The sequence below is a fragment of the Quercus lobata genome, chromosome 11 (genome assembly GCF_001633185.2).
Source record: "Quercus lobata isolate SW786 chromosome 11, ValleyOak3.0 Primary Assembly, whole genome shotgun sequence".
NCBI lineage: Eukaryota > Viridiplantae > Streptophyta > Magnoliopsida > Fagales > Fagaceae > Quercus > Quercus lobata.
This window is the reverse complement of record NC_044914.1, coordinates 55,724,451-55,796,539: the sequence shown is the minus strand read 5'-3', so window position 1 is coordinate 55,796,539 and position 72,089 is coordinate 55,724,451. Positions and strand designations below refer to the sequence as shown.

Sequence of the window (72,089 nt, the reverse complement as noted above, 5' to 3'; positions counted from 1 at the left end):
AAAAATCGAAGATAAGCATAAAATAGATCCACCTTCTTCACACAATGAGTTGGAGCCAAAGATTAAAAAAAAGTTTCCGGGACGTATTCGTGTCTTCTCAACTTATGCATAAGGCAATTCCACAATTTTTGGAAAGAATTCATATCAGGCAGTTAAAGAATTCTTTCCAAGAATCGTGGAATTGCCTTATGCATAAGTTGAGAAGACATGAATACACTCCCAAAAACTTTTTCGTAATCTGTGGCTCCAACTCATCATGTAAAGAAGGCAGATTTATTTTATACTTATCTTCGATTTTTTTCCCCTATAACAAATAACATCAACAAAAAGAGTCTCAAGACTTTAACAAAATCAACTATACCTAAATCACAATATAAAAATTAACATTATAAAAATAAAAAAATAAAATAAAAAATAAAAAAAAACCGCATACCTTTCTCTCCATCTCCATTTCACGTGCAACACCACCCAAATGTCGTGTCCTACTGCAAAGCCTTTTGTTATGCTCTGTAGCCTTCCTTTTTTTAGCATCAATTTTTCTATTTAGTATCTCAGCCTTCTGCATACTCTTCTCAAAATGTTCATGACAGTTGCGTAAAAAAGATGACAGACTGTTTAGGCGACCATCATACTAAGTTGCTTTGTTGGTAAAAATAAACACCCCCAAGCATTGTTTCATGAGTTTCGTCTGAAAGTCTCGCCTTCCAAGTTTCAAATCTGTAAACTGTTTGTTTTCTCAACTCCCAAGTATCTAAGAAATGTGTTGGGGTTTTGTTTCTGCAAATCCTTGAGTGCATGATATATATATATATATATATATATATATATATATCTTTTTTTTATCTTTATCATTGTAGAATATTCATTGTAGAATATAAGATGGTGATATTGAAGCATGTAGTAATTCTTTTGTCCCTTTGAGTATATCGAAATTTCAAAAAATCCAAGAGTAAAAGACTTAGACAATATTCCCTCATAATCTTGGAAACAATTTTATATCACCCTTGCAGGATATCAGTTATCCTCTCTTCCCTACTATGTTTGGGTTGGATCACTTCAAAAAAAGGATGGTGCACATGATCCGAAAGGATTCTCATCTGTCCTATAATATCACCAGAAAAATTATTCTTGTTGTATGAAAAAAGAATCCTTGCCATATCTTTAAAAATTTTTCCAAACATTGATCCAAAATGAAGCACTTGGCCATTTGCATCTCTTTGCCACTCAGTAGTTCCGTATGTAGAAAAATTACGTCCTACGACTGAAAAGGTATAGTATACTACTTACAGTTTCTATTGTTTATTTATTTGTTATTTTGTCACGGCTTTTGATTTTCTCACCATTTTCATTGTCGTTCAAACATTCTTGGTATTTGAATTCATTTCTTTTAATTTGATGAGAAAAATATTGACACATTCGTCCAATTTCGATACGATGAAAAACGAGTTTTATAATGAATAGCTAAATTAACATTGGCCTACCATGGGAAGAACAAGTTCTCTAAAAATCTACTTCGCCAGATCAGGATCAAAGGGGATGGCCACGTTACCCATGAATACCCCGAGCTGGGTGAAGACTCTAATTTAGGCGGACGAAAGACTGATATTATCCATTTCAGATAAATGACAGCCCAAGCAGTTAAGAAGAGTCATCTTAAAACAAATCTGTCAAAGAATTTTAAACTCTTTTTCTCTGAACTATTCCTTCATGAGAAGGGAGTTAAGGAATACTACAGATATCAGCTGCTTCATTCGATCTTCTTCGGAGGCTATAAAAAATACATTTTTATCCGTACACTCTTGATTATCCATGCCAAGCTTGTTTAAGGTCATGAAAGTCTTTCAGTGCATGGATAAAATGTATTTTTCATGATCGTCGAAGTTCAAATGAAGCAATTGATACTTGTATTCCTTAACTCCTTCCTTATGAATGAATAGTTCAAAGAAAAAGATTTTAAAACCCTTTAATAGATAAATTTTAGAAGGTCTCTTCTTCTTAACCACTTGGGCTATCATCCATCTAAAATGGATAATATTAGTCTTTCGTCTGCCTAAATTAGAGTCATCTAACTCAAAGTATTCATGGGAAACGTGATCATCTTTTTTTATCCTAATCTGACAAAGCAAATCTCCCAGAGACTTATTCTCCCCATGATAGGCAAAAGTTAACTTAGCTATTCTCCATAAAACCCGCATTCCAACGTATCCAAACTATACAATTGAGTTCAACTGTTATGAAAAGTACATTTTTATCCATACACTCCTGATTATCCATGCCAAGCTTGTTTAAGGTCATGAAAGTCTTTTAGTGCATGGATAAAATGTATTTCTAATGACCATCAAAGAAGTTTAGATGAAGCAGCTGATACTTGCAGTATTTTTTAACTCCCTCCTCACGAAGGAATCCCTCGGAAAAAAAGATTTTAAAACCCTTTAATAGAACAATTTTAAGAGGCCTCTTCTTAACCACTTAGGCTATCATCAATCTAAAATGAATAATATCAGTCTTTCGCCCACCTAAATTAGATTCTTCATCTAGCTCAAGGTATTAATGGGTAACATGACCATCTTCTTTAATTCTAATCTGGCAAAGCAGATCTCCAAAAAACCTATTCACCCCATGGTAGACAAAGACTAACTTAGCTATTCTCCACAAAACTCACCTTCCAACGTATCCAAACTGGACAATTAAGTTCAGCGGTTATGAAAAATACATTTTTATCCATACACTCCTAATTATCCATTCCAAGCTTGTTTAAGGTCATGAAAGTCTTTCAGTACATGGATAAAATGTATTTTTCTTGACCGTCGAAGAAGTTCAAATGGATAAAATGTATTTTTCTTGTTTAACATGACCATCTTCTTTGATCCTAATCTGGCAAAGCATATCTCCAAAAGACTTGTTCTTCCCATGGTAGGCAAAAGCTAACTTAACTATTCTCCATAAAACTCCTCTTACAACGTATCCAAACTGGACAATTGAGTCAATATTCTTCTCATCAAATTTAAAGAAGTCGAATTCAAATAGTTTTAAAGCTTTCACATATTCCAAGACTGTCTGAACAATAACGAAAACAGAGAGAAAATGGAAAGCCTTGACAAAATAACAAATAAATGAACAATAGAAATTGTAGGTAACATACTATACCTATCCGGACACGTCCCAAGTAGCATACTATTCATCCTTAAAGGCCTCTAACTTCCTTAGCTTCTTCGGGTAACAATTAATCTTAAGAAAATTTGGACTTATTGCTTGCTTGCTTCTTTTTCTCAAGATTTTTTTATGTGTTAGTTTTCAATAAATGTTAATCCTAAGAAAATCTGTTCTCATTGCTACCTTCCTTCCTTCTTCTCGAGGCTTTTTTTATTATTTGTTTTCGATAGAGTTTGAGTTCTGTTGATAATGGAAAGAGACACTACAACAAAGCTAACTTTTTTCAAGGATCAAAATCCTTGAAAAAGGTATTAAAAAACCTCAAAAAAAAAAATATTTTAAGAGTCTAATCGACCCTTAATCACGTTCGAAATTTATACTGTCAAAAATGAAATTTTGAAGGCTTTTGTGGCCCTCAAAACAAGTGGTCTATCTTATTTTGAGGCTTAGAGACTCCAAAATAACCTTATTTATTAAGGGTTAAAAAATTTACATATACAGCCTTTAATAAATAATATTATTTAAGGGTCACTTGACCCTCAAAATATGATTTTTTTTTTTTTTTTTTAACCACAATTATGCACAAAAACCACATAATACAACCAAATACATCAGTAGTCCAATGTATACAACCAAATATGTATAAAAAAAACTCATAGTTGTTGTGAGGAGGTCAACATTCCAAGTAGCATGGGTAATGTTGCATTGAAATTGTTTGAGCTAAAACTTCTGTAACATAATAGAAACTTTTAAAATTAATATAAGTTCTAATAAATGGATCCAGGAAAGGATTAACAAAAAATTAATCATATATAAAGGGAAAAAAGAAAAACTAAAAAGAGCATATGAGAACTACATATATAAACATAAAGGGAAATCAACTTGTTTATATGAGACACATGGCCATTGATTGACAACAAGAATATAATTACAATCTGTAACTTTATGAGTCCTAATAACCCACTAACGCTATGTCTTATTGTATAGAGTATGAACATTTTCGTATCAAAAAAGACGTACGAACTTTTTTTTTTTGAAAAAGGAAGTGTAGAGTAGCTACCTGCATAGCACATTGAGATGCAATCTTTCTTGATTTCATCTTCATGTCTTGTCAAACTATCAGGACCTGCATTCAACACTTTCACTGTTTGAAAATTACCTAGTACACAATAATTCCAAAATACTTGACATGATAAACTTAATACATCAAAAAAAAAAAAAACAAAAAAAACAAAATACCACATATATAGTCTACAATAGTTCCAAAATTCTAACAAATTTTGTACAAATGAGTAATATTCCATACCTATGACCTTGGAGTAACTGCTTCAAAGGAGATTCCAGGATGATGTATGCCCCCCTGTTGCCTACAATGGAATATAAAACGATTATTAAGACAAATCTCAGATAAGACAGCATCAACAAACAAAATAAAAAAAAAAATATTACTTGACCAGTTGTGACAAATAATTATACAAGTGAATTAATTTTGGTACACCCCAAGAAGCTTCACTAGAGGAGCAAAGACCTGCAAAGTGTCCACTACTATGCTGGACTACATGCAAAATTACAATGTCAATAACAATAACTTCAGGCCCCTACACCCCAAAAGAAAGAGAAAAATAGATCCATTGAAAAGCTTTAACGTGATCCAATGAACCTTCCCATAACTTCAGTACCCCTACACCCCAAAAGCAAGCACATGCATTCACAATTATGTCAGCCAGTGTGCATCATAACTAAAACAAGTATTATTTAGTTTAGGAATATGAAAACTATATCTGAATGACTTATCAAAAAAGAAAACTATTTCTGAATAAAACTATATCTGAAGCAATTTAAGGCTTCTATAGGACACAACAACGCCAATTCTCTTTTGCAAATAATAAAGATGAGAAATGGTCTAAAGACCACATACCATACAACAATGACAAAAAAAGGTTATCAAAAGAATCTAAAGCAGCACTAAGGCTCTTGTCCAACCATATGCCATTCTATCAAATTCAACATGAAAAGAGAGGGCCTGAGTACCCAATTCGTATATCTAACTTCCAAGTTCCAATTAGTAGGGTTGTCCACGGGTCGGGTCGGGTTTTGGGTTGACCCGCAACCGACCCGACGGAATCGGTGAACGGAAAATGGACCCGCGGCCGACCGAATGTTCGGGTCGAAACCGTCGGGTGATTTCGGGTCTGAATCTCAACAAAATAAAGATCAAAACCCAGAGTCCCAGACAACGAAGAAATCAAAGTTCAAATAACACAAACCAAAACCAAAACCAAAAATACCAGATCCATGAGACCGAAACGAAAAGGAGGTATAACCATTTTCACCTCTACCACCACCGTGGCAGCCACAACTTACCGGACAAGAGAAAAGAGGAAAAAACCACCCCAAACACAACAACCACATTCATCAACAACCCACCAAAAAACCCATTAAAATAGACCAACACCACCGGCCACAACAACCACCATCACAATCACAAGCCACCCCAAAAAAAAAAATCCACCAAGACCGTCACCACTAGAAGAAGAAGAAGAGAAAAAACCCATAAGAAACCTACCATTACCACCATGACTCGGAGAGAGAGCAAACCCACCATTACCATCATGACCCACCACAGCACACCGAACCCATGACCCAAAATCCACCACCTCTACCACAGCACAGCAAACCACGACCCAAAACCATTTACCACCACCCCTTTTTTCTTTTTCTCTTTTTGAGAGAGCTTGAGCTAGAGGAGAAGAAGAAAGAGCAAAGAGAGAAAAAGTGATAAGAAAAAGACAAACGGAAAGAATGGAGGAGAAGAAGTTTTTAGAAGAAAGAGAATGGAATAATTTTTTTTTTTTTTTTAAGATTGTTGCTACAGTAAGCTATCATAAATATGACAGCTTACTGTAGCCATAGCTTTAGATGCATTTTATTCCATTTCGGTGAAAAAATAGGGTGAAAAAATCAAATGATTTTTTTATAATTGGGTAAGATACAAGGCCCCATCACAACACCATTTACTTCTATTTTGCCAACACTACTCAGCAATAAATATACTCACATCCCACTGCATTTGGCAGTGAATGATATGGACCCGTCAGAAATCAATCCGGAAATATCACCAGATCTGAGAATCCATAAGCATAAACAGAGCCTCAAGAGACCATAAGCACAAACAAACAAAAAATTCTATTGATTCTAAAAATAAAGAAACAAAAGGGAGAAAATCCATTTCATTTCAACTCAAACCAAACCCATGACAAAAACCCACTGTAGGAATGGCAAGAGAGATGAACAAACCAACAAGTGCAGATCCGAACCAGTTAAACACACACACAACCACAACTAGTAATTAGCATTTAGCAGTTAGCTCATACATTCAAATACACAAGAAGCCTTTGTTGTTCTTCCGCAATTTCTCAGCCCATTCTTTCCCCCTATCTTGCAGCTCTGTTTGTGATAGCTTCTCAGATTCGGTGTAGTGGGGTTTGGTGTGTTTGTGGCCTAGTTTTTACCATTAGACTTTATAGACCCCACGTGTCATTCATCTGTTTAAAAATAGGAGAAAACATGAGACGCTAAACTGGAGAGGAGCCGGACCCAGAAGGCATAGGAAGAGATGGAATTAATTTCTATAAAATGAAAAAATCTCACAACACGCAGCAAGACACAATAAGAAAAGGGAAAAAAAATGAAAAAAGAAAACCTAACTTACTATATACTAGGACCTGGGAGTGGGCGGGGTTGGGCAGACGGCAGTGGAAGCAAACCAAACCAAACCAAACCAGAAGCAGAGTAACAGACCAGATCAGCACCACCCAAATTTGGTATTTATATCTAATCTCTCTTTGTTTGGATGAATCTCTAAAGACTAGTGCTTGGTTGATTTGATGATATGAGTTGTGAAAATAGGAAGAGAGGCAGTGAGGTAGAAGATGAGATTGAGAGCTCCACACTCTCCGAAAATAAAACTGAGAAAGAGAGCTTCTGACTCCACTTTTCTCTTTCTCTTTCTCTTCCTAATATGGCTAAAAAGTAATTATTTTTTAATAGATAATAAATGTGAGTATTGACTAGTTACTCTTGTACTGTTTGATAGAGACTAGTCTTGCTACTCTTGATAAATAATAGCTTCAGCGCTGGCTCATGTGATGTGATATTATTTTTGTCCGTTAGTGACAAGTTTCTTTTAAAAAACTACTGATTTTTTTTTAATAATTAAAAAGATTATTTGTAATTTTGGAATTTATTGGTTAATGTTGAGTGTTAGTGTTATGTGCATGGTGCTTGTGTGCATTTGTTTTTGTTGCTGGTTTATTAATACTAAATGCTTGAAGTTTCATAATTTTTTTTTAAATGTTTTTGTCCGCTTAACTCCCAGTTCTAGCTTTATTCCTAATTGTTCCAGATGACATGTATTAGATAGTTTTCTGTAGATATATTAATGTCAAGAATGTTTGGATGAATAAATGAGGTTTCCTCTTATCTGACAATACCGTTGATAAGAAATCATGTGATTACCCTAGGTATCTTTTTTTTTTCCCCTCAACTTCTGAGTGATGGTTAACAGGCATTGGTGCAGATTTTTTTTTTGATAAGGCGTTGGTGAAGATTGGTTTCTCATTGGATTCTTCTGCCTTTTACACAGTTTGCGAGTTAAAGCTTATATTTTTGACAAATAAGAATGGAAACTTATTTTTTTTGGGGGTCAGTGCTAGAAACTTTTGTTATGAAAATTATGTTCAGAATTCAAGGGAGTGTATGGTAGTGTAGTTTGAAAATTGTTGTTTATAATTTTTTGAAATAATAAGTAGATAAAAAGTATATAAAAATATGTGTAATGTTGTTTAAAATGTGAAAATGAGTGTTTGAACTCACTCCAGGCTGATTAATGGTCCTCTCTATTGCAGGCGTCGGTGAAGATTGGTTTCTAATTCGATTCTCCTACCTCTTACACAGTTTGCGAGGTAAAGCTTATATTCAGAATTCAAGAAGTGTTTAGTAGAGTAGTTTAAGAATTGTTGTTTATAATTTTTTGAAATATGAGTAGATAAAAAAATATATAAAGATATATATAATGTTATTTAAAATGTAAGAATGAGTGTTTGAACTCACTCCAGTCTGATTAATGGTCCTCTCTATTGCAAGCGTTGGTGAAGATTGGTTTCTAATTCGATTCTCCTGCCTTTTACACAGTTTGCGAGGTAAAGCTTATATTTTTGACATATAAGAATAGAAACTTTATTTTTTGGTCAGTACTACAAACTTTTGTATGAAAATTATGTTCAGAATTCTTTTGAGCCGTATGATAATGTCATTTTAATAATGTTTGTATTTTTTGAAAATACGTGTGAATAAAAAAGTGTATAAAAATATGTGTAATATTATTTAAAAACTGAAAACATGTATTTAAATTTCTATACCAAACGGCCCCCTCTCCAGGGCTGATTAATTGCTCAAGCAAATGTATTAGGAAAGTTTATGGCCCGTTTGGTAGGGCATTTCAAACAGTTATTTTCAGTTTTTAAACAATATTACACATTTTTTCATACATTTTTTTATCCATATGTATTTCAAAAAATTACAAACAACACTACTCAAACCGGTGGCCACCATCTTTGAGTGCTCCATGTGGCATATCTTTTTCTAAAAGTTTTTAGAGTTCAGAAAATCACAATTCAAGAGTTTAATTGGTCTTAGTTCAATAATTATTTTCTTGACCTGTTTGGAGTCTCTTTATATAATGGCCTTTTAAGTTCTGATAATCACGATTTAGAAGCTTTAATTGGTCATAATTCAATAAAAATTTTATAAAAATTTTCTTGACCTGTATATTAAGCTTTTATTCAATGAAGAAAATAGGACTAGGGAGGTACTCAATATTTTTATTTTTTTAAAGGCATATAATAGCTTGTAGGTAAAAGTTTTGTTTTCTAATAATGCTTTATTTTTATTTTTTCGTCGTTCTTACTCGTTGAATTTACATGTGACTACCTCTTTTGAGTCTTTTTAATTTTTGCCAAACGTGCTATTAAGTAATTAATGCTCCACTTTTTGTTTCTCTGCATTATAGACATTCCGTTATATTGCAATCTTAATATGCTTATGTTGAAATAAGACCTTGTATTCCCATCAAAAAATAAAAAATAAATAAGACCTTGTATGCCTTGTTTATTGTTTTGGGGGGGTGGGAATCTTCCATGTTGCTAATTCAAATTGTGAGGTATTATGATATTATCTTTATATTGAGGTATTCAGTTGGTTTCATTAAAATACTTACACGATTTTCCTTGGTTGCTCAAAGTTTTGATGAAAAGAAGAATGGGAGATTTCGGCTAGATGACTTCATATCTCTTTGTATATTTTTACAGTCTGCTCGGTAAATGTCCCTTATACTTGCAAAAAGTTCATTTTTAATATTGTAACTTTTTCATTTTTAGTGAAATGTGGGCAACAGCGTAACTGTACAATTAGGGCATGGTGAACTGGGGGTAATGGCAACTCCAGGAATTTTGTCCAGGGTGTTCCTATTCTACTTTGAAAATATTTTGGGTCATTTTGGTCTATTTTGGGTTTCGGAAAATACCAGCCGAAATTCAAGATTTGGCTAGCGTGAAGTTTGTGCTAAAAAAAAAATATATATATATATATATATATATTCTTAAAACCAAAACAAATTTGCATTATGTACACCAAAAAACCTCAAAAGGGAAAAAAATGAAAAGAAAATAAATGAACAAAGTTACCTATACAATAAACTATAAATTCATTTAAAATATTAATAAAATTATTAATTGAAGGGGTAAAAAATAGTATGACGTTGGGCCTGACGGATCCGAGCCTAAGGGCCGACAACAAGGGAGAGCCCAGGGCCTAGCATAACTTAAAATACTTGTGGCGCACGTTTGAAATCCAAAAGAATCCTAAAGGAAATCAGAATACTAGTGCAAGGGTAATTCTAGAAGATACGCGCTTAATGGAAAACCACTCTACAAGGAAATGTTTGCCCATCACGTTTGGGATTGTTCAAGTATAGTTCTACAAGGAAAAGACTTCTAGGTCAAGGAAGAGAGGCCAACCTCCTACTACTATAAAAGCCCCAATACCCTCACAAATCAAGGTACGCATGATTTACCCTCTCTAGTACTCTAGAGTTGAGAATAATATTAACTTGACCGTCAGAGGGTATTTGGCCAACACCACACCGGTGCCCTCAGCAAGATCACTTCTTTCTTCTTGCAGGTTGTTAGTTTAAGCGAGCGTGGATCGTGTAACTCACTGGTGATTTTACGGCATCATCATTAATTATTGTTATTTAGTTGTTTCATTAATTTGTTTGTCTTTTATAAACTATAATTTGTTATATTGTTGTTTCATTAATTATAAAATTATTAATTGTTGTTTAGCCTAACATAATTTAATTTGTTTATCTTTTATAATATATTGGTTAATTAAATTATTAATTATTGTTTATTAGTTTCTTCATTATTTTTCTTTACTAACTATTAGCACACACCTCATGTGCATTATCCACTGCTTGCCTCTCATGCCTTTACTTCCCACCCGGTCCCATGCCCCATTCACCCCTCCCCCCACTCAACAGACAAGCCCCAATCACAAGAGTCAATCAGAAATTCACAATCACCAATCACAATAGACAATATACTAAAAGACAAAAGAGAATCAGTCAATCACAAATATTAATAAACTTACAATAAAGCTAAGTAATTACAATTCAATAAAACTAAGAAAGCTCGTATCAAAAAAATAAAATAAAATAAAGCTAAGCAATTTCACCAAAAAAAAAAAAAAAAAGAGAATCAACCAATTAGATTAAGTCTTTAGTCTTAAAGAGAGAGAGACTCTCATTTCACTTTCATACTTTCAGTCTTCAGATAAAAGAGAGAAAGAGACAGAGAGAAGTAAGAGAGTAGAGAGAAAACCCATTAGAGAAAAAGAGAGAGTCAGAGAGAAGAAAAGAGTAAAGTAAAGATGAAATACCTTAAGGTTGAGGGAGCAGGGAGGTTGAGGCTGAGGGGCGGCGCAGTCGGGTTGGGTAGCACGTCGAGGCGACTGGCAAGGAAGGAATCTCCAATCCAACTGGCGAGGCCGAGGCGATGACCAATCTCTAATTCGATTGGCAATGACCGATGGTGATGAGCTCTGTTGCTCGAGTTTGAGGCGGAGGCGATGAGCTCTATTTCTCCGTTTTTTATTTCAGTTTTTGCTACCATCCGTGGGTTAGGTTTGCTACCATTTGTCTTTAGATTGGGTTTTGGTTTTTTTTTTTGAGAATCCGTGGCCTGTGGGTTTGCTATCATCTGTTGGGCTTGTCATATGTTGTTTTTTTCTTTAGATTGGGTTTGCTTTCCCATCTGTTGTTTAGGATTGATGTTGGGCTTTGGGCAGTGGGCTTGCTCTGTTACTTCTTCTTCTTTTTTTCTTTTCTTTTTTTTGCTTGAAAGTAGAACAGATAATTTTTTTTTTTTTTATGAGGGTATTTATGATTTTGTTTGAGGGTATTCCTATTTTTTTTAAAAGGGTAAACAAATAAAAAAAATTTAAATTATTATATGTAAAAAAAAATTATTTTTGGGTCAGGGTGTTCCTGGGAACACCCTGCCTCAACGTGGCATCGCCACTGACTGGGGGGTATGCATGGTGCCCATGGGCTGGTTTTGGACTTATATTTGATGGATCTCATTATAGTCTTCTAGGTTTGATTCTGCCAAATGGTCTGCCCTAGCACATGTAAACTCCTATTCCATATGACACATTACCTTAATTGAGACTCCTCAAATCTGGAATAAATAAGTTATATCCATTAAACTATATATACTAGTTTTCAAATATTATCGTGTTACTATGAATTTTTAATCTTGTTTGTTGCAGGAATTTATTCAGTTCATCTGATACAGCAAAGCAAGGCAGGGTGACTCTTGATCTCAACCAGTTTGTCTTTTGCTGTGAGTTCACTGATTCTCCTACAAGAAAAATTTAAAAGCACCCTGGTTCCTTATAACAGTTAACTTTTAGTTCATTGACCTTTTGTGACCCCTTTAGTCTTAACAGACTGCTTAAGCTCTTTGAGAGAAGAAACCAAAGAGAATTTCATCCCCTAAAAAGTCACTGTTATAAACTTTATACCTGGATATATCAGTGACTTTCACCGTAAAAGCAGTCAAATTTTCTTTGTATCACCTGCCTCTTGTGATGAGGGAGGAGGGTTGGTCTGGGACTCTGCAATCTCATTGATCCCATCCTAGATTTGCTTGATTTTGAAACTCTCCATAACTGTTAAAAAGAGTCCAAAATGTTGCTTTAAAGTGTGCTAGTTTTGTGATATACCCATTGTCAAGTAACATATTTGAACACGTTGCATTATTTTCTTGTCCAGCTGCAAATTGTAGAACATGAAATCAACTCCAGAATACCAGGCAAAGGTGACTAGAAGATGCGGTATATTGCCTCCGTACATTTTGTCTGATGTTTATACTGTATTCCATTTTCCTGGCTTTGTGTAGTTCTTTTTATACAGTTGTTGATACTGAAAATTGCTTACTTGAAATGATACTGCCAAGCAAGATGTGCTTAGTTATGGCCAATGTATCTCATCTCAAGTCTTGGTCCGGTTTTTTGCGTTGTACGATTTATATTCCTTTAGTTAGTAATCTTACTATCACAGTATCACCCATTAGGATAGGAACTATACGATGAAAAACATGAGTCTTGATAATGAACAAATGAGGAATGATATGGATGAGCTTATATCATGAACCTAAGGCCACCTCAGTATATCCTTTGTCTTCAACAAATATCTTTGTCTTGGCACTCCAATTTTCAATGACAGGGAATTCAGATTGTTTCAAGCTAGTCACGCCATGATCGATGCAAGACCATTAAAGACCAAAATGTGCAAGTGAACTTGGATTTCTTCGCTATCTTCCTGGTCACTACCTAAGTACCTTGGGCATTTAACCTCGCAATTGTCACTTCTCTTTCGTCCAAGATCCAAATATATGCTAGCTGTAAGTGGTCTCACACACTTTTGCCACATGCTTGAATTAAGAACAAGAAAAATAAGAAACTAGAGGACAAGCCTCAGGGTCTGGGACCTTAATCACATAACACTCTACATAACTCTGAACACCGTCCAACTAGCATTTTCCAACCACACAGATCTCTATTTCACTTAGGTCGTTAGACTGCTTAACCTTATTTCTCCTACTCCTCCTCTATATGAGAGCTTTCAGATGAGAGAGACAGAGAGAGTGAAGGTTTTGGTTGATTTAGAAAGAGAAGGTAAGAGCAACCACAAAAATTTGCAAAATACAAAAAGTGCTCAATTTTGCACATTTTAACCCAAAAAATACCCATATCAATACTTGTAAAAATGTGCAAATATACAAAACTGTTCATGTGCAAATGATTTTTTTATTATTATTTTTCTCTCTCTCACGTTGCTCTTTCATGTCTTCTTCTCACAATAAAGAAAGAAAAAGGTGGATGGGGCCATGTGGGTAGTGGTTTGTTTGATATAATAAAAAATTAAAGAAATATTATTATTTAAATAAAATAGATGATAGAATTGATAAACTGATTTAGATGTTTTGTAAAAGTGGGTGTGTAAAATAGAAAAAGTATATTTTTTCTTGCAAAATAGACAAGAATTATGCACAGACTGATGCGGTTGCTCTAAGGGTTAGAGAGAGAGAGAGAGTGTGTGTGCATGAAGGGGGCAGATGCTATAATCAAATTGGGCTAATGTCTTTACCAAGATTGCTAAAATCGGGATCTTACATAGAATCGTGGGAGGTAAGTGGGATTGTGGATCATTGGATCGGATCGCAGATCATAAGGTCCTACCTATTTTCAGATTTAAAGCGAAAAACACATTAATAGTGACTTTGTATGTTGAATAATCACGTAATTTATGAATTCATCTATAAAAAAAAACAAAAATTTGCATACGTTAACATAATTTTCTTAAAAAAAAATAAAAATTTTATGTTTTGGTAGGATCAGTAGGATCCCAAACGATCTTACAATTTTTTTTTTTTTTTAAATCAATGCCAAAGGAATTATATTGAGAAAGAAATAGAATAATTACAAAATATTGGCTTGCTCCAACAATATGACATTACAAAATGATTGAGGAGCAGAACCTAAACCAAAGGAGTTGGCTAGTCTGTTACATAGAGACCAAGATGCTAAGGTGTGGGCCGTAACATTAGCTTCTCTAGGAATCCAACTAAATCTGTAGTTTGGTATTAATGCTGCCAGTCTAAAGGTATCATAAGAAAGAACAAAATCCTCCATGTGTTTGAGCTTCCTGGTGATATAAGAGCATCTACTGAAATCTTTGAGTCACTTTCTATTGTCACACAATTAAAACTCTATTCAACAGCAAGCTGAGTAGCCCAGTTGATTGCTTCAGCTTCCACTTGGACAGGGACATTGGTTTCTACTCGCTTTGATAGAGCGAAAACTAATGCTCCTCTCCAATCTCTTGCTACTATGGCTATATAGGAATTGTTCTCTCCAATTGCTGAGTCACAGTTCACCTTAATTGGTCCATACTCCGGTCTTGTCCACTTTGCATTCCTTGGAGGTTTCTTGTAAATTTGGTTAGCTTAGAAACAGCTAAATGTTCTAGATAACGTCTCATGAGACTTTGGTGTACTCTTTCCACATTTATCTCTGATCCTTTGAAGACCACTAAATGTCAGGTCTTCCAAATAGCCTCTAGCATAAGAGTTCCATATAGAAGGAAAGAAGATCTCTCTTGTTGGGATTGGAACTCTACCATTGGAGGGAAAATTAGGAATTCAATGTGCTGGGTTGTGGATGAGAATGCCAGTTGATTAGTCTAATACCCCAATTACTAGTGAACCATAGAGCTCTTGCAAAATCACAGAGAATAAAAATATGCATTGGAGATTTAGCTTCCAATTCACATAGAGGGCACAATTGACTGACCTGGGAATTAAATCGGTGTAGTTTGTCTCTGGTGGGAAGGACGTTAGCAGCAATTCTCCAAAGGGTGGTTTGAATCCTTTCATGAATATTTAACTTCCATAACTTTGCCCAGATACCACCAGCTTTTTCATTGATTGATGAACCACTACGGAATCAATAAGCTGATTTAAATGAGAAATTTCCACTCGAGGATTTAACCCAAATCCAATTATCCTTCGTAAGTCCAGGCCTAAATGGCAAAGATCTGATGGCTTCGGCAGACTGTTCATCAAAGAGGGTGTTTCATTTTTCATCATCCCATCTCAATCTATTGGGATCCAAAAGATGCGAAACAATTAGACAACTATTAGTTCATTCAGTTGTCTCACTGGTTTGAAGTTTGGTAGATTAGGGGCCCATCAGCCCATGGGTCCACCTAGGTACGTATGCTTTCCCCATTGCTTACTAATTTGCAGGCTCCATTCAAAATAATTGACTTGGCATTGTTGATACTCTTCCAAGCCCAAGAGGCTTTTTTTGGAGGGTCTTCCCGAACCAATTCCTGCCCACTCTATATTCGGCTTTAAGTACTTGAACACAAAGACTATCTTTATCCACCAAGAAACGCCATACTGCTTTTGACAGCAAAGCTTGATTGAAATCACGGAGGTGCATGAAGCCTAGACCTCCTTGATTCTTTGGATGACATAGGTGATCCAAAGCCATTGGGGTGAAGTAATGGCTGGAGCTATTTTTTGGGTTCCACCACAACTTAATGCATCCATCTCCTCACAAAGATCTTTTGGAATCTGAAAATTTGCCACTGTATTTATAAGCGTTGCACATCCCATCCAGGACAAACTCTTGCTCTTCCCCCCACTAATTTTTGACTCAATACTTTCCTTTAGTAGGCAAAATCTTTCTTTTTCCTTCTGGAGAGGAATAGGGGGACTCCAAGATATTTAACAACTTCGGGAAATCTACTTAAATTCAAGCCCATCCAAAAATCACATAGCTCACCACCAGCCATATACATTTCCTAATTACGAATTAAAATGTCCCTTCTACTCGCAAAAAGTTCGTGTTTGATGTTGTACCTTTTTTATTTCATGAAATGTGGGTAATAGTATAAGGTACGCTCATGGACTGGTGATTATCATGGTGCCCATGGGCTGGTGGTTTTGGACTTATATTTGATGGACCTCATTAAAGTCTTCCAGGTTTGATTTTGTCAAATGGTCTTCCTTAGCACATACAAACTCCTACTCCATATGACGCTTTTACCGGAATTGATACTTGTCAAATTTCGAATAAATAAGTTATATTAATTAAATTCTATATACTAGTCTTCAAATAATAAGAAATTATATATATATAATTTTAGGATATATAGCTACATTTGGTGATTTTTTTTTATTGTATATTAAACATTTTTTCTTTTATTTTGTAAAATACATATTGCATGGATCAAGTTGGATGGGGTTGAGAAGTTTTTTCAACCCAACCCAACCCATCATAGGGGTCCAACCTAACTCAACTTAACCCATGTTGATCAGGTTGGGTCGGGTTGGACAATTTTTTTAAATTACTATTATTATTATAAAATTAAACATTAGAACAACACCACTACAAATAAGAGTAAATTTATAACCAAATAATCATGAGCATAATACTAAACAAACACAAACTATATGAGAAGAACTTATGGTTTGGTTTTATTTAGGAAGAGGGCAAAAAAAAATAAATATAAATATTGTATAATATATTTTTTAAGTTTTAAATATATATTATATTTATGAATCTTATTACTCGAACCCAACCCGATCCACTATTAAAATTTTTTTTATAACCCAACCCAACCCACCAACCCTTAAAAACCTACCCAATCTAGCGGATTGGGTTGGATCAGGTCGGTTTTGGCGAGTTGGCGGGTTCACTGCATACCCCTAGTTTTCTCTATTTGGACTCCTATTTTTATGTGCCCAAAGTGCCCTCAAGTTCACCATTTTGAAAGTTTAATTAATAGAATTAAACATGTAAAATTGGTAAGTTTTATAACATTTTGAAATTGTTTTCTATGCTTGGATTATAAGGAGAAAAATTGGGTTTGAAAAAACTGGTTTAAAACTAAAAATAATAATTTCCAATTTCTAACTTACATTTTCGTTGTTTTGAATTATTGAGAAAGATTGTATTGTTTTTCACTTTTGTACAACAAAAATTATTTGAATGTGTATATCACCTTTATATAAAATTTAATTGTGCATCGCGCAAGTTACCAACTAATTATATAAAATAGCTGGCCATGAGAACAATTTTTTTTAAAAAAAAATTACATAAATAATGAAGTCAAGTTATTCAAAACGGTATCTAGAAATATATCAATATATCTTTTTAATTTTTTTAATGATCTAGCCTTTCATTATACAGGAGATAATGTACACATCTTAACCATCAACTTTTCAATTGTCAAATAAAATTTTTTTTTTTAAATGTTCAATTGTTAATTGTAAATTCATTGGTTTGGTAGGCATAAATACATTTGTTATAATATTTGTGTAGCATATTAAGTTTTTATTTTGAAAATAGGAAAAAAAAATTGAAGCACAACCAATAATAAAACATCAAATACATAGTTACTTATAAAAGTAGTGTATATTATGTACACAAACCTTGTTACACACTCTAAAATTGCATTGAAAATCATCAAGTTGTACAATTTTCATATGTGTGCAAAGATGTGTGAAACAAGTATTTTCCGAAGTTTAACTTCTTTCCTGCCCTCTCCAACGAACTAAATCAAACAAATACAAAAGTTGGTTGCTATTATTAAAGTGAGAACGTTAACGTTATATGGAGCTTACCACCAAAGCTCATAGCTTGGCATTATGGCCACTCTTCAAGCGCATTCCCTCTTCACCCATCTCCCCTTCCTCTTCTTCTCATCACTCTCACTTTCCTCAACCTAATATTGTAAGCTTATAATTCAATGTTGGAGGGGTTTTGCAAAGATGGGATACTTGGGGAAGCGAAGACCCTGTTTGAGTCTATGCAAAAAGTTTGTGATTTTATAAGTTTGGAGAGTTGTAATATACTAATATGTGGTTGCTGGGTCAGTGGATTTGGTCAGGAATGGAAAGCTCTTAAAGGCACGGTCGTTGGTTCTAAAAGAGATGGCGGACAAGGGCATTAAACCGAGTGTTTACTCATATAACATTGTGATGGATGGGCTATGCAAAAATGGGATGCTCTCTGATGCAAGAATGGTGATTAGATTAATGAAAAGTAGTGGTATTCCCTTAGATACGGTAACCTATAGTACTTTACTTCATGAGTACTGCAGCAAGGGGAGGTTCTCTAAAGCCAATAATATTGGGCATGAGATGATGACTAGCAGTTGTTTAGCAAATCCTTATACTTGCAAAATCTTGCTGCACAGCCTATGAAAAGAGTGGAACATCAGAAGCAAGGGAATTACTGCAATTACAATATAGAGATTGATGGCATTTGTAATGATGGGAATTTGTACAAAGCAATTGAAATTGTGAATGGGATGTGGACTCATTGAAGTGCGGCCTACGGTAACCTATGGAACTCATGTATTGCCCTAGTTGATGGTAGAAGTGATGGGAAGAAATGCGCCTGATTAGTACATACTCAATGTGTGTTTGGGATGAGCTGAATTTTTAGCTTATCTACACTTTCAGCTTATTTTTACTATTATTCATAAGTTTTGCTATACTTTTTAATACTATTTATAAGTCTCAATGTATTATTCAACGTATTTTTTAACCTATTTTTTACTCTTTCAGTAAAAAGTTTTCAGTTTCAACTAAATAAACTATCATCCATCATAACTCAATTAGTGAGTTATGCAAGGTTGGGAGGCTCGGCGAAGCTAAAAAACTCACCAAGAAGAGGAAAAACATTCTTCTAGATACTGTAATTTATGATACTTTTATAAGTACTTTCCGTAAACAATCGATAACTACCATCTGCATTTCTAGTTTTGAAAGACACGGAGAGAAGAGGTTGGAACAAGAGCCTTCAAACTTATAACTCGTTGATCTATTCTTGGGCTTCGGTGCTAAAAATCAAATGTTTGAAATATATAGGTTTATGGGTGAAATCAGAGAGAGGGATTTGAATTTTTTTTGGAATCTTCCAGGTCAATAGGTGTGCTCTGTTTTCTCCATAAGTTCTTTCATAATCTTCCAGGTCAATAGTAAAAATGTTTACGCAAGAAAATCTACTTATAACAAAGGTTACAAACTGTAAGTGGTCTCTCTCATGCACTAGTAGTTCCAGTACGAAGTCCTTATGTCATCAACAAACAAATGGAAGTCCCCTTGTTATACACAAACAAATAGTACCAACAAGTCTTGAAAACCTAGCAAATTGAGCCCAAGCATTATAACATGTCTAACAAGATTAGAAATGAGAGGAGAAAAGAAAGGACCCTCAGATTACAATTATTGAATCAAGGGCACCCCCAAATAAGAGTAAAACCAATTAACTAACCACTAAACAAACATAGCTTCAAATTCATTTCAATGTAGCCTTATATCACTCTATGGAAAAATTATTATATATCTTATTATGATTCTAAAGAAGCCGTCTATTAGGGACTACAGAATTTACACAACCATATCCATGTAAATTATTTGGTTTATTTAGAATTATTTTGGTATTTTATGTGTAATTATGTAGTCCCTGATGGACTTAAAATTCATTGTTTATCTAGACAGATGGCTTCATTAGAATCATTATGGATATGGATGTGTAATTCTGTAGTCCCTAATTCTAGTCCCCATGATCGATGCATGACATAAAAGACCCAACGTGCAAGAGAACTTGGATCTCTTCGCAATCTCCCTGGTTAGTGGTAACTCGGAAGTACTTTGGGCATTTAACCTTGCAATTGTCAATTCTCTTTCGTCCAAGATCCAAATATATGCTAGCTGTATGCGTTTCTTGTGTATCCAAATATATGCTAGCAGTATGTGTCTCTTGCAAACTTTTGTCGCACGCATTAAAAGTAGTTCCAGTCCAAGATCCAATACTACCCTAAATTATTGTATTTCGTCAAACAGTCGTTCATTCATCCTATACTTCTCTAAAGATGACTGTTAAAGTCGCACAGGTCCATTTGTTGACTTGGATTATCTACAAAAGCCCAAGTATGTTGTCAATGTGTCCCGGATAGGGATGGCCATGGGTAGGGTATGGATCGGGTATACCCATACCCTACCCGAAATATTTGCCCATGGATACCCAAATCCCAATACCCGTCATTATCCATACCCAATTCTTAGCCAGATTTATTATCCATGAATATCCATACCCTACCCAATATCCATTTAATTTTTTCTTTTTAAAATCCAAAAAAATTTTAACTTAAAAACTAATCAATAACTTTATCTTAAAAAAGAAAAAATTAATGAATACCTTTGAAATTAGATGTATATACTAAGGACAGATCAAAACAAAGATATCCTTCTTCGACAAGCTCTTGTACCTCTCCGGCGGCAACAAATCGAGTAGATCTTGATAGTTCGCCGGCAACTTCTCCTCTCACACTGAGTCCGACGACGCGGCGCCGCGAAACACATGGTTCAGCCTCGTGAGGTTGCAGATCTCCGGCGAAGTCAGGTAGAGAAACACGCAGGCCACGCAACTCTCTGGTATGTCTCCTAGACCCGGACCCAAATCCAAACCTGACGACCTGTCCACCTAGTTCAACAGCGACACCCCCATCGACTCTCAGTCTCTCTAACTCTAACAAGTCAGGGTTTTTAGAAGTAAAGACAGAACAAGGTTTTGAACAGAGAGAAAGTTCAGATCCAAGGATTAGAGAGAGATTTCGAGGTTGAGAGATTTGGTTCGAAAATGGAGAAGACCACCGTAGTGATGGTTCTGGTGATCCGAGTGATGAGTTCAAGGCACTAGCCCATGGAGGCTTGCGTGAGAGAAACAGAGCGAGTAACGGTGAAGATGGAGGCTCAGGTGAGAGAGAGAGTGCGTGTGAGTGAAACTGAGAGATAGTTTTTTTTTTTTTTTTTAATGAGTCGGGTATGGATAATATCCATACCCTACCCGAACTATTCGGGTAATATCCATACCCTACCCAATTAGGTTCTACCCATAAAGATCCGGGTATTATCCAAAATATTTGGATCGGATAGGGTAAGATATCCATTACCCAATGAGTATGGCCATCCCTAGTCCCGGATGACCATAAACACCAATCAATCTCCATTTGAATCCATATCTAATGTTTGCAAAAATTGCATTAATTAATATGGTTGGGGGAGAAGCTTTGCTCCTACAAGTTGCATTCTTGACGCCACCAATTAGGATGGAACTATATTATGAGTCTAGATAATGAAGAATGAGGAATGATATGGTTGAGTTTGTATCATAAACCAAAGCATTAGAACATGTCTAGAGAAGATCAGAAATGAGACAAGAAAAGAAAGGGGCCTCCGAATACAATTATTGAATCAGGGGAGCCCCCAAACGTGGATCAAAGCACTAACACGTCGGGTACAATAGGGGTGAACAAATTTAAATTTATAAACAATTCAATGCGGTAATCATAAAATAAAAACCTCTGCAAAACTATTAACTAAACACTTAAGGAATTTGCTACATCATGATCAAGACACGAGCATTAATGTCGAGCTATTTACATAAAAATCTTTCCAGGTAGGTGGAAATTAGAATACAATAAACAAATCAACATAAACCGAAACATTCATGTCAATCATAATCATAATTGTCAACCAAGCCTAGAATATAGATATCCATAACGATTCTAAATACAAACCCAAAAGTTAAACTCCTTCACTAGGGACTACAAAGATTACACAACGATATCCATAATGATTCCCATCTATCTAAATAAACGAAGAAGTTTAAGTCCATCAGGGACTATATAATTACACAAAACATACCATTATAATTTACACAAAACATAACATAGAGATCTAAATAAACAAAATAGTTTTAAGTTTTCCATGGAATGTATAATTACACATTCACAAACAACAAAAGTGTGGCCTCTGTCTAAGCGTTCTGGAAACAACCTTCTTGCATAAACAAAAAACCACTGTTGACAAATTGACAGATAACATTAAAAAGTACTGCATAATCAAAAAATTTAAAAAAATAATAATAAAATAAATAAATAAAATCAATCAAAAGGAATATTTGAACACATGATACCATGATAATCAAAGAGTTAATGGCATTGAAAATAACTTTTTTGTTAGTACTTTGTGTCAATGGTGGAAATTTGTCGTAATTACTAAAAATCTCAAACTACAATAACTACTGTACAATTAGTTTTAGTCTAAGAAGAAATAAATATGATGGATTTACCACACACTTTACACCATAAACAAATTTTTTGAATTTAAAATTTTGAATAAGAAAGCAACATCAATTAACTAATCATATCAAGTATATGATTCTCAAAAAAAGAAAATTATATCAAGTATATTACTCCAAAAATAAAAGAGTGAAGAAAAAATTCATCTCTATTGTTAGTTTTGTTCCTTATCAACTGATCTTCACGTTGGTACTCTTTACCTAAATAAATTAATGTAATCATTTGCTTAAGGGAGGACAAAGAGATGCTTAATTCATCCATACTCTTAATCAATTCTAACCTTCCAACTCATAACCCCAAAAAACACAAATCCAAAGTAAAAATTCCCATGTTTGCAGTATTCCTAAAATCAACAAACAAATCAACTTTTTTCTCTCTCGTCTACATATACAACAGAAATTCTCATAAGGATAGACAATAATATAGGAGCATCTAAAAGCCCAAAGCAAAGAAGGCCGAAGGCCAATTGCACCATTTTGCTCAAGACTGTTAACTATCATAAGACTAATTTTTTTTATTGATCTACGTTCTGTTCCTATTATTATTATGGATTCAAAACTTTATAATATCATGTGTGACTCAGGAATTAGGGTTGAGTATGGCAACCTCATATCTATGTGAAATTATATACATATAACACCCATAAACCTAATCATCCCCTATGGGGAGGTGACCATCAATGCTCAATTTATTCCCATCGGTTAAGTTAATACTACTCATCCACTTTACAATGCAACCCAAAAATAGAAGACCAAACATATCTGCAATGCATTAGAAGTCCAGTAGCTCTTTAAGCATGTAAAAACCAGTATGCAAAAAAGTTTATACAACTTTCTTTCTATTGGAACAAAGAATACCTGTTTATAAATTGATATGGTAGAAGTGCCAAGCCATTAGCTAGCCTTCATTTGTTTCCAAAGCTACAAACCTAGAAATATTAGATGGCACAGTAAGCAAATATTCAATGAAAAAAGAAAGGTCTCTAAAAAAATATATTGAATTTCAAACTATATGTAGTTTTGGTTAACAAATTTATGTCAAAACTTAAAACTAATTTTTAGGCATCTAAACAAACTATATGTAGTTTTGGTTAACAAATTTATGTCAAAACTTAAAACTAATTTTTAGGCATCTAAACAAAGTACTTTACTTGTAGGTAGCTTTACAACCATAAGGTTCCCTTTCTAACAGGCTGGACAAGCTGCATTTAATTTTTTTTTTCCCCTTCTCATGAAATCCCCGTATAACTCCATCTACAAGTGACATGTAGATTCCTGGGAATCTCCCATGCAGACTATCTTCAATCTCAAAGTGGAAGGGAATCTAATTCAGTGACATATAGATTTCTTATATGGTTTCATTGAGTCAGATTCCTTCCACTCTGAAGTTGAAGATAAACTGAATGGGAGATTTCCAAGAATCTACATGTCACTTGTAGATGGAGTAATACAGGAATTTCATGAGAAAGGGAAAAAAAAAATTTAAATGCAGCCTATCCAGCCTGTTAGAAAGGGAACCTTATGGCTGTAAAGCTACCTACAAGTAAAGTACTTTGTTTAGATGGGTGAAAATTAGTTTTAAGTTTTAACATAAATTTGTTAACCAAAGCTACATGTAGTTTGAAATTCAATATTTTTTTTGTTAGAGACCTTTCTTTTTTCATTGAATATTTGCTTACTGTGTCATCTAATATTTTCAGGTTTGTAGCTTTGGAAACAAATGAAGGCTAGCTTTGGTTGATCCACCAGTTCTCATGTTCGCATGATCTGGTGCTCCAAAGCCAATGGAAAAATCTTGCTGTCCGGAAAAAGAACGTAAGATAATTAGAACTCACATTTAGGGAGAAGCCAACAATAGTAAAAATTTCTGTTTAACATACAGCACAAGAAAAGGGTATCACCTCTCTGAAATCGTCTTCTCCAAATCAACAGATGGTCCACCACAAATGAAGAGTATATTTTTGGTATCCATCTGTGATTCATCAATAGTTATAAGAGGCACAAGTAACAAATATAAGGAACACAATTCTAGAACTAACAAGCTGTCCAAGATATTTAACTGTTTAAATTCATATTCCCACAGCTCCCAGTAAAACTACATATATTTCAAAATATTTACAAACTATTTTCTGCAATTTCATGTGGCAAGAGCCTGGCCTAACACCAAGTTCTGCAGGAATTGTCAATTCCCAATGCAATTGAGTGTTCCTTTTGCCTATGAGGCTATGACTCGCCAGATATAATTGCATAAAATGGAAACAAATATAGGAGAAATAGATAGTTTTAGATCCAGCATACCTGAATGAGATCACCATGAGGACTCTTCCGAGCTCCTCTATCGGGAACACTCACTATCTGACAAAGAAAACATTTAGTCAACATATATATAGCCTAATATAATATCATACCATACATAAATCAAACAAGCAAATTCTCAAAGCTTTGGAACTGACATCTTCATTTTATTAGAAACATGTTCCTCGTGTTAAGGACATCTTCAGAGGTGAAAATGCATGTTTTTGTTTTATATGCAAGTTACGAACAAACCCAATGAGTATTAAATACAATCAAGTTTAAGAACTCACCACTATTTTCAATAAGCTTTGATGTATTCAACCTCCGAGAAAGCCGCTCATAATCTGGAAGCAAAGACTGTGAGGCAAGAAAACAGATGCAAATGAAAATTGAATCAAAGCAACCAACACATGCATAAACAAAATCACACAACAATTAATTTATTACTACAAAATAGAGGTAATTAAGGCAAAGGTTGGGTGGAGATAGTGTAGCGAAGAGGCAGGGAAATAACTCATTGTAAGAACTCACAAAGCCCTACACAAAACCAATCCAAAAAGCCAAAAAAAAAAAAAAAAAAACCCAATTTCTGAGCTTTACCCAATTCCGTTCCATCCAAAGTTGGATTAAAAAATTTTAAAAATCTTCAATGAGAGACACATTTAAGTTGTCCTCAACCAGAAAAGAGTATTAAATCCAATGGAAAAGCCTGCATAAAAAAATATTTTAACGTTAGTTTCAGTCTTGTTGAGGATCTATAGCCTACTCCAATGTTTTGGGACTAAGGCTTTATATTAACCGTCAAAATCTGTTTTACCATTGCTAACTCATATGACCTTACATCTTTTGCTCAAGATGTACCAACAAATTGAAATTGGTCCGTCTTATCACTCAGTGTGTTTGAGGTGACATTATGTTATCAAAAAAATGATTTTATCAATCAATATTTGCAAATCATATACCTTCACATGTCTCCATTGCAATCTCAATCTCCATCTTGCTTGTGAGTTGTGAGGAAGAAAGATACCCACTGTTTTACCCATTTATCACCGTGCAGACTGTCATTTTGTTGTTGAACTAAAACGCATCATCTTATTATTATTATTATTTTTGAAGACCCCAAATTTAAAACCATAACCTACAAGCTACTAGCGCAGATCTTTTTTATTTCAGAATTGAAATCACCCTCAGACTTGAGTTGCATTCTAAATTATTATCCCTTTACTCTTTATGGCTAACACCAAAAAAGGTTATGACAAGGAAAATTTCCTGGACATCAATGATAACTATTACACAGCATTTGATATACACAGCTTGTTAATGCCATGTGTTTGTAAAATATGGCTAGAACAAGATTTTCAAAAAAATCCCAAAATAAAAGCATGAGTGTGTTAAATAAATGCCTGATAAACAGTTAACAGGTGACAGAAAATTCATTGACATACAAATTCATATGCAAGGAAGAATGATCACCTATATCCTCTTTAGTAAAAAGCTTCCGAAGAGCAGGCTGCAGCAATGTGACCATCAGCTAAGTCCATGACATCGATGTAGTCTCGGACCTGTTTAACACAAAAACATTTGATATTTTGTAAGCGCAAAAAATTTGTCAATTTAATTGAATTTTCTGTAATGACAGAAAGTCAAATACTACTGCAGTGGTTATAAAGGATTATAAGTGGAATACAAAACTAGAAACAGTCTATGTCAAAAAGGTCCATGAGATGGGACTAATGGATATTACTGAAAAACCAGGGAAATTCCTATCCACTACTACTCAACAATATTTACGCAAAAAAGAACATACCGCACTACCATCCTTCGTGGGATAATCATGACCATACACGTTAAGCTCAGGCAATCTGCCAACAGCTACTTGCTGTATATATGGCATGAGATTGTTTGGGATGCCCTTTGGATCTTCACCAATTCTACCACTCTCATATGCCCCAACAGGATTGAAGTATCTGAGACATATAATTTTCCGATCTGGCTCCGCCTTCTGAATATCTCAAGCAATTTCTTCAAGGAAAAGCTGTAACCATAGAATATATTATAAGTCAGGAAAGAAAAGAAACTGCACTCCTATGAACACAAGAAACAGCAACTGGGATTATGCAACTTCAAAGACGAATCCTATGTGTGGTATGCCCAAAATAAACATTACTAAGCACCCAGTGATGTATACCTTGGTCCGCCCATAAGGATTCATAGGATTCAATTTGAAATCCTCAACACAGGGTATTTTTTCAGGTTGACCATAAACTGTTGCGGAAGATGAGAAAACCATCTATTTGGCCACAGGATAACATTACTTGTGTCAGTAGTGGGCAGAGCATGCCAACATGTGATGTAATCAATAAAAAAATGGTTCACATTCTAAGACTAAACAATTCTCTGTTAAAGATTCAACTGGAACTTGAATGCTATAACTACTTTCGACAAACAAATAATTAGACTTTTTCATGATTCGATAGTTACAATGGTGGGTGATTTACAAGGCCCATGGCGACAAAAGAATTAAGACACCAAAAAGACCAATGTCGCTTCCACATGCAGCTACATATACAAACATAGTTTATGCAGTTACATTGAAAAAGAAATACTGGAATCAAAGATTTAGCAAAATCAAGTACGAATAAAATGAACATTTAATGCTTAACTCAACAGCCAAAAATTCTTTAAGACATAGATTATTGTTGATTCACTTCCAAACCATTTGTTACAAGCGCAAGATTCAAAGACAAAATCAATTGAGTTTAAGAAATTAAATCGCGGACATACCTTTTTGCAATCATATTTTGCCATAACCTCATAAAGATTAATAGTGTGAATCAAATTGTTATTGAAAGAATGGCGAGGGTTTGCAACACTCTCCCCAACAGCTTTTAGGCCAGCTAAATGGATCAAAACATCAAATCTGTCTCAAACAACGCCAATGGCACCAACCACTTCGGAGAGCTAAGTTCTGAAAAGAATGACACAAATGGACAGAAACAAGAAATCAAAACATTACACAAGAAATTATTTTTTAGCAAGGACCGAAAAATAAAATTAATTAAAGAAGGGCAAATCTTTGACAATGAAATCAAAAGGAAGAGGGAGAAAATAACTGATCAATCACGTAATATTATTCGGTCGAGTCGGATCATCCGGATCAAACAAAAGTAGACTCCCCAATATTTTGAAACTTGAGGAAGCTGAAGAGTGAAGAGAAATGAGTAGAGAGATGGGACTGAAATACATCTCTGTCCTACCATTTCAACTATACGTGATTTCTCTTCTTTTGAGACTTTGAAGAAGAGTCAGCCTCGGCATCAGGACTTTGCTTAAATTCTCTTTAAACCACTCTGACCACCTTTTTTCATCTCTTTCCCGTCCCATGCTTCAACCCTCCATCCTCAGTTTTTGAGTTTAAGAGACACAAGAGCCACCGTTTAAAAACAAAAAGAGATACGGAAGGAAAATTGAGAGTTTGAAAAAAGTGGGAGTAGGCGGGGTATTAATGTGATTGTCTCTTTTTTCTTTTTTAATGTTTTGTCTCTACCTCCTAGAGCCATATAGAGCTTCCTTTTACAGTATTTGGAGTATCATGTATCATATCATTCCTATAAAACTCTTTTCGTGGTCCATAGTTGAAGAAAAAACAAGAAGTGGATCGCTCGAATGGATAACATTTTCATTTTGTCATATTTTCTATAAAGTTGAACAGAGAATAACACAAGTCATTAAATGTGAACCCCTCAAAATAATAAAACTAGTCTCATTCCTGTCAACAAAAATGCATTAAAAAAAAGTACTACATATTCAAATACAAGAAAAATAAATTAAAAGGAATATTTAAACACAAAATACCATGATAATCAAAGAGCTAAATGGCATTGAAAATAATATTTTAGTTAATCTTATGTGTCAAAGATGTTAATTAGTCCTACTTAAGAATCTAAAGCTACAATGACTACAAGGTGTTTAGCTGTGACTGCAATAAATCTACTTAAAATTTTTTTTTCTTTCAATCAAAGCAAATGGAAGGGCCAAGCTTTTAACACATCTTATCACATAGGTAGAATATAATAAAAGATTCAACATAAACTGAAACATTTATGTCAATCATAATCATAAGTTTCATAGAATTTTCTATATATAAAACTTGAATATTCTTAGCTAAAGCCCTTTCTACCAACTTAAAAAAAAATAATGATATACATATATATATTAAGATAAATAAAAAAAATGAAAAATCATTTGTCACTTTTTTTTTTTTTGAAACAAACAAATCATTTGTCACTTAGATGTTAAAATTTAAAACCCCTATGACACTATAGATAGTTGGCTGTGGCACCATTTCCCTCCCCTATGGCAAGAGCTCTTTTAATTTTCAAATGTTAAAGTATAAAACTGAGGTTTAGATGTGCTTTTTCTCCTCTCTCGTATGGGATTTTGTATATCCTGTAACCAGCATGTATGCCGAGTACAGGATATACCACCTCCTTGTATGGGCTGCCTCACTTCATCTAAAATGTTCCCCATTTAATGCAACTCTGACATTTATCGTTGGGAAAAGAGTCACGTGAGGAACGAAGAAAAGAAACGGATGGTACAAAATGAAAGCTCATTTTACCAAGCTCATTGCCTCCATCAACGCTCCTCTCTCGTATGGGATTTTGTATATCCATATACCACCTCCTTGTATGGGCTAGCTCACTTCATCTAAAATGTTTTCTGTTTAGGTCGAATTGAATTTATTGTTACTGAAACTGAAAACTGAAAATATTATAATAAAATAATTTTTTAATGTGTAAATAGTATTATAGGGCCCGTAAACAATATATAAACAGTATATAAACAGTATTTTTTTCTCTACACAGTAAAATCATGTGATTTTTTACCATTCACGTGTAGAAAAAAAAAAATGAAACACAAAACGTGAATGCCACTTACATCTGAAAACCAACGGGGTACCTAAGTGGCGTTTGGTTTCTAGCTGAAACCAACGTTCACGTTTTCATTTCACCGTTTCCGGTTTTTTTTTTTTTTAGTGATGGAACAGTAAATTTATGTGCAGACAAAAATCACATTGTTCATACTGTAGTAGTACTGTTCCGTACTATAACAGCACTATTCACACATTAAAAATATAAAAAATAGGTCTCACGGTACTTTTCACATGTTTAAAAATTATTTTACTATAATGTTTTCAATTTCAACACAATAAGTTCAATCCAAACAGACCCCTAGAGTCAAGTTACGGAATTCAAATTCCCATTTGTTAAACCATTTTGATTAGTGGATTTCAAAAGCTTTTTGGTTATAGAAAGAAAGTCTGAAGATCGGTTTTTGTTCTCCGTACAAATTAAAGTTGTTTTTGAAAACTCTGTAACACAGTACGTACTTTGTGTAAAGAGGAAACTGATTGAGTGATGGATTTCAATTGTCATTCAAATTCGTTTTTTAGTAGGGCTTCCACATATACATTTGTGTGAGGAGAAGAATCAATTTGTGAATTGTACAGTAGTCAGTTAACACAATTAAATCCGATTGTAAAAGAGGGAATAATTGCGAAGATGCTTTATTGTTGTTAAAGTAATAGCATCAGATAGATATAAATAGCTTTGCCAAAAATGGAAAGTTTAAGACTATTTCTCACTTCTGACTATTTTCACTTTCTGAGCTTGATGGAGGCAATGTGCTTGATAAAATGAGCTTTCATCTTGGACCATCCGTTCTTCGTTCCTCACGTGACTCTCTTTCCAAACGATAGATGTCAGAGCTGCATTAAATCACATGTATGCCCAGTTGTTCTGCTTGGCTGTCAAAATGCTTGAAAATTAAAGACTCTCTTGTCTAGTCTATGAAAATTGAATACGGCTCATTCGTCCATGTGACCTTGTCTGAAAGTAAAAAGAACTTACATGGAAAAGGAAGGAAATAAAAAATGACGAGATATTGAAAGATAAAAGAACAAATCATTTTCATGCAAAATTCAATCAGTTGTCACATCTACAAAGTTGAGAGAGTACATCATATGAGACTTCTGTTTGTTCTTTGCATGATGCCAGTTGTTCTGCTTGTGCTGTCAAAATGCTTGAAAATTAAAGACTCTCTTGTCTAGTCTATGAAAATTGAATAAGGCTCCTTCTTTCATGTGACCTTGTCTGAGAGGAAAAAAAACTTACATGGAAACGGAAGGAAATAAAAAAGGACGAGATAAATTGAGAGATAAAAGAACAAATCATTTTCATGCAAAATTCAATCAGTTGTCACATCTACAAAGTAGAGAGAGTGTACATCATATGGGACTTCTGTTTGTTCTTTGCATGGGAACCGAACCAATTGTCACCGACAAAAATACGAGAGTGTTGCGGATTTGAACCAAATCTACTCACTATCAAGTCCCTAGAGGCAAAGATGTAATTAAATCCCCATTATGAAAAGACGCTGACACCTTCCCAAACCATTTTTCTCTCTCATCAAACCAAGAGTGAGTATTGTATGAGACCGTTTCATAATCCGTTTCATACAATACAAGAATCTTTCTCAAACTAATCTATCAAGCTCACCACTCACACGTTAGCATTCACATCACTTGTATAAAATTTTCTGTATATTTTACAATAAGAAAATTTTTTTACACAATCACTTTTTCAAACCACCCCTATCAGATTATTTATTCTACAATATATTTCAATAAAATATTTATCAATTATCTATATATTATTATTTTCTCTAATAGTTAGTGTGCTACATTGATGTGTGAGTTAATATAAAAATGTAGGATAATAATTAAATAATATAAATCATATGATAGAAAGATACAGTATATTTCACCAAAAAAGAAAAAAGATACAGTATACACTGTTACTATAACACTTCTATTTTTCTACAATTATGCAAAAGAGATGAAATAAACTTGCATATAGGTCACATTGTCACATTACGATTCATTGATGGTACTTGCGTTGGTTGGATTAGAACAACAATTAATTAAGGAAAAAAAGAAAAAAAAAAACTCTGGCAAGGAGTGGTACCAACCCAATGACACAATAAATTCTTTATAACACCACTAACAATGAAAAGACATCAAAACCCCTCTCAAACCATTTTCACCCCTATACATATAGGTTAGAGATGCGTAGAAAAGGAAACAAATAATAAGTGTGTATTAGGGGAGATAGAGAAGGAAAAAAAAAAAAAAAAAAAAAACACAGGTGTGTGGTCAACAATATGGATATGGAGGAACCTTTGGGGTTTCATTTGGTAGCACCTGAGGCTATTAACGGGGAACATGAATGTGTAAGTGTTCTATAAGAGAGCCAATATTATACCAAATGTTGTATCGATTTAGTAACTGGTACGATATATTTTTAATATCGCTCAATACTAATATACCATTTCAAATTTATCACTATTTTATATATATATATATATATATACACAAAAAAATAAAAAAAAAATAAAAAAGTCCCATACTTTTTTTATTCTAGTTTTCTCTTTCCTTGTCCCACATTTATTTTCCTCTTTCATTTATTTTTTTTACTGTTGCACGTCTGAAGCTTTTTTTTTTTTTTTTACATTAAATATCAACTTTGCTACTACCAAAAAGAACTGCATCCATTTCTACCGTCTAATGCTCCCCATCTTCCAAAAAGAACTACATCCAGGTGTCTAATGCTCCACATCTTCCAAAAATTGGCAGGCACGTCAGAGGCTTTTTTTTTTTTTTTTTTTACATTAAATATCAACTTTGCTAGTACCAAAAAGAACTACATCCATTATCTACCGTCTAACTCCACAACTTCCAGAAAGAACTACATTCATAGGCGTCTAATGCTCCACAACTTCCAAAAATTGGCAGGCACGCCTGAAGCAGTGAAGCTAGTTGCCTGCCAATCTATCAGAATCCATAGCTATCTTTTATTACAGTGCCTACCTATCTTTCCTATTTTCAAGTTTCAGCACATCATAGCTTCACACGCTATTTCTTTATAACCACACATTACCTCTTCCTCTTTCAAATTTATTTTGTCTTCACTCTTTCAATTTTTATTACATTTCTTCCCCCATTAGTTACAGATCTCTCTCTCTCTCTCTCTCTCTCAGTATCACACGATTCACACCAGTCTAACTCTTTTAACATCATTCCATTCTATTTTTTCCTTCACTTCAAACCGATTTCTAGTGCATGAATCAGTATCACCGACGCCTCTCCTCACCACCAATCGGTATTTTGTCGTCACCGGTGTGATAAAGAGGAGGCAAAGAGAGACAGAAGTTTAGTGTGGCGTGAGAAAAGGTACCGGTCCGGTATCCACTAACCGGCCGAAACAGCCGGATTTCGCCGGTATAACCGGTACGGCCGGTATTTTTTTAGATACGAAATAAGGGGTTCTTTGTACCGGTGTACTGGTCGGTACGGTACGAAATTTACTTCCTTGTTCTTCTATTTCTAAGTTATTTTTTATATTAATTTTTTTTTCTTCCTATTGCTAAATATATTTTTTTTCTGCTTTCAGTTTTTTCACGAATTTTTAGCCAGTGTGAATCAAGATGGAAGATTACACAAAATCAACTGCTTGGCTTTAGTTTTCAAGAGTGCTGTAAGAATTCTGATTTATAACCTTCTTCCTCTCCTACTACTACACTAATATTTTTATTTCAACTCTATTTAGACTCTAGTTTCACATATCTTTCTCGTCCATTGTTAATATCCCTGTGCAATATGTCTTGTATTGTCTTATTTGGAATCTTGTGCCATATTTCTTGTATTATCTTATCTCTATTTGCTCTATACAATATGCCTTGTATTGTCTTATGCCAAGATTACTGACTATTGTTTATTGCGTCTTAGCTTTTAGTTGAACTAGTTGCATGCCAGCGTGGTAATTCTTTTTAAGATGATTTCATTAAATATTTTATTAATATTATAATTTTAGTTATTAACTATTGATTTGTAAACCGTAGATTTGTAATTGATCTCATGCATAAAAAAAAATAGTATTAAATGCTAATTGACTTTCAACTCATTCACTTAATTATTAGCAATTTTGTTTCTCTCTCCTTATTTATTATTTAAAACATTATACATATATTCCTTTTGTTACCAATGACTTTCAAAAAATCCAACGCAAAAAAATAAAATATAGATAATAGTTATCGCACTCTATTTTTGTCTAAAATTTTTTTTCCAGTATTTGATTTTGACTCAATCCGACTAGGTAGTTGATCTAACGTCCCAATCCATTCATAATGTCTTTATTATAAAATTTTTAACTTATTTTTAACGTGTGTTTGTATATTTAAGTTATTTTAAACTTTGTATATTATAGATTAAAATACTAATAGTATTTTATTAAAAAAATATATTAATGCGTTGTCATCAACTTAACAAATAATTTCAAATATAAATGTTCAACGTCAAATCTAACATTGAATTTTTTTTTTTTTGAGGGAAATACAAAGTACCTTGGTCTCGTATTGTCTCTCTGAAGATTAAATTATATCTCAGATAAAAAAATTACAAGCTTGGTTAGTCATTAAACAACACTTTGCCATTTATTTATTTTTAAGGAGTCACAATTGATAAGACTATAAGAGTATGACCGGCTTAAAAGAAGGAAAAAAAAAGTAGTACGAACTCAACCAAAAAGGTATTACAAATGTATTTGTAAAGTAATTGGCAATAAAAGGAATATATGTAAAAGGTTTTAAATAATGAGAGAAAAACAAAATTGCTTTTAATTAAGTGAATGAGTTGTAAGTCAATTAGCATTTAATGTTATTTTTTTAACCATTAGATTAATTACAAATCTATGGTCTACAAATGGTGTTAAGTTACACTAGTATAACTTAAACCCATCTCTATTTATTTCGTTTGAAGAAATGACAGCATTAGGAAGTACAAAACATCTATTTACTCTAATTGCTTCTGTATATAAACGCCCCAAAATATGATAAGAATATTGATTAAATATATTCAAATACAAAATCTGTTCAACGAAAAACTCCTCTCCTATTTGCTGTTAAAATGCGGAGTTCACAAGTCCCATTAGCTAAATCTGAAAGAATATTGCAAAAGTTGAATAACAAATAAGAAACACTAGAACAAGAATGCATGGCATAAATGAGGAAAATCTCTAATATGCTCTTAGGAAGAAAAAGAAGAAGAAAAGAAATCATGAGATGAGCCACAAGTGAGAACCTAGATGGTATTATAACCCAAACTCAGACAATATGAGCCCGTTTGGATAGGCTGTTTTAAAAGCCTTAACGTGCGATTTTATTAAAAACGCAAATACGTGTGCGTTTGGTACTGTGAATTTACTAGAAATTGCGTTCTTTCAAACGCAAAATATCACGTTTTGAAATTGAAGTTCCGGCCAACTTTTTGAGAACGGCACTTAAAACGCAGATCTTGTAATACATTTTAAGGCTTGAATACCTGATATACCCTCACACATTGGCTAAATGACAAAATCACCGGCCAACAAATAACCTCACCTCCCTGACTTTCCAGCGACTACACTGTGCTCAAGGTCTCAGGCGGATGTTGGAACGGCAGTGGAGAATGTTGACACAACAAAAAAGAGCTCAATCGTTGCAATATTGAAAATGAAAATAAGAAATCACCACTCGTTGGAACAACAAGTCTACTAGCTCCTTTTTCCATGTTTGCAATAAAAAGCTGTCCATGTGAACTGTGGAGGAAATATCTAGTTTCCCTCTCTCTGCTATCTCTTTTTCACTTTCATTATTTGTGGTTGATATATATATATATATATATCTATATATATATTTATATTTTGTATAGGTTTGTGGTTGATATTAGCTTTGGGGAAAGAGAAAGTAATTGGGATTATTTTAATTTAGTTTTTGCTTTTGATAATAATACTTTTTTTTATTTAAAGAAAAGATTAGAGGGAAAGTGAATATTATTATTATTATTTTCATTAGCTACTTCAAATATGATAGGATAATATTGTCAGAATAAAGTCTTTTCCAGTTCTTTTTGGTAATTTGCACCAAAAAAAAAAAATTTAGACTAATACTATACACAAATTTTACCAAACGTTTTAATATAATTTTTAAAATTGTGTTTTCTAAACGCACATTTTAAAAACGCTTATTTTCGAACAGCTTGTCCAAACAGGCCCTATATCACTTGACCTTGCCTCAAAGATAGAATATGGGAAGGAAAGGGTTAGAGACATGTATTGTTATCCTTATTAGTTCAAAGCATAAATAAAACCGTGCATGTTTTAGTGAGGTCAAGGGAACTCAGCAAAGCATAAAGTTGGAGAAGGAGATTCTCATGAGTATCTGGTGGAGGATGGGGAAATCAGGTCAGGTGGTGTGGCTGCGAGGAAGGGATGCAAGAGCTGAGTGGCCTTCTCAAATTACTGAAAGAGAAGAAATAGAAATTTTGTACAGGATTAATCAAATTTAAAATACAGATACAGAGAGAGAAAGAGTATGTGAGAATGTTAAACATAGACATAACAAAATTAGAGCCTTTTAGAATCTCAACCAAAATCCTCAACATGGTTCATATTTTTGGATATGAACTTTTCTTTTTCTGTTAACAACTGTACATGCAAAATGATCCTGGGCACAGGTTTGATTGTTATTGCCTTGCCCTGTTGTCTTATGAATCATAACTATCTAAGCGTAGCTTTCCATCTGCTTTGTCTGTTCATTTGCTATTTCTGTTCTGTGTACATTGGACTCTAAATCTGGTAACCCAAGTTCAAATCTTGGTGGGACGGTACCATACATTTTCTTGTTAAAATAAAGTATTTGTACAGTAGCTTCAATGCAGTCACAGCTAGACACCTTGTAGTCATTGTAGTTTCAGATTCTTACAGTACGACTACTTAACATCATTGACACATTGGATTAACTAAAATGTTATTTTGATGCCATTATCTCTTTGATTATCATGGTATTTTGTGTTTAAATGTTCATTTTTTAATGTTTTTTTGTTGACAGGGATGAAATTAGTGTTCTTTTTGCAATGGTTGCAATTTCCAGCTTGGTTAGACAGAGGCCACACTTTTGCTGCTTGTGGTTTGTGCAATTATCTAATCTCTAATGAACAGAGAAATATGTTTTTAAGTAATTATATAGTCCCTACATAGACTTCTTGGTTTGTTTGGATTGTTTATTTAGAATCATTGCGGATATGGTTGTGTAATTCTATAGTTCTAAATAAACAAACCAAGAAGTCTATGTAGGGACTATATAATTACACAACCATATCCATAATGATTATGATCGACATGAATGTTTCGGTTTATGTTGACTGGTTTATTGTATTCTAATTTCTTCCTTCATGAAAATATTTTTATGTTAATAGCTGTTGATTTTGATGTTCTTGCTCATGATGTAGCCAATTCCTTAAGTCTGTAAGTTTTACTGTGAAATAATTTATGGAAAACTGCCTTATATAGAAGACAAGTTCATATAAAAATAATGATTCAAGGTCTCATATGCAAGTTCAGGACTAAAGTTCATGTGAATATGTTGCCATTTATAAGACCACTCACATTCAAGCACAACAACAACAATGACAACAAGACTTTATTGTGTCTCCTTGTAGAAAGATACAGATTTAGACACATAATGATGTACATGGAAGAGTATATGCATACAAAAGAAAAATGTAAGTGCATAAGTAGTGAAAACTGAATACGAGGTAGTCAAACATGGAAATTAACATATAACTAGTTATGAGATTTTGTTTGGCAGACCTCATCATGCCAGATTTCAAAAGCTTCATCATCATTTTCATAAACACTAATCCATAGTCTGTTGGCTGGCAATCCAAATCTATAAGCAAATTAGCATGTAATTAGTAAGTTTCTTGCCTAGCAAAACAAAATACGAGGATAAAATATACTAAATATTCTTCTTTTTTTATCAAAAAAATAATAAGTAAATGACCATAGGCTCCCTCTCTTTCTCTAGCAAGCATGTACACGCATGCAAGTAGCCTGGATAATGTTTTTGCTGCCTTCAGCCTAACAACTAGAACTTTTGCTTCAAGCAAGAGCACAATGTATAAATATAAAATTAATGGCCCAATTACAGCACAAAACTCCATGCTTACTCTATGGTTGAGAGCTTCCACGCCCATTTAATTGCTTGCTTCTTGAATTCGTCTCCAAAACTGAAGTTTCCAAGCATCTCAAAGAATGTATGATGTCGAGCTGTTCGCCCTACATTCTCCACATCATTGGTACGTATGCACCTTTGTGCAATTGTAGCACGAGGTACCTATCAGGGAACCTGAACATGATATTCAGAAGTTGTGAAAAAAATTAAATTAATTAAAAAGCACTATTCAAGAGTCTTTCATGCCATCTAAAGCATATTCTTAGAGTTAATTCACCTTCTGAGATTATGCCTTTATTTATGATTTCACTGGAAATATTTAATAAACTCATTCTTGCAATTGTAAGTGAACTGTTGATCATCTGACACTAGAGAAGCACTTGGAAGAACCTTGTGACCATGGGACACCTTTAAACCACTCTGACCACCTTTTTTTCATCTCTTTCCCGTCCTATGCTTCAACCCTCCATCCTCAGTTTTTGAGTTTAAGAGACACAAGAGCCACCGTTTAAAGCAAAAAGAGAAACGGAAGGAAAATTGAGAGTTTGAAAAAAGTGGGAGTAGGCGGGGTATTAATGTGAGTGTCTCATTTTTCTTTTTTAATGTTTTGTCTCTACCTCCTAGAGCCATATAGAGCTTACTTCTAGAGCCATATAAAGTGACATTTACAGGACAACTCATTAAAATAGTAAAAAATGGACCTCCCTCAAATCATGTTGGAATCAGATGCTCTTTCAGCGATTCTTGCTATTAATCACGGTAACTTTGAAGGTGAAGCTGGTCATTTAGTGGAAGGCATTCTGCAGACCAAGGCTTTGTTCTCTTGCTGCTCCTTTTCCTACTTGAAAAGGGACTACAACATGGTTGCTCACAAGCTTGCTCAATTTGCCAAGTCTAATCTTTGTTCTCATGTATGGAAAGGTGTTACCCCACCTTTTGTTTCTCATTTGATTGTATCTGATTTAGAGCCTCATGCTGGTGGCTCTCTGTTGTAGCCCTTTCCTGTTTTAATGAATTTATTTTCCTCTCAAAAAAAAAAAAAAAAAAAAAAAAAGCGTAGTGACTTATGCGGAACAACTCATTCATGGGAAGGGTCAAAAAAAAAATGTCAGTATTTTTTTTTTAAGTTGGAAGAAAGGGCTTTGCAAGGTAGAGTGGGATATGTGTCCATGCAAGGAAATTTACAAGATGAAAATTACAACTGTATTAGGATACAGTACATTATCACAAAAAGTTTCGAAAGTTAAGGTATCAAATCTTTCGCTAGGATTGACCGCAACTAAAAATAAATAATTTTGTGAAAATATTGTCATATTTTATTGTATTTTTGGACTTTTTAAATTAGTGTTTCTTTCTTTAGAAAAAAAATAGTGTTATTGGTATAATATTTTCATAATAAATTTTACACAATAAATTATTATTAGTTCTCATTTAGACTTACTAGTGACATTATTATTTTTTATCTACCATTAACAATTTGTCATACAAATTTTATTGTGAAATTTTTGTAAAAATATTGTATCCATAACTTATATTAAGAGAGATAATTAAAGCAAAGAATTATTTTATATATATATATATATTATCTTTTTTATAATTTACAACTCAACCCTCCACTTTTATAAATACTAATCAAACCTTATAAAAAAAAATACTAATCAAACACTCAGGGCCGTTTGGTCATAGAGTTCAAAAATTGTTGTTTAAAAAGATGTGAAAATTATAATTTAAAAAGTGTTGTTAAAATATGTATTTTTAGTGTTTATAAATAAATAAAAAAATGTGTTTAGTACCATAGTTTAAATAACATGTTTTAGTATTCAAAAAACATAAAAATGTGTTTGGTATGTTTGTTTGATTTAAAAAAAAAAAAAAAAAAACTGACACCTTTGACCGAAATAAAAAATTTTTTAATCAAAAAATATTTTTTAATGCCGCTGGGACTGTATGGGTGAGATTAAGGAGACAATACAGCTTTTGATGTCCGACCAGGTGCGCCATACAATGTTCAAGATAATTACACAATTGCCACTGAAACACTAGTTTTTGCTGTTTAAAAACAGGCCAGAGGTGATTTCAAAAATATCATTTTAAAATGATTTTTGAACACTTTTTCCAAACAATTCCTGAACAGAAATGGCATACCAAACGCACTTTTTTGTTTTTGGACACTGGAGTTCAAACTGACAAACCAAACACACTCTCAGTTTATTTAAATAATATTTTTTAAAAATTTTTACAAAACGCTTAATTTTTTCAAAAAATAAAATTTCATATTACATTTTTTTTGAAAACTTCACTTTTAAGTACAATTAAAAAAAAAAAAAAAAAAAACTGAACCATTTCAACTACACGTAATTTCTCTTTTTTTGAGGCTTTGAAGAAGAGTCAGCCTCAACACTTGTGTCAGACGGCATCATGACTTTGCTTAAATTCTCTTTAAACCATTCTCACCATCTTTTTTCATCTGTTTCCCGTCCTATGCTTAAACCCTTCGTCCTCATTTTTTGAGTTTGAGAGACTTCAAGAGCCACCGTTTAAAACAAAAGAGGAGATACGGAAGGAAAATTGAGAGTTTGAAAAAAGTGGGAGCCACCGTTTAAAACCCTTCTTTTTTTCTTTTTTAATGTTTTGTCTCTACCTCCTAGAGCCATATAGAGCTTGCTTTTACAGATATTGGAACGTGTGTGTGCCTATGAGACTGAAAAGTATAAGTAAAATTAATGGTTAAAAATTCTACTCCTTCCCATCAAAAAAAAAAAAAAAAAATCTACTCCTAGTTCTCGAGAAAGAAACGCGTGGTACAGGCATCGGTGAGATAGTAAAACAAGCATAAGTAACATTTACAGGACAACCCATTAAAATAGTAAAAAAAGCGCAGTGACTTACGTGGAACAACTCATTAAAATGGGAAGGGTTAAAAAAAAAAAAAAAAACCATGTCAGTACTTTTTTTTTTTTGGGGTGGAAAGGGCTTTAGCGGTTTAGCTAAGAATATTCAAGTTTTATATGTTTGGTAGGTATTATTTCTTTAGGTTTTTTTTTTTTTTTAAGATTTTGTCAAGTAGATTTTTTCTCCTTAGATGAAAGTGCATTTTTAATTAAGTAGTCATATAACTGAATTTAAAAAAAAAAATCTAAAAAATAGCACATATAATACTGTATCTAAGATTTTTCCTTTTATATATATATAAATAGTTATAACCTGAAACGGTATGCAATAGTATATCGAAATAGGTTGGTATCAAAACATTCCGTTGTAATAAACAAATCAAAATGAGTTCCGAAACATTGGTTTTTTTAAAAAAAAATATTTTTAATAAATATAATTTAAATTATGTTTCTTTTAGTGCTTTAGCCTCCAAAAAAAGCTATTTAAAAAAAAAATTGGACCCTTTAATTCTAATATTCATGAGATTGAAACATTAAAGAAAAATTTTATCTCAAAACACACACACACACACACACACACATATATATATATATATATATTAAATAGATAAAATTAGTGGCATAGTCATTTATGTTTTTGCAAAAAACTTATATATTTAATCTTTTGTAAATATACCACCGCACACTCTTTATGCAACGTCACTTTACAAATACAACTGCTTGTAAGGTGTAAGGGGCAAAGACTGGGGTTCAAATTTTTCGGAGGGAGTTTCATACACATATATGTACATTTAAATTAGTCTAGAGTAGAATTTCTATTTTGTATAAAAAAAAAAAAAAAAATCTCTTTTAAACATTTATGGCTTCGTTAATTGGATTGGGAAAAATTATTAGCTACTCTTAAAATACCATAAATACATACTCCCTCATCTCACATGAATTATGGGTTCCATAATGAATTTAATTTGTGGGACCCACCATTTATGTAAGAGGAGGGAATGTGTATTTATGGTACTCCGGAAGTATACAACAATTTCCCTTGGATTAGATATAGAATTGTACTTAAAATAAGCGTAGCAGCAATAAATATTGCGCTTCAGTTTTTAAATAATATATAAATACTCCTAAATTTACGGAGAGTAGAGAAAAGTAACATCAAGTTTTAAATTTCTTGTTATCACCCGTCCACAACCTACAAAATAACATTTGGAGACAACCTACAAAGATAACACACCAAAAACTAAAGGATAATAAATATACTTTTTTTTTTTTTGATTGTGATAACAAATATACATGAAATATGGTTAATATTTTTGTACATTGAGTTTATACTAAGGGCACTACCCTAGAAGCCGAGTGAAAGCTAATGTTTGTTGAGAACATTTCCATCAAGTGTGTCAAATGTCAAATATTTGGCATTTGGCACACCCAAAAAAGGATTTATGAGGTGTTTCATATGCTAAAAGTTTTAGCATTTTTAACAAACTTGCTACAGTATAATTGTAGTGATAGAATTGTACTATAGCATGTTGTATAGTTAAATAACAATTTTTTAATTATCTATTAAATAACAATTGTGCTGTAGCATGAGGTGTTTCAAATTAAATAACAATTTATACTATTAGAATTGTACTGTAAAATTGCTACGGTATAATTTTTTATTGCTATAGTTCAAAAGCTTGGTTTTTTATTTATTATTTTAATGTAGTATAATGTTAAAATAGAATATTTGATATATAGCATATTGTAAAATGATGTGCTAAAATTGATAAAGTAGTTTTTGATGTGATAAAATGACATTTGGCATAACACACCGAATGCTCTAAGGGCATTCTCATCAAAGGCGTTAAAAATGCTAAATGCTATTTTTTAGCATTTTTAATACCTCAAATCATAAAAACCAATCTTTATCAATGGTGTCAAATCTTAAAAATTTTAGCAACTTGCTACAGTAAGGTTTTATTACTAACACCTCACTGTAGACTTATGTTGAAGAAGTCTTCCAGCAAATATTCCTCACGTGTTATAAGGCTATCGATTACTCTTCATCCTCAAAAAAATGAAAGAAAAAGACATGGGTAAATTGTCATGCGGATGCAACATAGCACGTTTAAAAGTAATGATGGATTACTAGAGACTTCCGAATTGGGCAACGAGAATAAGCAAACCAGGGAAACTAGTAAAGTAGTCCATATTTCTTGCAATGTTCATTTAGACCTTTCACTAGCTCATCAAGGTTTGATTGGATACTATCGGGGCGAACCTGAAATTTACAGTTGAAAATGAACTTAAACAAGTTTTCAAAAGCCTGCACCAAACCAAATTTGTGAAGACATACTTGAAGAATGCCATCATCACTATGAAGACATACCGGAAGAACGCAATCATCACTGTCATCTTGTTCCATCCTAACAATTGCCCACTATATTTCCATTTTCCTCTCCTACAATTTTTTTTGCATAAGATTGTTTAACATAAATCTAACATAAAGGAAGGCATGATGACACTTTTGAAACTTGAATGACCAATGGAAATGTTGCTTCTTCAATAGTTAATTGGACCGATCAAAATTAATTGTTCATAATGTGATTCGACATAATTTGTGAGGATGCATCTTGACCGTCAATACTTGATTTCATGATATCTTTTGAATTCAGTGGTCTGATTGAGACCCGTGTAACTTTTAGATTTATTTCATGAGATGTAATTGGAAATCATACCATCAAAATTATAGTTTTAATTGTGGAATGTGAAATACCCATTTATCCCTTGGATGATATTAAATTTGGGTTGCAAAATGAGGTCCGTACATCATAGCATAAGCCAACCAGTTGCTCGTACTTGAACTAGGGTACAAACAAAAAAGGATTGTGTTTCGTAGGCTTTATTCATTAATGTGTGAAATGGCGATGTATCATGTTGTTATTGGAGTGAGTAAATACTAGATTTTACACCATGTTTTAATTGAATTTAAACTCTTTAATTTTTTTAGGAAAATGCCTTTCATGATCAGGAAGTATTTAAAGTAAGCCAGTTTTAATCAAATTAGGACACCCTGGGGGCAATGTTCCGTCTTCCAAAAATAACGCTGTTAGTTTCAACAAATCTGGTCTAAGGCTCTATGACTATCAGTGTCTTTGACTATTTTAATTGTCATTAATAAACATTGGATTTAAAATAAAATAAAAAAGATATGAAATGTGGAATGTGAAATACCCATTTATCACTTGGATGATATTAAATTTAGGTTGCAAAATGAGGTCCCTACATCATAGCATAAGGCAACCAGTTCCTCGTACTTGAATTAGGGTACAAACAAGGAAGGATTGTGTTTTGTTGGCTTTATTCATTAATGTGTGAAATGGCGATATGTCATGTTGTTATTAGAGTGAGTAAATACTAGATTTTACACCATGTTTTAATTGAATTTAAACTCTTTAATTTTTTTAGGAAAATGCCTTTCATGATCAGGAAGTATTTAGAGTAAGCCAGTTTTGATCAAATTAGGACCCCCTGGGGGCAGAGTTCCGTCTTCCAAAAATAACGCTGTCTGTTTCAACAAATTGGGTCTAAGGCTCTATGACTATCAATGTCTTTGACTATTTTAATTGTCATTAATAAACATTGGATTTAAAATAAAATAAAAAAAGATATGAAGACCCATTTTTCATATAACTATTGTATTGAAAGATATTTGTAAAGTGTAAAGAAGTATAAAGCAGCCAAATATGCTATATTATACTTCAAAAGCAACATATGGAGAAATAAAAATAAGTAGAAGGATGTCATGATATATAGGGTCAGGCTTAGGTTCAGTGTCCAGTGGCACTGGACCCATTGAGATGATGACATGTGTCTACTTTTGAACACGTATCACCGTCTGATTGGATCTAGTATACTGGACCTAAACCAAGTCCTGATATATATACTATTGAGGGATTATGGGACAAAAAAAAAAAAAATCCACTTGATTTTAGACTTGGTGCAATTCAATGTCATTATTATAAAAATGAATGGGCTGTCTTAACTCTTAAAACTCAAAAAAATAAAAAATTGGGGTTGTGTGAATGACAGACATAGACAATATTTGACACAAAGGAAAAAACCGTTGTGATCGCGTATTTCAAATGAGAATCAAATCCACTTTTATTGAGTTTGAATTAAAGTTATGTGTAATCAGACAGTACAAATAACAACAAAAGATCATGAAAATAATTGTGTCAATTCTCTACCAAATAGCACAAAGATAGCAAAATTAGAGCATCCTCATCAAAGATTTCATAAAATTTAGCATTTAGCATCTCATAAACCTACTTTATCAATTTTAACACCTCACTTTATAATACACCTAACATTAAAAGTTTTATATTTTTTACCACTTCATTAAAATATTAATTTTTTATTCTCATTCTCTTCTCTTTCACTACCAATAAACCCACTGCCACTGCCAACACCCATTGTGACCACTGGCCACAGCCACAGCCACCACCACCAATCACAACCTCAACCCCTAACCATAAAAATAAATAAATAAATAAAAAGTCCATCCCTTCTTCAACTTTGTAGCACGCACCCACACACATGAAAACAAACCATCAGATTCTAATTCCTTGGTCCTCCCATGGAAGACCCAATCTAACAGCATCGTCAACCGCGGATCTGGTTCCACCTCTTTGTTCCCATGGACACGGACACAGACACCACTTCCCTCCCCGTTGTCATCTTCTTCCACAAAAGCGGCTTGATTTTCCTTTCCCCTTCATCCTTCGCACTGTAAACCAAAACACAATCCCAAAACCAAATCAAACTCACCCCGATCTGAACCCACCACAAAACTGTAACCAAAACCCACCCCAACCTCTCTGATGACCACCACCCCAACAGCCCAGCCTCTCTGGTCTCAACCCCAGCCAAAAACACTGACCATGCCGACTCAAGAATGACGCCTTAAGAACACCGACTCAACCCGACCACACCCAAGACCTACAAACTCGAGATGTAGAGAGAAAGGGAAACGAAGAGGTGGAGAGAGTGAAAGAGAGGGGTTGGAAAGCAGGAGAGAGAGAAAGAGTGTAAAGGAAATAAAGAAAATATTAAAAAATAGTGGCAGCTTGCTACAGTGAGGTGTTAGTAATAAAACCTCACTATAGCAAGTTGCTAAAATTTTTAAGATTTGACACCCTTGATAAAGATTGGTTTTTATGATTTGAGGTATTAAGAATGCTAAAAAAAAGCATTTACCATTTTTTGGACTTAAATTTGATATTAATATTAATTTTAATTATAAGCTTTTTTAAAATCAAATTCAAATGATAGAATGCTTGAGTTTAAATGTGATTATAAAAGGATAAATAAGGATGGGAAAAAATTCAAGACTTATGGCACTTCCTAGCCCTTGCAAGTATCAGATGAAGGGTAAGATCATAGGTTCAACACCCATTAGATGGATGTGTAAGTAGAAAAAATATATACATATTTACAAAAAATTTCTATCTTACTTATACTGTTGAAGATTTTGTAGTGTGTTATATTGCGTTCCAATTAATTGAAGTGTATCCGGAAAATATTGAGATACTTAGGGACCTATCACTCTTACAGAAAAAAAAATTAATTGAAGCGTCTTTGGTTGGCAACCTGGGATGAAGGCAATCTTATTATTTCACTTGAAGAGATCTTCTTGGTCAGGCACATGAAGTGAATACCTTGGACATGTGATGCATCGGGTTAAAGCAATCATGCATTGCCATATGATATAGTATGTATATGTGTGTGTGTGTGTGTGTGTGTGTGTGTGTGTGTGAGAGAGAGAGAGAGAGAGAGAGAGAGAGAGAGTGTGTGTGTGCATTTTCAGTATGATAATTGTCGTGCATGTTTTGCTACTGCTAAAGGTTGAAAACCCAGAGACTATGGATGAACAAGCTGTCGGAAATGGATTGGCACATAATAGAAGTGAGGATAAGTCAGCATGTTTTTACTAAAAAGTGCCCCTAACAGTTCGTTTGCAAAGAGTGTCGTTGAAAGTACATCTATATATATAAAGACATTCCAGATTCTATCTTCGACAATGCTATTGACGCAAATGCCTCTCTCTTTTTTGATAGAAAACATGAACTGTTCATTCAACTGAAAAGAGATACTACAAGGAAAGCAAACAAATAATTGGGAGAATACACCACAAACAACTACACCCTGCCCCCCCTAATGAACCCAAGAGCCTAGAGGTATTCTTGTGCTCGCCTATTAAAATTTTTGAATTTCCTTTCCTGGGCTCTAGTGACCCTTTCTAAAATCCCTCTCATTGGGCATAAAGGGATACTGATGGGCTCATATTTAGGGGAGGGCTTACTTGTGGGTTTCGAGCTTGATAATTTTTGGGCCACAGGGGATAGCAGTTGAAAGCCCATACCCATCATTGAGAATCTTTGGGAAACACAAGAGTGCACAACAGTGGAGGGCACTGGGCTCAAGGGGCGAACCACTGACAGCATCTCTGACCAGCCACCTAGCCCTCGGTGATTTGATGAATCAATTGAGTGCTCTGTATCCAGACTCGCCAGACAAGCGCCCATTGGAGCGTGTTGGACACTTCTGATATAGTTTTGAAATTGAATATGTATTTTTTGCTTGAATTGCCCAATAAAGATTTTTATTTCTTTTCTTTTGAAGTTAATTATTGTTCCTTCATTTTCTGTTGATATATGATTTATTTTACTCTAACAATATATTAATTAATTCTTATAGCTAATGGAGCTATCTCAATTCCCAGCTACCGGAGAAGAGCTACATAAATGCTTCTTAACATTCTACTCAATAAAAGACCATAGACTCTTTCTTCTTTCAATTTAGGCTGTGTTTGGTTCATGTAAAATATTTTCCGTAAAATATTTATTTTCCGGAAATGCTATTTTTGGGAAAAGAAAATATTTTCAAATGTTTTGTTGCATTTCAAAAAATGTTTTGAAAAATATTTTCTAGAGTTTGGTTGTGTTCTTGAAAATACCATAGAAAACACATTTTCTACTTATTGCTCACATTTTCTCAGCTGCCAAACAAATGTATAATATCATTCCTCAATACAGAAACACAAAAGAATCAAAATCCAGAAAAAAAAAATCATCAAATTCGGTCAAATTGAGAGAAGAAGGAAGAGAGAGGCAACTGGGTTCGATCTAGAGGCTAGATCACACGGCGAAGGCGAAGGCGAGATCGCGCGGCAGATGCGAGATCGAGTGGCGTTGGAGTCGATCTTTGCTTGATTGGCGCGGTGTGATCGGTGATCGGCGCTGGTGTGGGTTGTCGGACTTTTGGAGTCGATTGACGTTGGAGTCGATCTTTACTTGATCGACGCTGGTGTGGGTCGGTGTTGGTGTGGCGCGGTGTGGGTCGGCGCTGGTGTCGTCGGACTGGAGCTCGGTCTGTGGTCGTCGGATTGGAGCTCGGTCTGAGGAGTGATCTGGGCTCTCTCTTCTTCCTCTCTCTTCTTTCTCTCTCTCTCTATCTCTCTCTTTGTGCGTCTGACCCGAAAATGATTTGAAGTGAAAATAGAAATGTAAAACCATTTCCAGGTCAAAGCCTCATTTTACACGGTCAACTGAAAATATTTTCTGAAAAATTTATTTTTCATACGCAACTAAACACCTACATTTACAAAAAAAGCATTTTCAAAAATGATTTGAAACCAAAACAAACACGGCCTTAATATATAAGCTATCATGTTTAATGTATGCACGGAGATTTAAAAAGAAAGAAAAAAAAGAGCTATCATGTCCAATCTGAGAACCTTCTGCACGCATGGTGAAACATAATATATAAAATGTCCGATTTGATGGGGTTGTGGGTATGCATCGTGCATGGTGGGGTCACTTGGTTGAAAGAAAGTCTAACTGTCTGAAAGTCTCAGCAAAAAAGAAAGTCTAGAGTCAAATTGCGGAATTCAAATTTCCATTTGTTAAACCATTTTGATTGGTGGATTTCAAAAGCTTTTTGGTTATGGAGAGAGTCTGAAGATCGGTTCTTGTTCTCGGTACACATTAAAGTTTTTTTTTGAAAACTCTGTAACACAGTACACTTTGTGTAAAGAGGAAACTGATCTGAGTGGTGGATTTCAATTGTCATTCAAATTCGTTTTTTAGTAGGGCTTCCACATATACTTTTTTTTTTTTTTTTGAGAAAAGGCATTGTGGTGCTTTAAATTACGTAATACCAGCTAAATCAACATGGTAAGAAGCCAATACATCGGATGGAACATCTTCCATCCATATTACACAATTTGTCAAATTCACTGCTAACTTAGCCAAATTGTGTGCAACTGTATTGCCCTCTCTCTTAGTGTGAGAGTAGGACAATTTTGAAAAACCAGTAGATAAAAATAAGGAGTCCTGCATCAGTGAGCCAAACGGAGCTAAAACAGAGGTTTTTGATTTCAAAGCCATTATCACTACTTGAGAGTCTCCTTCTAGTTCCGCATCTGCTATACCCAACTCTCTAGCAAACTCAAGAGCTTTGCTAGCAGCCAGAGCTTCAATCTCCACCGGCCGGAGCTGTTGAGGAATCCGAGTGGCCATAGATGCAATAACGAGACCCTTCCTGTCCCGAATAATAACACCCAAACCAGAGCTCTTTTCCTCAGCAAAAATGGCACCATCAAAATTTATTTTCATCATTTCCTGGACTGGAGGTTTCCATCATGTTCTTCTCACTGGTCTGCTCGGAGCTGGAGCCATTTTCAACGCCTTAAATTCTGCCCAGTTGTCGTGAGCCCACTGTGAAATGAGGTTCAGAGGTCGATGGGATGACTGAGTCCATGACTGGTTTCTCTGATGCCAGATGGACCAAACGGTGAATGCGAACAGTGCTGGGTTCCTTTGATGATCAAAAATCCAGGCCATGAGCTCACTGAAACTTGTAAAGCCTTGTTGGTTCCAGAAATTCCATGAATTACTCGTACCCCAAACGCCGTCCAACATTTTGCAACTCCACAAAGCGTGTACAGCGTCTTCATTTTCTGCCTTGCAACGATCACAACATTGTTCTGAAATAATTCTCTTCCGGAATAGATTGCACTTCGAAGGGAGGGAATTATGGCAAGCTCTCCAAATTAAGTTTCTAACTTTATTTGGGCATTCAAGAGCCCAAATTTTCTTCCAAAGCCCTTTCTCATGATCTTGCTGCACAACCACCTGATGACCAACTTCATCTTCCTTCAAAAACCGATATCCCGTCTTACAACTATACCTCCCATCATTCTCCAACGGCCAAAATAAAGAGTCTTCCGTTTCTTTTCTAGCTAACGGAATATTCTTAATTTCTTCAGCTTCTTGTGGAGCAAAAATTCCATCTATCATCTCAACGTTCCACTTCCTAGTTTCCTCATCAATTAAACAATCCACTGTGGCATCTTCCATTGTTTCCACCATTGGGGATAGCACCTTAGTTGGGTGTTTTCGGGGCAGCCAATGATGTTGCCAGATTTTTATGGATTTTCCATTTCCTACCCTCCAACAAGCACCATCTAGGATAACATCTCGACCATGTAATATACTCTTCCAAGCATAAGACCCCGAACTTGTTTCTTTAGCTTCTAAAAAAGAATGATTAGGAAAGAACTTTGCCTTGAAAACGTTGTAGAAGAGAGTTTCCTTGTTATGCAAAAGCCGCCATGCTTGTTTCGCCAAAAGGGCGTCATTAAAATGAATCAAGTCGTGAAAACCCATACCACCCACCATTTTGGATTTAGTCAATTCACTCCAACGGATCCAATGAATTTTTCTCTTATTTCCCCTTTGTCCCCACCAAAACTTCCTTATCATCATTTCAATATCGTCACAAAGCCCCAATGGCAATTTGAAACATCCCATTGCATAAGTAGGGATGGCTTGGATCACAGATTTGACTAAAACCTCTCTCCCGACTTGTGAAAGCAATTTTCCCTCCCATCCTTGGAGTTTTCGCCAAACTCTCTCTTTTATATAATTGAAGCTAGCCTTTTTTCCCCTTCTTACAAAGGATGGAAGCCCCAAATATTTCTCATAAGACTTCACTTCTTGAACTTGGAGGGGATTCTTTATGCTTGATTTTGCTTCATCTGAGGTGGATTTGCTAAAGAAGATTGCGGTCTTGTCTTTGTTTATTTTTTGCCCTGACCAAGACTCATATTCACCCAGAATCTTCAACACATTATTGCAATCCTCGGAAATAGACCTACAGAAAAGCAAGCTATCATCTGCAAAAAACAAATGGGTTAGCTTAGGGCCACGTTTCCACAAGGAAAAGCCCTTAATGTCCCCATTCCTCGCTGAATGCTTAATAAGAGCATGAAGACCTTCCTTACATAGAAGAAACAGGAAAGGAGAAAGGGGGTCTCCTTGTCTAATTCCTCTCTTAGGATAGATCATCCCAGTTGGTTCACCATTCACCATGATAGAATACGACACAGTCTTCACACAACTCATCATGAGAGCGATCCATCTAGCACAAAAACCCATTTTCTCCATAAGCCTCTCCAAATACACCCACTCTACCCGATCGTAGGCTTTACTCATGTCTAACTTGATAGCCATAAACCCATGTTTTCCTGAATTATGATTCTTCATATGATGAAGGGTTTCAAATGCAACCATAATATTGTCTGAAATGAGTCTTTCTTTAGCAAAGGCAGATTGATGTTCAGAAATTAAGGAAGGTAAAAATTTCTTCAACCTATTTGCTAGGACCTTAGAATAGATCTTATATAGAACATTGCACAAACTAATAGGTCGAAATTCAGACATATGTTCAGGATTAGCTATCTTAGGAATGAGAGTAATGAGTGTATGGTTGATGTGTTCGGGTAGAATACCTGAATTCAACCATGAGAGAATGGCTGAGGTAACATCATGCTGCATTGTCGACCAAAAGTGTTGATAGAACAACGATGGCATACCATCAGGACCTGGAGCTTTTAGAGGTGCCATCTGATTCAAGGCTTCCTTCACTTCAATTTCTGAAAATTCCTTCATCAACTCCTCATTCATCTCCTTAGTCACCATGCACGGAATTTTCTCAAGAGAATCTGCTTCAAGGATCGGATTGGAGGTGGAAAAAAGTTCTTTGTAATAATTCTCCATCACATGCCCAATTTCCTCGTGTTCGGTCAACCAAGCTCCATTTTGGTCTCTTATACCTCTGATCAAATTCTTCCTGAATCTCTTTGTAGCCCTACTGTGAAAGAAGGCTGTATTGTTGTCACCTTTGCTTAACCACAACACCCTAGACCTTTGGCACCACATCCTTGATTCCCGATCTTGTAACAAATTAATCTCCATTCTTATGCTCCTAACCCGAGTATTGTTCCCACTCACCATAGCTTCATTCTCGGCCAAAACAAGTAGGTTTTTTTTTATCTTTAATTCCCTTCTCACGTGCCCAAAATTGTGTTTATTCCACCATGTTAATTCTCGTTCACAATTAGCAACTTTTTCAAGAATGGCTATGCTTGGATTTGGATCCCTTGTACTGCTCCAAACTTCCTCCACCATATCACCACAAGTTGGATCCGATAACCACATTTCTTCGAATCTGAAACATCTCTTCTTTCTAGGTTCAGGCATACCCAACAAATTGATCAGTAAAGGAGAGTGATCCGATGACATACAGTTGTGGTGATGCACCCTAGTTCCTGGAAATTTCTGGAACCAAGAATTATTAGCCATACATCGATCCAATCTAATTCTTATGGAATGCCCATCCACATAATGTTTTGCCCACGTGAATTTAGGTCCCACATAACCCAAATCCATGAATTGACATTCATCGATCACATCACGAAAAAGCTGCATTTGATTATGATCTCTAGGCGCCCCACCTCATTTTTCCTCTTGGCGGACTATTTCATTAAAATCACCACCACAAATCCAAGGGATATTCATTCTAACCTTTAAACTTCTCAATTTGCTCCATGCTTCATTCCTCCTATGGGTTTCGGGTTCTCCATAAAAGCCAGTGAAGCGTCATGCATTTTCAGTGTTCCCATTGATGATCGTATCAATAAAATACCTGTGTGAATCAACCACCTCAATGTTGATAGAATTTTTCCAAAATAATACTAATCCACCACCTCTATTCAGCCTTGGAACCACCCATTTCTTGTCAAAATTAATCTTGCTCAAAGTACGATCTAGCCTTGCTTCATCTGTCTATGTTTCGGCTATAAACACGATAGAGGGATCTTTTGCCCGTATTAAACTAACATGCTCATTCTCTGTACGTGGGTTCCCAAGTCCCCGACAGTTCCATAATAATGAGTCATAATAATAGACTCATTGCTTCTGACAGGGCTGATTGCCAGCCTCTGCCAATATCTTATTTTTTGTTGCACACCCCTGTGAAACCCTTCTTTTTTTTGGTAACTCAGTTTGGTTTGTTTCCCTATCTCCATTTCTTTTTCCTCCCATTGCTTCATACATACCAATATCTCCTGTTGCCCCTACTCTATTAATCCTTTTCCAAACTCCTTCAGTGTACCCGTGCTTGACAAGGGAGCATGGTAGCTCTGCCAAAGGTATTCTTGGAGCTGAGGACAAGTTGGTAACGTGACTTGGTGGATATGGCATGCTAGCTTCATTAATTGCATGCTGACCTCCCAAATTTTCCTTTTCCATGTTAACACCTAGGCTGGCTGCCATAGGGTCTTTTGAATCATACTTGTTTATTTCCTCATCTAGCTCCCCTATTACTTCTTCAAAAGTCTTCCCTGACACCTTTTTCTCAGCTGACCCAGCCTGTTGTAGCACCATGTCATCCTTGATTCCCTCCTTTTTTGATAGCTTCTTGTCCTCTACTAGACCGGCCTGCTGTACCAGCCCATCAACGCCAAAACCGGCCTGCTGTACCAGCCCATCAACGCCAAAACCAGCCTGCTGTACCAGCTTTTCCTCACCTAAACCAACATGCTTTATTACCTTTTTCTCCAATGCCAGCTTTAAATCATGCTTTTGGACCTTCAGAAAAACCGGATCCATGCTTCCAACATTGGAGACTTCAACATTTTCCTATCCACATATACATTTGTGTGAGGAGAAGAATCAATTTGTGAGTTGTACAGTAGTTAGTCAACACAATTAAATCCGATTGAAAAAGAGAGAATCAATTGCGAATCAAAATAACATTACTATGGTTGCTTTATTGTTTTTAGAGTAATAGCATCAGATAGATATAAATAGCTTTGCCAAAAAATGGAAAGTTATAAGACTATTTCTCACTCCTCTATGTCTCATTTTTTTCTTCTCACTTGCAAAATCGCATTGGTACCATATGGCGTGCTTTCTGAACAATTCGGCGTTGATGGAGGCAATGATCTTGGTAAAAGAGCTTTCATTTTGGACCATCCGTTCCTCTCTTACCAAACGACAGATGTGAAACCTACATTAAATGGGGAACATTTTAGATGAAGTGAGCCAGCCTATACGAGAAGGTGGTGCCGGGTACAGGAAATACAAAATCTAAACCTCAGTTTTATACTTTAACATTTGAAAATTAAAAGAGATGTTGCCATAGGGGAGGGAAATGGTGCCAACTGTCTATGGTGTCATAGGGGTTTTAAATTTTAACGTCTAAGTGACAAATGATTTTTCTTTTTTTTTTTAATCTTAATATATATATATATATATATATGTATGTGTGTGTGTAAACTACCTATTATCTTTTTATCACACGTTTGCTATGGGCTTTAATAGGACTGTTATTTGGTATGTTATTTTGATATAGTATCGTGTATCATATCATTCCTATAAAACTCTTTTTCATGGTCCACAGTTGAAGAAAAAACAAGAAGTGGATCGCTCGAATGGATAACATTTTCATTTTGTCATATTTTCTATAAAGTTGAACAGAGAATAACACAAGTCATTAAAAATTTAAGACTTGGGTCCATTTGATGCATTTACTCTTTTTTTTTTTTTTGAGAGAGTTTAGTGCACTTACTTAAGAATTGAAAATAAAAAAAAAGAAATGGAAAAAGATATGTTTGGATTAGCTCTAAAAAGATAGGTTTGTATCTCTTCTTAATCCAATCTTATTATTAAAAAATATATATTGTTCTAAATTTTATTAAATTTGAACAATTTAATTTGCTCTCTTTTTCTTTGTCCATGTGCGTAAGTTTGAATTAGCTCTAAAAATGTGAACCTCTCAAAATAATAAAACTAGTCTCATTCCTGTCAACAAAAATGCATTAAAAAAAAAGTACTACATAATCAAATACAAGAAAAATAAATTAAAAGGAATATTTAAACACAAAATACCATGATAATCAAAGAGCTAAATGGCATTGAAAATAATATTTTAGTTAATCTAATGTGTCAAAGATGTTAATTAGTCATACTTAAGAATCTAAAGCTGTAATGACTACAAGGTGTTTAGCTGTGACTGCATTAAAACTACTTAATTTTTTTTTTCTTTCAATCAAAGCAAATGGAAGGGCCAAACTTTTAACACATCTTTTTCACATAGGTAGAATATAATAGAAGATTCAACATAAACTGAAACATTCATGTCAATCATAATCTTAAGTTTCAACCGAGTCTAGAATATGGATATCCATAAAGATTCTAAATAGGCCTAGAAGTTTGTCAGGGACTTTCGAATTATACAAAACCACTTCCATAATGATTCTAAATAAACCAAGAAGTCTATGTAAACGGGACTATATAATTACATATAACCATACCATAATGATTCTAAGTAAAACAAGAAATTTAAATTATTCATCAGAGATCTGTGCACCAGCAAAATTTTGGGGGAGTACGAATTTCTTGATGCTTCATTTCGTCCTGGTTTCCTCCATTTGTGTGATAAAAAATTCTGCCTTATCTTGCGATCTGGCAACCCAACACCGCAACACCGGAGGACCCTTTTGTGAGTGTAGAATTTCTTTATTGTATCATACTTGATCTTTCTCCGGATGAAGATTCCTCGCAGTGGAATGTCTCTATTTTGTCTGTTCAAAAATACTTACTGGATAAATAGTATAGAGAGAAGCAGAAACTCACAAAATCAGGCAATCCAACAAATTTAGATACTTATCCAATAAGTATTTTTGAACAGACAAAATAGAGACATTCCACTGCGAGGAATCTTCATCCGGAGGAAGATCAAGTATGATACAATAAAGAAATTCTACACTCACAAAAGGGTCCTCCGGTGTTGGGTAGCCAGATCGCAAGATAAGTCAGAATTTTTTTTCACACAAATGGAGGAAACCAGGACGAAATGAAGCATCAAGAAACTCATACTCCCCCAAAATTTTGCTGTGCAGAGACATTCTTGAAGCCACACTTAGAAACGTAGCCCATGGATCCAAACATCATTTGTCTCGATACCCATGGAGTAACCCACATCCTCATCCTCTGAATAATCTTCGGGGATGTCTAAGACATCCTTTTGGCGGGTTTTTATTTCACCACCTACAGCGTAGAGATGGTCCCCCAACACTGCGAAGTATTTGGATGGCCATGGAACTGGTTTGCCCTTCTTCTTCTTCTTCTTCAACTTCAAGGACAAAGGACTGAGCTCCTTGGGGCTGAACTGTTCTTTCTTCTTCTTTAGTTTGAAGAGAGGAGAAGAAAAATAGGAAGGTAACCTTAATCCTGATGAGAGAGAGGGGTTTCGGTTGGTTGAGAAAGAGAAGGCAAGGTTACAGAGGGAGAGTCTGAGTCTGAGTCTGTGTGCGTGTGTGAAGAAATGGTTTAGCTTTAGAAAACAAAAACAAAGACCTACCATAGTGTTTTTATTTATTTATATAGTCGGAGACCTACCCTACCGCCTACTAAACTAAATTAGGCTTTTAAAGTGGGCTTCAACCTTTTAAAGTCGGCAGATGCCTTGGGCTGGAGTTTACATGCCGTTCAGCCTTTTACGTTCAGCCTTTTCAAGTATCTAAGTTTAATAAATAATGCTACCAATGCAACTTTTTATAAGTATTTGGGAAATTATTTACGTATTTATATCACAGTTAACTATAATGAAATTTATTATAAGTATATGTGAAAAGCTAAATTTATTGTGAAATTTATTATAAGTATCAATTGTGTCTATTATTCACGTCATTTTTATTCTGTCATGTAACATTATTTTATTGGACAAACTAGACACGTATAACATTATTTTATGACACTTAATGGAAAAGTATAAATGAAGAGACTACTAATGTAAACAATATACGTACATCTTCTAGAGGTAAAATTAAAATTTTAAAACTCTAGGAAAAATAAAGATCACATCAATAAAATCTTTAAATTTCAAGTTTTTATTGAGTGTGAATTTTGACAAATACACATTCGCACTACATTTTCTTTTTATAACTTCTATACTTGTAACATTTCAAGATGATATTAGGCCAATAAGTATCATGACAATAAAATCTTATTTCTTGCAACAATGACCAATTCCTTTTGAGTCCGCAATTTCTATTTGTATATGTGATGGCACGAGCTTGAGTCATTGCATTTTTTTTTTTGTCCTGTACCACTAGCCTTATCAGAGTAAGTATGTGAGAGGCCCCATCCACAGTCCACCAACTTTTTGTTGTGACAAACCCGCGTAAATTGGTGGGGTTGTGTTGGTGCCCCACTATATTTCCCCATAGATTTAAGGTGGAGTTGACATTTATTTTATTTAAATAGTAAAAATAATAAAATCCAAAATGAAAGAAATAAAAATATTTTATTAATTAGTAGTGGGTTAGAGGTGTTAGAGATTTAGTGTCCTAAGACAAATAAAACATAAATAGTAATTTTTAAAATTATTTTTTAAGTTTAAAAATAGTACCTCGCTATTTTGTGTTTCAAATGTCGTGAGAAGACCGGTTTGCTATTTTGTATTTCAAATGTCGTGAGAAGACCGGTTTGCTTTAGATTGAAAAGTGTCATGATACATGATATAATATGGGACATTAGATTTCAATTTTAGTGAAACACTATTATTTCTATGGCAAAATTTTCTATTTTTTCAAGAATTCATGATATTCATTGGCATAATATTGTCAAAATGATAATATAATACCAACAAAAATAAAAAGTTGACAAACATCATATTGGTGATTTTTTAAGCAAAATACCTAATATTTCAAATAAAATATTGGGTTCAATCCCATATCTATTGAAGTGCAGTTTTTCATTTTCTTTGCACCATTTGAGGAAGTTGAGTTTTCCTTCTCCTTCTTCAGACATGTAGAGATGTTTGGCTAACATGCTTACAAAACCCACAAGTTCTCTTTTGCTTTCCCAATTCTTTTCCACATTTATTCTTTTTTGCTTTGGACGACCTTTCGTCTTTGAGAGCGGAGGACAACGAACAAAACAATCTCCATCAATAGCATCATTAGCATTAGCATCAACCATATTTTCCTTGTCCACCAAATTTTCATCACTCAACACTATCAATTCTTTTCCACCTAATGATGTTTCGCGACACCAACGTGGTGGAAGATACAAAGATGGAATTCGATAACAATCTTTGTGAATGAATACACTAAGTGTGTGACAACAAAGTATACCCCAAAATTCAAAATTCTTGCAACCACAACATGTCATCTCACCATCCCATAAGACCAAGTGCTTTTGACTAGTTTTTTCTTCATAATATTGCAACACAAATTCAATACTATTTTCTTGAAGCACCGAATATTGTGTGGCTCTTCCAAACTCCTCTTGAAAAATTTTGAAAGCATAGGGTGTCAACACACTATGTACTTGTTCTTCTATCAGTGACAATGTTCTTAAAGAAGAACCTCTATATTTCTCCAACATTGTATCATGTGTTTGCTCAATATCTTCAATGGCAAAGTCAACCTAAAATTACAAATTGTAAATAATTTAAAGACACATAAAAACTACAAATATTAACAAATAAAAAAAAAATCAAATTCTACAATAAAAGAAAGCAGCGATAAATAATGACTTACTTGTTCAATAAATGGCGTCAAGTTGATGTGGGAACTAACAAACTGTTTGATAAATGCATTTATACTTTCGGATCTTCCAGTTGTTGTCATTCCCCCAAAAAAATAGCTACGAAGGTAACATAGTACCCAAAAATGCTTGATTTGATATAAACCACTTACTTGTTAGTAAGCATGTCATATTTTGCTATAACTTGAGACCATAGATGCTCAAATTCTTCACATGAGTCTAACTTATATAGCTTGTAGAAATCCTTGCACTAATTTGAATATTGACTACGAAGAATTGCCGTAAACCAACTACTAAATTTAGTAGTAATGTGCCATATATAAAAAGCATGTTCTGTGGATGGCAATTCTTTTGATATTGTCTCTGTAATCCATGGATCTTGGTCTGTTAAAATTGCCTTAGGTGACTTCTTCATTAAATTTGCAAAAGTTTATTAATCAAATACAAAGTTATTAGCACATGAAAAAATAAAGTAGGATATATACTATTAAACTACTAATTAATCAAATAAAATTGAAAAATAATTGCACAACCTTACAAGATAATTAAATAATTTGCATACCATTATTAACCATTGAAATGCGCTAGTTGTTTCATTTCGAAGAAGTGCACAACCAAAGAGAATTGTCTTTCCATGATTATTGATATCAACAAAAATACCAAAAGGCATGTCATATGCATTTACTTTGTAAGTAGTATAAAAAATAAATACATCTCCATATTTTTGGTACCAATCAAAACAAGGAGTAGGAGCCCAAAAAATATGCTCCAACCTACTCTCTTCATCAGTTGTATATGCATATTGAAATTTAGAATTTTTTTTCTTAGCAACTTTGCACATTTGTAAGAGACCCATAGCATTATTCGTTGCATGCATCTTTCTCGCTTCGGATATTTTTTTTAAATATTATTATATAGATATATAGAATAGGCAATGGCCTATGGCCCTTAAATGGGAAAAAAATCCTATTAACCAATAAAATATATTATATCTATCTTACTCTAGCTAACAATTATTTCTATTTTTAAAGTATTTGGAAATATCACTGAAAATATCTTACTGGATAGTGCATTTATGATTCAAAACCATCATCTAGTATTGTGCTATTAATGTACATGTTAACTTTGTCTTTTTGGTAGGTTCTGTTGGTGGAATGGGTTTCTGGCTTAGGAGTTTTGGTAGCTATTCATGTCTTGGTCTTTGAATATTGTATTTCTTGTTCCAACATCAATAAAATATCTGATTCATAAAAATTAAAATAAATAAATAAATAAAAAATCAATGTATTGCTTAAATTGGACATTGAAAAGTATGTAATTTTAGTAGAAATTCCATCTATCTGCAACAAATTTGTAGCCTTGGTCTACACTTGATTTCTTGCAGCAAGGTAGATATTTTACCATACTGTAGCTCTTATCTGCACATTTCGACTTTCTAAGAGGTTCATCAGTTTTGTGTTTTCAAGTTAACATATACTAACTCAGGGAGAGAGAGAGAGAGACCACTATTCTAAGTTCTTGGATGCTTGAATATGCAAGAGCAATGCTCCAAGGTGTGTGTGCCATTGTATTGGATAAATTCAAACGGGTAAAAAATAAAAACTTCTAAAGATACTACTCCATCAACTACTTGAATGAGTTGAATCTAGTATATGCAATACACTACATAAAGATTGATGTATAAAGCTTTCAAAAACGAAGGTAATTTATTTTCTCTATTAAATCAAGAGTCATTTTTTGAGCATTAGGGGCATCATATATATATATTTTTATGATGAATTGTTATCTTCTTAATAAGCCAATTGTTTGGTTAGTCCATAGAGTATGGTAACATAATAAGTATGTTAAAATCTTTTTTTTTTTTTTTTTGAGAAAGAAGTATGTTAAAATCTTGGACAAAGCAAAATACTTATTTCTCTAAATTTAATTATTTCCATGACTTTGTACCTAATCTGTGTTAGGCTTTCCCATGCACCATGTTCCTCGGGAATAAAAATGACCAATCCAACTACTTTGCTTGAGTACCTCCAAACTCATTGAAACACGCCTCTGCATGTTCTGCAAGCTCTCTCTTATAGTCATCTTCAACACGGAATTCCCATGCACCATGTTCCTCGGGAATAAAAATGACCAATCCAACTACTTTGCTTGAGTACCTCCAAACTCATTGAAACACGCCTCTGCATGTTCTGCAAGCTCTCTCTTATAGTCATATTCAACACGTGGTTGATTCCGTCTCTTTTGCATTTGAAAAGGTCAAGATTTCTCTGCATTAAATAGTTTGATATACAGTACAGATATGCAGTTCAGAGGCAATAAGTGCTGAAAGCATATTTTCATTGTTTGGGGTATTGTGAGAGAGAGAATCTGAATTAAAGAGAAAAATTACAGACCTATGCTCCTGTTTTCTGTCCTGCGTTTCAGCTCTCTTCTAGCCGCCCCCCTTTTTTTCTGTCTTTTTGGTACCCCTTTTCCCGAGTCTTTTGGGTTAAAATTGTAAAATTTAAAGTTAATTTACGTTATATTTACTGTTCGAAGTTAATTGAGAAAATAAGGAGAGAGACTGAATTTCAGTAATGGCGTTGCTGAAATTCAGCCAAAAAAGCAGGAGAGAGAATAAGGATAACGAAATTCAACCAGAAAGCAGGAGAAAGGAGAGAGAATAACAAAAAAGTAGGAAAGAGGAGAAAGAATAACCCAAAGCAGGAGAGAGGAGAGAGAATAACCAAAAAGCAGGAGAGAGGAGAGAGAATAACCAAAAAGCAGGAGGTAGAAAATGTTGAATTTCGGCAATTGAGTGCTCTTAAAATTTTAAAAAAAAAAAAAAGCAATAACGGCAATGTCATTGTCGAAATAGGGGAATAAATTTTTTTTTTTTTAGCAATTGTGATAATGGTATTGTCGAAAATGAGAAAAAAAAAGTGGTTTCGAAATCTCTAGAAGAGTAAAAAACAAGTTTCATGTCCATAATATTTTCACAATAAATCACATATAATTAGTCCACAATATTTTCACAATAAATCACATATAATTAGTTATTATTAGTTAAAAAAATTTGTGACAACTAATTGTGGCAATGACATTGCCAAAATAGGAAAAAAAATTTGTGGTAATACCATTGTCGAAATAGGGAGAAAAATAAAAGTGACAAACTACTTGAGGTAATTGCATTGTCGAAATAGAAAGAAAAAAAATTGGAAATACCATTGCCGAAATAAGGGAATAATTTTTTTTTTAGCAATTGTAACAATGGGATTGTCGAAAATGTGAGAAAAAAAAAGAGAAAAGGATTATGGCAATGGGATTTCCGAAATAGGAAAACAAATTTCGGCAATTCCATTGACGAAAATGTGGGAAAAAAAAAAGAAAGAATTGGGGAAAAAAATTTTCCCTATTTGGATTAGGCAATAGCATTGCCGAAAATGTGAAAAAGAAAAAAGAAAAAAAGGAGAAAAGGATTACGGCAACGGGATTGCCGAAATAGGAAAAAAAAAATTCCCCTGTTTCGGCAATACCATTGTCGTAAATGTAAATAAAAAATAAAAAATAAAAAAATAAAAAAAAATAAAAAATAAAAAAGAAAAGAAAAAGAGAAAAGGATTACGGCAATCCCATTGCCGTAATAGGAGGAAATATCTATTTCGGCAATAGCGTTGCCGTAAATGTAAATAAATAAATAAAAAGAGAAAATAGCAATGGGATTGTCGAAATTGAGGAAAAATTAAATAATTTTCCCCTATTTCGGCAATAGCGTTGCCGTAAATGTAAATAAATAAATAAATAAATAAAAAAGAGAAAACAGCAATGGGATTGCCGAAAATGTGGGGAAAAAAAAAAAATTTCCCCCACAATTTCGGTAATGCCATTGCTGGGGGAAAAATTTTTTTGGAGGAAAAAAAAAAAAATTTTTTTCCCCACAATTTCGGTAATGCCATTGCCGAAATTGTTGGGGAAAAAAAAAAATTTTTTCCCCACAATTTCGGCAATGGCATTACCGAAATTGTGGGAGAAAATTTTTTTTTTTCCCCACAATTTCGGTAATGTGCTATGTATAATGTGCTATGTATACTATTTAGGCATAATATTTTTTGCTACAATGATGCATAAATAATGATAATACTTTAATATATTTTTAATAAACAGTCATTTTACATTGATTAGTGATTGCGACGATGAGGTACATTCAATTTTTGTTGCGTTCCACAACATGGAGGATGCCTATTTTCTCGTTGTGGGTACCTTCGTGCTTGCACAGGACTTCTCCCCATGCGCCTCGGTTGTGTTCTAATATCAACCTCCGTTTGATAATTACCATAGTCATCATCTTCATTATCTGAAGACACCTCCATCTCTTGGGTATCTTCTGCATCTTCCCCACTATCCTCATTTGAGGCATCTTCCTCAAAGTCTGTTACAGAGGCCTCTTCTTCGGAGTTTGGAGCACATACCCATGTATTTTGTGGTGTGCAAAAATCACCAACATGAGGGGGTGGTTGGGAAGGTTGTGGTGTGCAGAAATCATAGTTGTACTGGCTATCTTGGCCATAATTGTATTGCCCAGCATAAGATGGAGGTGGCGATGGGTGATAGGAGGGAGGTGTTGAATTAGGTTGGGGATAATGGTCATAGCTAAACAAACCCTCAAATCCTTGTCCTATGGAAGTGGATGACCCAATTTGTTGATATAAATTCATGCAATACTCGTTGACATTAATTGGATTATACTCACTGAAGGTGGTTGGCTCATTACCAGCAAATGTTGATGGCCCAGCTTGGGTAGAGCTGTACATATTGTGTTGTGCAGAGGTGGATGGTCCGGCATCATCATTTCGGCATTGTCCACGTTGTGCAGAGGTAGATGAGTGGGTTTCAGTATAGGTTTGCGGCTATCTTCCTTGGCGCCTTTGTCGTCGCCTGAAGTTTGTCACCCTTTCAGTAGGGACGGAGGAAATATTTGCTTCCATTGATAACTTCAGTCGAGTAAGGCCCTCTACTATTGGTGGAAGGACTTGCTGTGCTGTGAGATCATTCCTCTGTTGATTTGCAACAGCTAAATTTAACATTTTATTGACCTCAGTTTGCTGCCGCAGAAAAAGGAAAATAACATATATTAGTGCAGTAATATTGAAAAAGTGAAAATAATAATTTATTATCAATATTAGTGCAGTATTTGGATGTGTAAATAACTTGTTATCAATATTAGTGCAGTATTATCGAAAAAGCTAAAATAATAACCTGGTATATATGGGCAGCCGCCTCTGGTGTTGTGAATAGGTGACCATTTTGCTGGTACCATGTTGCATAGTCCACACTTGAATCAAAATGGTCATCTCCAACTAGAAGTTCAGCTCGCATATTCCAACGCTCGTAGTATTGGTCATGCTGCATTCTCCAATTGACAGTGGACTTTCCTGTCAACTTTATACAATGCACAGATTTATCCAAATTGTCTATAGGCCACCTTGGACATCTTTGCAACAACCCAAACTGTTGCATGACTCTTTCTGGATGGTAATACTCTACAATTTGGAAGCACAGCAATGGCGCTGTTGTAGTCCATATATTTCTTTCTGCAAGACACCATGGATGCATATAGTTATCGTATAGTGTCCAAATAACCTGCAATTCCAATTACAATAACTATGTTATAATCAATCAAGACAATAATATAACTAGTAAATTAACCATTGATGCATTGTGATATATTACCTGTTTATTATTATGTGTATCGTGATTAGAACGGTATGAACGCAAAACATGCATTGGTGTATGAGTGAATGTTCTTTTGGTATTCCACCTATACACAATTAATGATTGTCATACAATATTTAGGGTTTGGAAGTATCAAGGATTACAAAATTGTATAGAAATAAAAAGTAAATATTATACCTGCAACCGTATGGGTCGTCGCCATTTAAATTTGTTGGATTTATTGGAATTGGGGTCAGATATGGAAGATGCTCCCATGCCCATAATTGTAATATGAAAACAGGACCTGCAATCTCCGTGCTTTTTTTAATAGCAGCAGTACACAGCTCTTTATAAAGGTAAGCTAGTGTAGCACTACCCCAGCTATATTCCCCAGCTACACCAAAGTCGTCTAACAGCTTGAGAAAGCAGCAATGCAATCTACTTTGGCTCTTATTTCCAAATAGTAAAGCCAAAACCTGAAACATGTATGCCCTAGCATGTTGTTGGGTTGTTATAGCATTGGCACCCTCTGGTAGGTTTGAGAATGTATCCCTTACCCATGTTATTTTAAGGCCACCAAATTTCAATGCTGTTTCAGGTGGTGTCACCCCAAGTAAATTACGACATTCTGTACTCCAAGTCAAATTTATTGGCCCGCACACTGCATTGCCATCAATAGGCAATCCTGTAAGGATTGCTATATCCTGTAGAGTTATAGTCATTTCACAATTAGGTAGGTGAAATGTATGGGTACTACATTGCCATCGCTCTACCAAAGAAGTGATAAGACTCCAATCAATATCTATATGTGGTAGGCGGGTAACACGGTATAATCTACATTGATGCAAATATGGGGCGATACGCTCGCCTAACTGCGGGAGGGGTGCAAACGATTGAGGTCGCACTCGTAAGGTGGAAACCTGAATTTTTATTTAAAAAAAAATATACAATGTTATATTGCTAATGTATAAATTATTTTCATGTAAATTGAATAATTGTATATATTATTAGGACATTAATAAATTTGGATCTTGCAACGTACATTGCCTTCCATTGCATCATTAGAGATGTGGTATTGTTGCTCCATTTCAAATATATCTACAACAAAATTGAAAGAAACTCAAATAAAGGATTTATGAAGCAAAAAATAATTTTAATAATAATAATAATAATAATAATATTAATAGTTTTAGCAAAAATAATCATACACACAATAATTAGTATTAACTATAATTGAGATGCTTACCACAATTGTGATGCCAACTAAAAGAGTGAGAATTATAGAGTGATACTTGCAAAAAAAAAAAAAAAACACACAATCAGATAACCATAAAAAATAATTCATTAATCTAAAATTTGAATAACAAGAGCAACAACAACAACAACAACACCAACAATTATCATAATCATAGGCATACAAATAATATTAATTACAATTACAACAATACATAATATTTTACAATGTTAATGCTTCTAATATTTACAAAGCACATGTTTATACAATAATAATAAATTTGTTAATTTCTAGAGCTATAAGTTAATAAGCAAAGCAAAAAAACTTACATTAACAAAAAACTTACAATCCTTAGTTGTGGCACACTGAAACAAAGTAAAAGAATAACTTTGCAGCCTGAGGAATTGTGATGAGATGCAATTCTACTTCGCACTTATCTTCTCTTTTATTACCAATTGAACAATAAAAAGACAAAAAAGAAAGATTTAGGCGTGGTAAAATTTATTTTCTGCAGAGAATATAAGTCAGATGAGACGAGGAGCAGACAAAAAAGAATGGAGATGAGGTGAGATGAGATGAGGAGTAGACAAAAAAGAATCACGTTAAAGATTTACGTGTGGCAAAATATATTTTCTGCAGAGAATAAAAATCAAATGAGATGAGGAGTTGAGGTGATTGGTTGATTGAATCTTTGTCTTTTTTGGTTTACTTTCTTTGCTTTTTTTTGTTTACAACGAAGGAAAGTCCACTGTAAGAATCTATGTACTTTCTTTGTTTTTTTTTTTAAAGCGTGCACATCAATCATTTTTTTTTCCGTAGTGTAAGAATATATGTACTTTCTTTGCTTTTTTGGTTTACTGTGTACACATCAATAATTTTTTTCTTCTATATTGTAAGAATCTAGGTACTTTCTTTACTTTTTTTGGTTTATAGTGTGCACATCAATCATTTTTTCTTTTCTATGGTAAGAATCCGTACTTTCTTTGTTTTTTTTGTTTACAGCGTGCACATCAGTCATTTTTTCGTTCTATAAGAATCTATGTACTTTTTTTTTTGTTTTTGTTTACAGCGTGCACTTTAGAAAAAGTGTACTTGAATCCTTATCCTTATCTATTTCTAAAAGAACGTGACAAACCAAACTGGTTCAGTCAAAAATATATTGAAAGAATAATATGCGTACTTTTTTTATATCTCTCTCCTCTATTTCGGCAATACCATTGCCACAATTCTTTTTTTCTCACATTTTCGGCAATTAGATTGTCACAAATTTTTTTTTCCTATTTCGACAATACCATTGCCACAATTAATTTGTCACAAATTTTTTCCCCCTATTTCGACAATACCATTACCACAATTTTTCTTTTTCTTTTTTTTTCCCACAATTTCAGCAATGGCACTGCCGAAATTGGGAAATTATTTTTTCCCACATTTTCGGCAATCCAATTGCCGTTTTCTCTCCTTTTTTATTTTTAATCCTTTTGTACTTTTCTTTTTTTTTTTCTCATATTTACGGCAACGCTATTGCCGTAATCCTTTTCTCCTTTCTTTTACCGAAATTGAGGAAAAATTAAATAATTTCCCCTATTTCAAGTTTCCCTATTTCGGCAATCCCGTTGCCGTAATCCTTTTTTTTTTTTTTTTTTTTTTATTACATTTACGGCAATGTATTGCCGAAATAGGGGGAAACAATTTCACCCCTATTTCGGCAATCCCGTTGCCGTAATTCCATTTCTTTTTTTCTTTTTTTTTTCTTTTTTTTTTTTTACATTTTCGTCAATGGAATTGCCGAAATTTGTTTTCCTATTTCGGAAATCTCATTGCCATAATCCTTCTCTCTTTTGTTTTCTCACATTTTCGGCAATCCCATTGTCATAATTGCTAAAAAAAATTTTATTCCCCTATTTCGGCAATGGTATTTCCAATTTTTTTTCTCCCTATTTCGGCAATGCAATTGCCTCAAGTAGTTTATCACTTTTATTTTTCTCCCTATTTCGGCAATGGCATTGCCACAAATTTTTTTTTCCTATTTCGACAATGCCATTGCCACAATTAGTTGTCACAAATTTTTTTAACTAATAATAACTAAGTATATGTGATTTATTGTGAAAATATTGTGGACATGAAACCTGTGGAAAAAAAAAAAAATTTCCTCCACAATTTCGGCAATGGCATTACCGAAATTGTGGGGAAAAAAAAAATTTTTTTTTCCTCCACAATTTCAGCAATGGCATTACCGAAATTGTGGGGGAAAAAAAAAATTTCCCCCCACAATTTCGGCAATGGCATTACCGAAATTGTGGGGAAAAAAAAATTTTTCCCCAACAATTTCGGCAATGGCATTGCCGAAATTGGGGGGGAAAAAAAAATTTTTTTTCCAAAAAAATTTTTCCCCCACAATTTCGGCAATGGCATTACCGAAATTGTGGGGGAAATTTTTTTTTTTTTCCCACATTTTCTGCAATCCCATTGCTGTTTTCTCTTTTTTATTTATTTATTTATTTATTTACATTTACGGCAACGCTATTGCCGAAATAGGGGAAATTATTTTTCCAAATTTTTCCCCATTTTCTTTTTATTTATTTATTTATTTACATTTACGGCAACGCTATTGCCGAAATAGATATTTCCTCCTATTACGGCAATGGGATTGCCGTAATCCTTTTCTCTTTTTCTTTTCTTTTTTTTTATTTTTTTTATTTTTTATTTACATTTACGGCAATGGTATTGCCGAAACAGGGGAAATTTTTTTTTTCCTATTTCGGCAATCCCGTTGCCGTAATCCTTTTCTCGTTTTTTTCTTTTTTTTTTTTTCACATTTTCGGCAATGCTATTGCCGTAATCCAAATAGGGAAAATTTTTTTCCCCAATTCTTTCTTTTTTTTTTCCCACATTTTCGTCAATGGAATTGCCGAAATTTGTTTTCCTATTTTGGAAATCCCATTGCCATAATCCTTTTCTCTTTTTTTTTCTCACATTTTCGGCAATCCCATTGTTACAATTGCTAAAAAAAAATTTATTCCCTTATTTCGGCAATGGTATTTCCAATTTTTTTTCTTTCTATTTCGACAATGCAATTACCTCAAGTAGTTTGTCACTTTTATTTTTCTCCCTATTTCGACAATGGTATTACCACAATTTTTTTTTCCTATTTTGGCAATGTCATTGCCACAATTAGTTGTCACAAATTTTTTTAACTAATAATAACTAATTATATGTGATTTATTGTGAAAATATTATGGACATGAAACCTGTTTTTTACTCTTCTAGAGATTTCGAAACCACTTTTTTTTCCCATTTTCGACAATACCATTATCACAATTGCTAAAAAAAAAAAAAATTATTCTCTTATTTCGGCAATGACATTGCCGTTATTGCTTTTTTTTTTTTTTTTTAATTTTAAGAGCACTCAATTGCCGAAATTCAACATTTTCTACCTCCTGCTTTTTGGTTATTCTCTCTCCTCTCTCCTGCTTTTGGTTATTCTCTCTCCTCTCTCCTACTTTTTTGTTATTCTCTCTCCTCTCTCCTGCTTTCTGGTTGAATTTCGTTATCCTTATTCTCTCTCCTGCTTTTTTGGCTGAATTTCGGCAACGTCATTGCCGAAATTCAGTCTCTCTCCTCAGTTTCCCAATTAACTTCGAACAGTAGCTATAATGCAAATTAACTTTAAATTTTGCAATTTTAACCCAAGAGACTCCCTTTTCCCTCTATTTATACTTACATGCACATATGGCTTATTATTAAAACCAACGTGACAAAAAGTAAGAACTTGTCGGTAGATGTTTTGATGAAGAAATCAAGAGGCCCACGTCAAACTTTCAAAGCCCATCTGTACGTCTTCCACTAGATCTTATTTTTTCTGTCTACTTTTATTCACCACGTTGGGCGGAATGGTATATTAGAGCATTCGTAGCAGCTGTTGTAAAAATTATGCCATTTTATCACATCAAAAGCCTACTTTATTATTTTACCACATCATTTTACAATATCTCATTTATCAGATGTTCTATATTTTTACCACTTCATTTAAATATCATTTTTTAATTCTTATTTTAAAACCTGGGACTGTAGCCACAGATGGGGATTGGGGACTGTAGCCACAGATGTCACAAATTTAAAAACTTAGAACATGGGGATTGACCGACTGACAGAGAGAAAGAGGAATAAAAAAATAAAAAAATCATATGCCACAGATTTCCGTACCGTGCCAAATATATGATGACATTGTAGCATGTTGTAAAAGTTATGAGATTTGGAACATCTGATATTTGGTGTTTTTTGGTGTTTGGTGTGTCAAATATGTCAAATATTTGGCATTTGGCACATTTAGCACATCTAGTGTGGGTGCTCTTAGGTTCATTCGCATTGAGGTGTAAACACTCCCATATGCTATTTTACAACTTAAGCTGCTTAAAATCTACATCATTTGGGTTTGTAAACTTAAAAAAATTTGCAACTTATGAATGGTTATTTATGCAACCTTACTGTTTATAGGTTGTAAAAAAAATGTGTTATTTTAATATGGAGTTGTATGTGAAAAGAAAAAGCGGGTGAGAAAAAAGAGAGAATAATACTTTTTATTATTTTATTAAATAGTTTATATTATTTTATTATGTTGTATGTAAAAATAAAAACTGGGTTGTAAAATAGATAATGTAGTATTTGAGGATGCAAAATAGAGTTTTTTTTTTTTTTTTTTTTGGCATCCCCGGCCAGTTGTTAATGCTCTTAAATTAGGATTTCCAAAAAAACATTGGCCTCACTCTTTATTTTTCTTTTCTTCACACCTTGTTGGACTTCCAACCTATTCTTGTGTAAGTCATTCCCTTGGCGTGCTTTTATTCTTGGCGAAAATACAATTTTAGTCCTTACATTTTAGGTTTATTCTTATTTTAGTTTATATTGGATACTCGTTAATAAAGTTTCCTATCAAATACAAACAGTATCATAAATTACAGGTCTTATATTTTTACTCATATAAAATAAGATAGTAATATATAATAGGGCGGTTTGTCTTTATTAATATATTCTCAATTGTGTAATGCTTTGGTTTAATTGGATTTGGGACAATTAAGAGAGTGATTGGAAAATATTTTATGATACCTGTTTCAAATTTTTTCTTGTCTATTTTTTATTGGGACAATATTGAAATATCTATTGTGCATGTATCATGAGTCCTGTTGTTTGTTGTGTATTGAACCTTTTTTTAATTTGGTAAATAATATAATATTCATAGTTTTAAGAAAACAAACAAGTATGTATTTTTTTAATTGTAAATACATGTGGCATCTAAGGATCGTGTATCTTTATCACAATCATGATTTGTAAAGCCCAACTTTTATGATAGAGAATATATAATATGATTTGGACATTAATATATATATATATATAAATATATATATAAATAATATTATTGTGAATATTTAGATAAAAAAATAACTAAATTTTTAATTACTACTTAATTTCACAACTATAATTGTGTGTATATATATATATATATTAATTTTTTTTTTATAATTTCACATTAATAGACTTTTTATTTATTTATTTAGGTTTTAGTTACAATTTGTGTAAATTTTTGTTAAAACTTGTGAACAATAAGATGGGTAAATACAACACAAGCTAGGCTTTAAAAATGGTTTTATTAGCCCTAACTCCTAATTAATACGGGCCAAAACAGGGGTTTAACATTTGAAAATTAGAAAATGGTTTTAATTTCAACAGTGTTTTTTTAAAAAAAAAATTAGAAAAGAAAGAAAGAAAGACTACTTAAAATGGTCAAATACAATAGAAGAAATCAACATTTGTAGTACCATAATATCCTGCACAAGGACAAAAAAAAAAAAAAAAAAAAAATCATTTCACTGCACTACGTTTAAGGCTGTTGCCTTGTGGCCCTTGTCCATCTCTCTTCACTCTGACTCTGCAACCGAAAACAACACTCGAAGATTCATTGGGGGGATTCAGAACCCTACAATACCTAGGGTACTGGGATGGAGGAAAGACTAAAATATAATAAAAAATAATATTTAAATGAAGTGGTAAAAAAATAAAATTATTGATGTTGAGTATTTGGGTGTATTGTAAAGTGGAATAGTAAAAATAAATAATGTACGTTTTTGAGTTACAAAAAACTAAAATTTTTACAACCATCATATTGAATGCTCTTAGATTGTAACTAGAAGGAAAAAAAAAAAAAAAGTCAGTAATTTTTCATGAAAAACAATGTAGTGTTGAGTTTCTTTTAAATAAAAATGTTTTTTTTTTTTTGGATTTATTGTTTCTTTCCTAAAATATATAAGTAAATACAAACTCTTCAATTTAAAGGGTAAAGCATCATCAATTGAATAACAATTTTGAGATTTATTTTGATCTTGTGGATGTTGAGGACTAGGTTTCAATTAGGAATTACATGTTAAATTA

At 33.9% G+C, this 72,089-nt stretch overlaps 2 protein-coding genes, 2 long non-coding RNA genes and 1 pseudogene across 4 annotated transcripts; 1 reads left to right on the top strand and 4 right to left on the bottom strand.

The window, feature by feature from the left end:
- Nucleotides 1-4,030: 4,030 nt before the first annotated feature.
- LOC115968294 lies at nucleotides 4,031-7,154 on the bottom strand. Its single transcript, XR_004086725.1, has 4 exons — nucleotides 6,866-7,154; nucleotides 6,528-6,698; nucleotides 4,460-4,520; nucleotides 4,031-4,279 (listed from the first exon to the last, which is right to left on the bottom strand). It is a non-coding gene; the product is annotated as an uncharacterized LOC115968294 (long non-coding RNA).
- A 15,362-nt stretch (nucleotides 7,155-22,516) lies between these two features.
- LOC115967203 lies at nucleotides 22,517-29,325 on the bottom strand (annotated as a pseudogene).
- A 3,232-nt stretch (nucleotides 29,326-32,557) lies between these two features.
- Nucleotides 32,558-37,279, top strand: LOC115968292. The gene is made up of 3 exons (XR_004086722.1): nucleotides 32,558-33,210; nucleotides 33,309-33,392; nucleotides 36,781-37,279. It is a non-coding gene; the product is annotated as an uncharacterized LOC115968292 (long non-coding RNA).
- A 12,201-nt stretch (nucleotides 37,280-49,480) lies between these two features.
- LOC115967202 lies at nucleotides 49,481-50,200 on the bottom strand. The gene has a single exon (XM_031086261.1). It carries the CDS (start codon nucleotides 50,198-50,200, stop codon nucleotides 49,481-49,483), a length of 720 nt encoding a protein of 239 aa, XP_030942121.1.
- Nucleotides 50,201-63,627: 13,427 nt separating this feature from the next.
- Nucleotides 63,628-65,154, bottom strand: LOC115967201 (serine/threonine-protein phosphatase 7 long form homolog). Its single transcript, XM_031086260.1, has 4 exons — nucleotides 64,631-65,154; nucleotides 64,451-64,538; nucleotides 63,977-64,360; nucleotides 63,628-63,822 (listed from the first exon to the last, which is right to left on the bottom strand). Exons 1-4 carry the CDS (start codon nucleotides 65,152-65,154, stop codon nucleotides 63,628-63,630), a joined length of 1,191 nt encoding a protein of 396 aa, XP_030942120.1.
- Nucleotides 65,155-72,089: the final 6,935 nt, after the last annotated feature.

Coding starts and splice junctions, on each gene's coding strand:
- LOC115967202 (XM_031086261.1), bottom strand. CDS start 50,200: ATGGAAGATGCCACAGTGGATTGTTTAATTGATGAGGAAACTAGGAAG.
- LOC115967201 (XM_031086260.1), bottom strand. CDS start 65,154: ATGACTATAACTCTACAGGATATAGCAATCCTTACAGGATTGCCTATT. Junction 64,539..64,630: donor GACGACCCATACGGTTGCAG/GTATAATATTTA, acceptor AATTGTGTATAG/GTGGAATACCAAAAGAACAT. Junction 63,823..63,976: donor CGGCTGCCCATATATACCAG/GTTATTATTTTA, acceptor TTTCTGCGGCAG/CAAACTGAGGTCAATAAAAT.